General features: G+C 37.3%; 4 protein-coding genes across 4 annotated transcripts in view; 2 read left to right on the forward strand and 2 right to left on the reverse strand.

Annotated features, from left to right (window-relative positions):
* The first annotated feature begins 6342 nt into the window (after nucleotides 1–6342).
* LOC149838809 (homeobox protein HOX1A-like) lies at nucleotides 6343–27557 on the forward strand. The gene is made up of 8 exons (XM_090008323.1): nucleotides 6343–6887; nucleotides 8496–8661; nucleotides 8784–8907; nucleotides 8991–9103; nucleotides 20483–20869; nucleotides 23498–23845; nucleotides 26404–26493; nucleotides 26567–27557. Exons 1-8 carry the CDS (start codon nucleotides 6343–6345, stop codon nucleotides 27020–27022), a joined length of 2229 nt encoding a protein of 742 aa, XP_089864449.1. The 3' UTR covers nucleotides 27023–27557.
* A 2126-nt stretch (nucleotides 27558–29683) lies between these two features.
* LOC149838810 (putative cyclin-A3-1) lies at nucleotides 29684–32253 on the forward strand. Its single transcript, XM_090008325.1, has 8 exons — nucleotides 29684–29983; nucleotides 30572–30798; nucleotides 30883–30958; nucleotides 31080–31156; nucleotides 31598–31631; nucleotides 31728–31877; nucleotides 31966–32100; nucleotides 32185–32253. Exons 1-8 carry the CDS (start codon nucleotides 29684–29686, stop codon nucleotides 32251–32253), a joined length of 1068 nt encoding a protein of 355 aa, XP_089864451.1.
* Nucleotides 32254–47046: 14793 nt separating this feature from the next.
* Nucleotides 47047–47559, reverse strand: LOC149838811 (zinc finger protein 3-like). The gene has a single exon (XM_090008326.1). It carries the CDS (start codon nucleotides 47557–47559, stop codon nucleotides 47047–47049), a length of 513 nt encoding a protein of 170 aa, XP_089864452.1.
* Nucleotides 47560–72053: 24494 nt separating this feature from the next.
* The window catches only part of LOC149838812 (alpha-L-fucosidase 2-like), a 20004-nt gene continuing 19968 nt past the window's right edge, over nucleotides 72054–72089 (reverse strand). The window contains exon 10 of the mRNA XM_090006821.1: nucleotides 72054–72089. This exon is cut by the window's right edge and continues 529 nt beyond it. The gene's annotated coding sequence lies outside the window, so the exon portion shown is untranslated.

Below are 72089 nucleotides of genomic sequence, written 5' to 3' on the forward strand. Positions count from 1 at the left end.
ATCTTCCAAGAAAGAAGAGAGGTCTTCTGGTTTTGTTGATGTTTGAACAATCATTCCTCTTGAAAGGCTTATGTACATCATTTGTTTAGCTATCAATATGGACATCAATAATTTGTTAAGCTATAAATATATGGACCTCAAATTATATTGAATTTTTCTTTAACGTTGTTGTTTGTGTATGTTTGAGCTAGACAATATGATATGTTGGGTTTGTATTTGTTAAAAAAAAAAATTAAAGTCAATGTCGATAATTTAAAATCGATTTTTAAGATTGTTGACAATATTTATCATCAGCTATATGATTGATTTTCAATATGGATATAAGTGAGGATATTTATCGTCAACAATGAACTGTTTTATTGTAGTTCTACAATGATAATTATCGTTGATTTTTTTATATCTAACCAACAATAAATATCATCGACTTTAAACAATATAAGCGATGATATTTAGCATCAATTTTAAGTAGTATAGCCGACGATAATTATCATCGACTTTAAATAATATAGGTGACAATATTTGTCATCGGTTTTAACTAGTATAGCCGATGATAATTAGCGTCGCCTTTAATGATTATTACCAATGATATTTATCATCATTTTTAACTAGTACAACCAACAATAATTATCATTGGCTTTAAATAATATAGGTGATGATATTTATTGTCATTTTAGGTAGTATACCCGATGATAAATATCGTTGCATTGGATTACTATTACCGAGGATATTCTAGAGTCGACCGTTTCATACCAACTATATCAAATCATCAAAATCATTTTTATAAAAATGATGATATATAAATATCATAAAAAATAGTAATATAAATGACCATAAAAAGTTGATGCATGTGGCAACGATATTTATCATCATTTATGTTAATGGCAACCATAAATCATATATTGCCAATGATAAATATCGTTGGCAATGACCTTTTTTCTTGTAGTGAGAGCGCTATAGAACTTATAAACATGGTGAGGAAAACACAGATCTGTAAACCAGGGGGTTGAGATATATAAACTTCTTCAGAAAGGGCACCATGCAAAAAGGCATTACCGACATTTAGTTGGTGAATGGGTCATCCAAAAGACACAAAAATAGTTAACACTACTCGGATAGTAGGTGGTTTAACTACCGAGCTGAAAGTCTCGAAAAAATCTATACCTACTTCCTAGGTAAAAGCCTTGCTTTGTAACATTTCAATGACCCATCAACTCTATGCTTGACTTTGAAGATTCATTTGCACCCGACAATGTTCTGATGCGAGGAAGGAGGGATAAGTGACCAAGTGTTATTTTGAAACAAGGCATTAAACTCATCAACCATAGCTTGACGCCAATGAAAATGCTTATTCTGTTGGGTGAAACTGGTGAGTTAAGTCTCTAGAGACCTTAGTAAGAAGGGCTTTATAAGGGAAGGGATATCAGGTAGAAAGAAAGGTTTTGGGTTTGAAGGATCCAGTTTGAGATGGGGTTACCATGGGATGAGTGCGGGTTGGAGCAAGAGACAGAGCACTAGACGAGTCAATGGGACTCAGAGGGGAATCAAATGTTGAGTCTGATGTAGAACGAGCATGAGAGGAGACACTACCACCAAGGTCAATAAGACCATGGGGTGCAATAGGGTGATCGGGGATGTTGTTGGCCAAAGCAGGTAATAAGACGGGTAATAAGGTAGTAGAACTATGGTTTATAGTCGATTAGGTCCTAGACGAGTGGGATATATTTGGGTTCTTTTTGAATGAAAATGAATATTCATCTAAAACAATATATTGAGAAATAAACATTTTATCATGATGCATAACCAAGCATAGGTACCATTTGTGTTGATGATTGCATCCAAGGAAGACACACTTAGTGCTTCTAAAGTCAAGCTCATGAGCATTGTATGGATGAGTACACATGCACAACCAAACACCTTAAGAAATTTGTAATTCAGGGGCGTTTTCAATAAAATTTCATATGCTGATTTCATATTTGTGGCAGAGGATGGCATTCTGTTGATTAAGTAAACTACCGTTGTAAAAGCATAGTCCCAAAACTTTTTCTAAAGACTTGATTGAGCTAATAACATCAATCTTGTTTCTATAATATGAGGATGCGTACGTTTAGCTAGCCCATTTTGTTCATGAATATGAGGACATGAAACACGATGTTGTATCCCACATGTTGTCAAAAAACTAGAAATCGAGCAGTACTCACAACCCAATCAATTTGCAATAATTTTATGTGACGACCAAATAAATTTTTAACCAACTTTTTGAAGATTTGAAATACTTTTAAAACTTCTGATTTGCGAGTGATAATATAGATCCAAGTAAATGGAGAGTACACATCAAACAAATATAAATAATATTTATGTCCACGAGTATATGGGACCAGGTTTAGTCCCCACACATCAGAAAATATGAAGTCCAAAGGTCCTAAGACACGGTGAGAAGAATGTTCAAATGAGAGAGCACGAAACAAATAATAAATTGCGAGTAATATCAGGTACTTGCAGGATATTTTTCATAGCATACTTGGAACCAGAAAAAGCAAACAGCGAATTACCAATATACTGAATGTACAAACCGATTCCATTACCTACTTTTATAGAATCACCTCCTCGATATTTAGAATTAACAAATAGATTATTGGGATCTAAAGTTATGGGGTCCGAATCAGGGTACCATGATCCATCATTAAATAACGGGTATGGAGATGCATGATATGATTCAGCGGAGCTTTGAGTTTTTCTGAAAAGAATAAGAATAACATTGCAGAGCACTGTGATCCATTTTTCCACATGCTTGACAAATTACAACAACATTGTTACCTTCGTTGATTTCTTGATTTTGATCCCCTTGACGACCAAAATTATTATTGCGTTGTTGTTGATATCGACCACCTCGTCATCCTCGATTTCTGTTTGATGGTCTGTAGGAACTCGATTCCTATTATTTTGGTGTTGATCCTCATTATTATACAGCCATTGAAACATATTTGCAGACTCTTATGACTTCATGAATTATTAACAAACTCAGAGTCTCATCCAGACTGACTTGTTCGAGTCTAGTATTCATAGAAGTTCTAAATGAACCTTACTCATTTCTTGGCAATCTTGATAATATGTATCATCAAATCGTTGTCATGGATGGGTTTGAAGGCTATGGGCAATTGCTGTGCTATGGCCTTAGCCTTTGAAACATAAACTAATATTGAAGCAACTCTTTTCTTGAGAGATATTTGCAGTTGAGATCCTAACTGCTGAACACGTGCCCGAGAGTGGGCAGCACACATTTTTCTTAGCTAATTCCAAGCCTTATATGAGGTCGTCATACCAACTACTTGAATATGCACATCTTCTGTCAAGGATGACAGTATCAAACTGAGGAGCAATTGGTTTTGACGATGCCATTTTTCATATTCTGGGTTAATGGTTGCTTCTTTTCCAGGTTCAACTGGTAAGAATTTGTTTGGACATGTGGTCGACCTATCAACAATCCCCACTAACCCATAACTATTTAAGAGAAGTTTAAATTGTGATTCTCACAATAAAAAATTATTGGATGAAAGCTTGGTAGACCAAATACTGCAGATTTGATGAAGTGGGAAGAGAGGGAACCAAAGAAACATAACCTGGATTCATTTCTATGTTGACCTCTGATGAAGAGCCTGACGTGTTGGAAGTTGGAACTCATGATCGCTAGATGCTAAGCATACCTACATCCACAAATCTCTCTATTTCTCTCACTCTTCTTGAGAGATAGAGGTTCCACTATATGAACAGAATGCATCTCATCCTCCTTGATGTTTCTCCTTGAATCAATGAGTGATCACCATTAGGATTAGGATTGCCTAAGTTATATTTACCAACACCCATACTACTCTTATGGCTGGTCGATCTGCTCTCATTTGGTTTATCATTCGAGTCTTCATTTAGGTCCATCTTTGAATCAACATCATCTGCTCTCATTTGGTCTATCATTTGAGTCCTCATTTGGGTTAATCTTTGGATCAACATCACTTGGATTGGAACTGGTCTTTGGATCAGCATCACTGGGATTGGTGCGCGCTACTGATATCCTTAACACTTAAAAAGTGTAATCACTGATCTAATGGAAGAAAGGCCTACCTCCGGTCTTGTGCTCTTGAGTCCTGGTGCATCTGGTTCAGGTCAGACCAAAATCACAATATGATGCATTGACATCTCTAGTGTACTTGGCTTTGTCCTTGCTTTGGTTTGGGTCCAGATTCGGATCTGATAATCTCCTCGGATCTATTGCTTGAATTTCAATTTCGAATTCGAATCTGACATAATCCGGCTCAAATCCGACCCATTTGCACCCCTAGCAGTGACCGTGAGCGTGTACCGATCGGAGCGGAGGCTGAAAGGGCGGGAAAATCTTCAATCGACCTCAATTTATATTTGGGTTCCGGTCTGAGAAACACGTCACAGAAACCCTATTGAAGCCCCCTCCACTCTCCGCCACTCTTCTCTCTCTCTCTCTCTCTGTTCCTTCGCTGCTCCTTCTTTCGGGCCAAAGGGACGAAGAGTGGGGAAGAGAAACCCTAGGTAAGATTTTGCATTCTCTCTACTTCATCTTCTCTTTCTTGCTTCCTCTTTTTAGGTTCTTGTTGCGTTCAATCATCGTGTATCCGAATCTCGTTGTTAGCCGTAAGAATTCATAGGACCTGTGCGAGATAGTTGAGAAAGCGGAGGTTTAGGGTTTCCTTGTTTTTGGGGTGTCTCTCAGTCGCGTCTTATGCTCGGTTGGATCGTGTCCGGTGAAGTTGGATGGATTTTCTTGCATTTTATTCAGTGTTTGCAGATTTTGATTGGAATATCTTTGTCGGGTTTTTACCTTTTATGTATGCATGTTTTTTTTTTTTTTATGTTTGATTCCCTGTTTCTTTGTTGGGTGCTCTGTTTGCATGCGTTGCGTTTGTTGTTGTAACGGACTAAGTTGATCTGAATATACAGTGCTAGTGGTGTTTATGGATCGCGCTGTTTGTTGGGCTGACAAGAGAGAGACTAGGGATTGGGTGTTTCGAGATGGGAGTAGGAGTAGGAGTAGCATGCGGCAACGCATTTAACGCTATTGCTGTCTTGGGTACTTTGTGAGCATCGAGCTGTGGTTTCGGCCTTAAACTGTTGTGGTGGTGAGTTCGGACATATTTGTGGCTTTAGCCTTTTTAGTTGGTGAGAAGAAAATGAATGGGTTGGTGGTGGCAGTCCAACCCTTTGGATGTCAGTGGGTAGTATAGTATGAGAGAGAGAGAATTTATTTGCAAAGTTTAGAGCCTCATGGTTCTCTCTCAGCGATTATGGGGTGATGCCATCCTGTTTCTCTGTTTGATTCACGAGTTAAAATGACTCAAAATATTCTTGAGTGAAAAGGTTTGAAATGACACATGATTAGAGGTTCCCAATTCATTTTTATCAAGTTGTTTATGGGTGTGGGCCCTCGTCCAGTCTACCTGGTGTTAGCTTTTATAGGCCACGATCATAAAATGATTGTCACTCAATGTGGTGACTTTTGGGAATTTATTGATGGAAAGTGGAAATTTAGTTATCGGGGTTTTCATTGGATTATCTGGGAATTTGGAATTCGTGCATGTTGAAGATTAAGAGCATAAGAAAAAAGGTAATCCGCACTATGAAACGTTCAGAAAAGAATGTTTAGTTGTTAATCTATGTCATTAAAACCGTTCATGAGATTTTAATATATTAGTGAGCCTTTTAGAAATTTAAGAAAGATTTGCTTGTTGCGAATGACACTCTTTTTGCTCTCTAGGTTTTCTGCGTAGGTGAAGCTTGAATTCTTATACAAAATTTCTTTTGTGTGTGCATTTTCTTAGACATGAACTCTTGGTTTGCAAGTCCATTGCATTTGTTTGTTATTTTCTGGATGCTTCATAGTGCTTCACTATACTTGATTAATTAATTTGATGAAATTTACCTTTTTGTTGTTTAAGTTTTCAATAGACATGGGTTAGTTACATGCATTATTAGTGAATTGGGAAATGTGTATTGGTGGATTATCTTTCCTGTGCCCACTTCCTTTTCTCCCTCTTCAAATCTTCTTTTTCTTGTTACTTATTTTTCCAATTTGTGCATTGATGAACACATTTCATCTTCTTCTCTCTTCAGGAATATCTGTATTGTCCTTGTGGCTTAAAATCTGAATGTTGGTGGATCTTTTGCCAATACCTTGTTCAATATCCATACTGCGCACAATTATGCATTGCTTGAGGGCCAAGTTGCTCTTATTTCTATGTCAATTGAATCATACGTACATTTTTTTCTCATGATTCACTGCAAGTACAAGCAGCTTGTGTCAGGTAAATAAAAAATAACGCAATGGAGATTGCTTCTCTGGGGCAGGAACATTGTCTGGCAGGGAACAGTATAATCTCCATGCAGATTTCAGAGGGAAAAGGGCCAAATGCTGAACAATTGGAAGAGATTAGTACAAAATCTAGTGCAGAAGTACAAACACCTGTTGATGCTGAGCAATTGTCCGATGAATTCAAAGATGTGAAGACTACTGAGACCAACCTTAACTGCAATGACTTACATGAGCAAAAGACAAAGAACTCAAGCAAATCAGGGTTCAGGAGGAAGAAGGGTCAACCAAAAGCAGCAAGCGGAAGTTATTTCTTAAGGTCATCAGATGCGAGGTCAAATGAAACTAGTCAAACTACTAAGACTCCTGAATTTGCCGATTTTGTTTCATCACAACCTAGTGTTAGTAGAAGGCGCGGGAGGAGGAGGAAGCAAAAAAGATCAACATCAACTGATGAAATTTCCATAATCAGAAGGCGTGTCAAATATATACTTAGTCGAGTACATTATGAGCAGAGCTTGATTGTCGCTTACTCTGGAGAAGGATGGAATAGGCAAAGGTGTGTGAGTAGTAGTTTTAGTGTAAGAATCTCTTCTCCTCTGAATCTGTTTTAATTCTTTGTTTATTACAAGTTGAGGTGCGCATTGACCTGGTCTGCTTAAGCGCCATGGTCAGTCCACCCTGTCTGGCCTGGGTTTGAGCCATAGATTATTTTTTGACTTGACTAGGATAGGGTTAGGCATAGCCCATTACCTAACCATTCCTGTGGGTTAGGCAGCCTTTGAGCCACTCTCGAGCTGGTGTTTATGCCCTTGGCCCAGTCTGTATGGGGCTTCATCATAGCCCATTGTGTTGCCTATCCATTCAAATGAATCAAGTGGCCTGCAGGTCACACTTGGGCTGTGGTCTATGCCCTTGGCCTAGCCTGGATAGGCTTAAGCGTCAAGCCTTGCCCACCCTCCGGTGGGCTTGGCTTAACCAAGATGCGGCTTGTCCAGAACAGGGGCTGGTCTGGTCTGTTGCTGTCCTTATTTGCAAGGTTGTAGCTGCAATAACTGTCTTGATTTTATACTTCACGATTGTGTTCTGTGGTGCAAGTTTCTGGATGCTCACCAAGCAGGCTTGTTCATCTATAGCAATTTCTCTTTTCTTGGATAGTGGCCATTGGGGGTTCAGAGAGGATTTGACAGGCAGATATAATAAACTTGTGCATGCTTGTGGTGAACCTATCTAAGTGGATCAAATGGTCAGGTTCATACTCATGCAAATCACAAGTGCAAAATAGAAAAGTATACCACATACTAACATGGCAAAATTCACAGATAACTCTTTTAGTCATATGTGAGTTCGTGCATACGTGTGTGCCAATTCACAGAAATATAGAAATTAACGTGACAAACTATGCTGATAATAGTTTATGAATTATTAACCATCATGTAGAATTTTATCCTATAGATTGAGAGCTTCCATCAATCTATTTATGCAAGATAATAAGGGAGAAACATTCCCATTATGCTTCTTAACCCTATTCAAATTTCAAAATGCCCTATTGAGAAGCCATGATTTTCATGGGTTTCACATGGTGGGCTCTCATTGCTGAGTTGATCCTAGACACTTTCTTGGTATTATGCAAGGCCGTTTCAGGCCGGCCTAGGTAAGATGATAGAGTATGGCTTGGGTGGACTGGGCGTTCATGTGAGTATTCAGTCACTATATCACTATTTTTTATAGCCTTTTCTTAAAAGGCATCAGTGACAGCATATTAGATTATGAGATGCTTTCAGTCATGGTGACAAAGCATTTTTTCAATAAATAACGGCAGCCAAATTCTCGTCATAAATGAAAAATTTTATTTTTTATGATTTTTAGCAGAAAAGGAAAAAGTTAAATTTAAAAATAGAAAGCAAACTCTAGTTATTTTTACATGGGAAAAATAAAAAGTAAATGGAAATTTTAAGGAAAATTAATTTCTAGCATTTTACTGGCAAATATCAGCTAGTCAATTTCTCATGTTTTTTTGAAAAAAAAAACACTGATATTTGTTGCTATACTTTCACTTTATGTACTTTCTCATGTACAGTAGTGCAATATCTGATAGCAAGTACCCTGAATTACAAGCCATATTATTTGGACGTTAGTGATCTCATACATTTTTGTTAATTTCCAGTCAAGAAAAGGTCAAGCCCGAGAAGGAGATCCAACGTGCTGCATCAGAAATCTTAAAATGCAAGATGAAAATACGTGATTTATTCAAACATCTGGAGTCCTTATGTGCAGAAGGAAAGCTTCAAGAGTCTTTATTCGACTCTGAAGGACAAATTGACAGTGAAGACGTAAGAAAAGTGTCTTTTTCAGTTGGTTACATTTTGAAAAATTATGGCTTACTGCAGTGGTTCATAAATTAGGATAAGTGATGCATTAGTGAGAACTGAGAGGTTTATCCATTCTGTGTCAGATTTTCTGTGCTAAATGTCAATCAAAGGACTTATCTTCTGATAATGATATCATACTCTGTGATGGTGTTTGTGATCGTGGATTTCATCAGATGTGTTTGGAACCTCCTCTTCTCAAAGAACAAAGTATGGTACTAATATCATGCTAAAACAGCAAATACATTTTCATCCAATGGATCTTTTAAACTTGTTATAGTTTTATTTTGCAGTTCCTCCTGGAGATGAAAATTGGCTGTGCCCTGGCTGTAATTGCAAGCTTGATTTGATCACCTTACTCAATGATTACCAAGGAACTGAGCTTTCCATTGAAGACAGTTGGGAGGTGAACTTGAAAAGTGATTAATTTTATGGTGGTTCAGCTGTTTTATAGGAATTGAAAGCCATGTATATATTATTAATGCATCACTGTGGACTGTGTAGAAGTATCTCCAACAAGATACCAAGAACAATATTATAATATTCTTGGAAACAAAAGCGAGCACACACGCACAACAAGAACACTTGTGCACAAAGAGCACAAAACAAACTCACAAATGCGCAAATGTGAACCCAAAAGTCATAAGTTTCACTAAAAGAGCTTGGGCTATAATCCCACAAGCATACAATTACAAGGGAGGAAGCTCTTATTTATAGGGCAAGAGTGAGCCTTGGGAGGGGTTCCATGTAATGAAATATGCGGAAAAACAAAGAGTGCGTTAAGCACTTGCAACATCCACTAATGAACAAATAAAAGGGCTAACACCCAAACCCACAAGAGACAACACAACATAAAAATATAAATGTCTCTTATTGAAAAGAGAGAGAGCTCTCAAGAGTGAAGAATACAAGAGGGGTTCACCCCTATATATACACAAAAAAAGAGGGGAGGGGTGGCCTTAGGCCTTAAAAGGAGAGCCACCTAGGGGGCTCCCCATGGAGTCGTTGGGAGCCCCCAACGGTCACAAATGTGACCGTTGGGGGCCCCATCGACTCCATGGTGGGGCCCCTTATGTGGCTAAAAATAAAAACAAAAAATATAAAAAATAAAGTGCAAAATAATTACAAAAAGAAAAACAAAATAACAAGTACCCCTATCGGGTACTTGTGAAATGTCTAAAATACCCCTAGTGGGTATACTTAGACAATATATATATATATAGATTACATATGTATTTTAACACTCCACACATAGTCGTTGGAGCCCCTCCAACGGTCACAAATGCGATTGTTGGAGGGGGTCCAACGACTAGTGTGTTGCCCCCCCCAAGGTAAAGTACATGAAAATAAAAAAAAAGATTTAAGAAAAAGAAAAAGGAAATTATAAAAATAAATTACAATCATATTCTAGAAATTGAATATGCGTAAAAAGACTAAACTACCCCTACGACTACTATTAGGATATATATATATTTTATATATATAATAAGTAAATACATATACATCTATGTCACATGGGTGCGGGGATTCGGCACTTCCAAAAAACCCAGGTGCGGGGGTGCGGAAGGGGCAAAAATGTAAAAAAAAATTATATATATATATATATATATGATTTTGAAGTTTTAACAGTTTAAACATTGTCATAAACTCATAATATGATTCATCATGCATGCAATATATCAACCTAAATATCAAATTATCAATCAAATAAGTAAAGCAATTACATAAATCGACCTAAATATCAATCAAATAAGTATTGCATAAAAGAACTAAATTACATACCAAAGTATATCCTGATGAAGTAATGGATGCTAATAATTTTCTTCTTCATCATCAAATGCATCATTAGAAGGAATACTGGGCTCAGATAAATCCATGTTTGTTACGTTGAATTCATGTTCTCCCTCGAAGTCACACTCTTCTGGGTTTACATCCCAAAATTTGGATGTTCCTTGTTTGCATTATAAACCCAATTTGAAAATGATAAATACAATACAAGTATATTTAAATGAAAACTAAGAAATAATCAAATAACTAAGAGAGCAAATTAGTACCTGTATTCATCATTGCTTCGCGAAAGTAATCGAAGATTTGAATGAACATATACTAAATCCTCTGCACGCTTGCTGGTGAGTTTGTTTCTCTTCATGTTGTGGATTTGAGAATATGTGTTCCAATTTCTTTCACAACAAGATGAACTAGCAGGCTGCGATAGCAATCTTAATGCAAGACGTTGCAGAAGAGGTGTTTCTGATCCAAATGTTGACCACCATGTGATAGGATCTATATTATCTTCTTCTCTCGCGAATAATTCTGGTGCATATAATCTCGAAGATGAAAAATTTTCAAACTCTTGTGTGACTTGATGTAGAAGATATGCTTCTGGAAAAAGTCTTGTCATACACATATTTCTATGTCTTGATAGCTCTGGGTCTAAATTTGGAGGGACACGACCAATACCACCAGCCCGCCACTTATTTGCATAATATTTTGGATTAAGAGAATGTGCCATGCAATGCAAAGGAGTGTTGCTCTTATCCCATCTTCTGACTAAAATTGAATGAATATGATTAAAAAAATCTGAATCATCCAATGCAGGATTTTTTTCTTCATGCATGAAAACTATAGCTTGTATTTTTTCAATCATATTATCCCACATTTCATAAACTCTGTGAAGCATGGGCTCATCTTTATCAACTTCTCTTAACATTTCCCAAATAGGTTGCGTAAATTGGAGGAAGTATACCACTCTGTCCCAAAACTCATCATCAAGAATGAATTTCTTAATTTCTTGAGCCTTCATATCATCATCAACACGATAGAATGTCCAATTTTCATCAGTCACCATGTTAATCAAAGCATTCTTCACTCTTTTAATCCTCTTCGTCATCACAATGATGGAAGCAAAACATGTTTCAGCGACCTTCAACAATTTCAAATCAGAATGCCTATTAAATATACCATTAACACGATGGTGGTTAACAATAAAATTTGTAATGCTTTTGACATTTCTTTCTAAATCTTCAATCAATGAACATAAAGCATATGTTTGTGAATTTTCTTCTTCTTTGGGGTTGCATATGCTCTTTAGGGCTAGATTTAAGCTGTGTGCTACACAGGGAGTCCAAAAAATATGAGGGTACTCACTCTTCAAACTCAACGCTGCACTTTTACAAACTGGAGCGTTGTCTGTAATGATTTGTACCACTTTTTGATCACCCACTTCTTTTATCACTTCTATAAACAATCCCTTCAAATACTCTGCATTTTTATATTCCCCAGATGCATCAACTGCTTTCAAGAATATTGGGCCACTAAGCGAACAAGCAATAAAATTGATTAATGGACGCCTTTGAATATCTGTCCATCCATCAGACACAATGAAAACTCCATTTTGCTCCCATGAATATTTTTTAATTTCTAGCAACCTCTCCACATTTGCCCTCTCTTCTGCAAAAAGTGTGGTTCGTATTTTTTCTGAACTTGGAGGCACATAACCACTCAAATTACAATTTGCCAAGGATGTTACTAAATCCTTCTAATAAGGATTTCTAGACCCATTAAATGGGAGTGAACCAGAATAAAAATACCTCCCAACTTTTCTATCCAATTCTTCTCTTCCATATGTATTGAATGCTGCTTGTATCGTTCCTCTACCTCCTACATTGACTTTTTTTTTTTTTTTTCAGCATCTTCTTGGTGGCTTGCAAATGGCACACTGACTGCAGAAGAATCGGCCATTGCCTTTCTCTTCTCATATTCTTCTTGTATTTTCTTGTATTGTCTTCGCATTGCCTCATCAACTTTTCTGCAAGCTGAAATGCCATGTCCTGGTATCTTCAACAAATGAGCCTTCACTCTTGTGTAAGACCCAACAAAATCTCTTTCGCAGAGCTTGCATCGAAATCTCTTGTTTCCACCACCTCCTTCTCCAGTTTTTGCGAGTTTATCTACATGTACCCATAGTGGCCCCACATCATCAATCCCACTGCAACTATCAGCAAAACTAGCAGCAGAACTCGCATGTTGGGATGAGGATGACGCAAGTCCTTTCCCTTTGTCCGTCATTTTTATCCTGAAAAAAAAAATACATTACAATTTTCAAATCAATTCGAAAACACAGGGAGAAGGGGGGGCTCAGCCCCTCCCCTGCCAACCCAACAAGAGAGCGAGGGGGGCTCGGCCCCTCCCCTGCCAACCCAACAAGAGAGCGAGAGCGAGGGGGCTCGACCCCTCTCCTGCTGAAAACAGAGGGAGCAGGGGGGGGGGGGGGCTCAGCCCCTACCCTGCCGACCCAAAAAAAAAAACAGATGGAGGAGGGGCTTGGCCCCTCCCCTGTCGACCCAAAAAAACAACAGATGGGGGAGGGGCTCGGCCCCTCCCCTGTCGACCCAAAAAAAACAACACATGGGGGAGGGGTTGAGCCCCTCCCCTGTCGACCCAAAATAAACAACACATGGGGGAGGGGCTCGGCCCCTCCCCTGTCGACTCAAAAAAAACAACACATGGGGGAGGGGTCGAGCCCCTCCCCTGTCGACCCAAAATAAACAACACATGGGGGAGGGGCTCGACCCCTCCCCTGTCGACCCAAAAAAAACAACACATGGCCCCTCCCCTGTCGACCCAAAATAAACAACACATGGGGGAGGGGCCGAGCCCCTCCCCTGTCGACCCAAAAAAAACAACACATGGGGGAGGGGCTCGGCCCCTCCCCTATCGACCCAACAAAAGACCGAGAGAGGGGGGGGGGGGGCTCAGCCCCTCCCCTATCGACCCAACAAAAGACCGAGAGAGGGGGGGGGGGGCTCAGCCCCTCCCCTGGCGAAAAATGAGGGAGCAGGGGGGGCTCAGCCCCTCCCCTGCCGACCCAACAAAAGACCGAGAGGGGGGGGGGGTGCTCGGCCCCTCCCCTGCCGACCCAAGAAGAGAGTGAGAGAGGGTACCTGCGAAAGGAGAGGATGAGCTGAGACGATGAGCCGAGAGGAGTTGGGGCAGCGGCGGCGGAGCTGGGAGAGAGCTCGAGCTCAGGGGGAGAGAGAGGAGAGATTAGGGCAAAAAATTTTTTTTGCCCTAATCCTCCTTTTCATCAGGGTAATTTTTTTTTACGCCCAAATCGTGGACAAAAATGACCCTGGGTGCGTTGACCGCACCCGCACGTGCACCCGTGTCGCGTCGCGTCGACGTGGGTGCGGCATATGTTTTGCCGAGTCCCTGTGACATAGATATACATATATATTAATATATGTATATATATTACCTTATATATAATATATAAAATAGATTGCATGGTTGAATGCATAATTTAACACCCCTCTCAAACCTAGGGTAGGATGATTGAGAGTTTGCTGAGGAGGAAATTGAAGCGTGGAGCGCACAGAGCTTTATTGAAGAAATTTTTCAACTGATATTCTGACGTGACATATGGAAGGTCAATGATTCCTTTGAGATACGCCTCACGAAAATAGTGGCAGTCCATCTTGATGTGTTTAGTCCGCTCATGAAAAGTGTGATTTTTCGCAATATAAATTGCACTGTTGTTGTCACAACACAACTTGGTGGGCTCTTCTATTGTGATCCCCATGTCTTCTAGCAATTGATGAATCCATACAATTTTCATGGTAGTAGTTGTCATGACACGATATTCAGCTTCTGTTGAAGATAGAGAAACTTTTTGTTGCTTCTTACATCTTCACGAAATCAGTAGTCTCTTAAGAACACACAAAAACCAGTGGTGGAGTGACCGTTATTTGGGTCACCTCCCTAATCAGAGTCAGTATAATCTATTAACTTTAAATCTGAAGAAGAGGAAAGAAAAATGCCCTTATTTAGAGTACCCTTTATATATCTTACGACTTGCAAGATGGCACTCATGTGGACTGAAGTTGGTGTGTGTTGAACCTGGCTTGCAGTATGACTGCATGAGAGATATATGGTCTGGTAATCCTCAAATACATCAATGACCCAACAAGTTGTTTGTAGGGAGTATGATCCGAAAGAGGAACACCATCATCAATCTTCATTTTAACTCCTACTGTAGTAGGAGTTTCACAAACCTTTTCATCTGTAATACCTGACCTGTCAATGATCTCAAAAGCAAACTTAGTTTGAGATAAGAAATACCCTCTATGAGAGTATGTTACTTCAATTCTCAAAAAATAGCTAGAAAACCCAAATCAGACATTTCAAATTTATCTTTTAAAATTGATTTTATACTCTTAACCCCCATTTGAATCACTTCCGGTGATAAGCATATCATCTACATACAATAGCAAAATCACAATCCCTGCATTGGATTTTCTAACAAACAAAGCAGTGTCAGTAAAACATATCATCTACATACAACAGCAAAATCACAATCCCTGCATTGGATTTTCTAACAAACAAAGCAGTGTCAGTAAAACAAGAAGAAAATCCATTTTCCAACATTACTGAGTTAAACTTGTCACACCAAGTCGTAGGGGCTTGCTTTAAGCCATAGAGTGCTTTCCTAAGACAAAACACTTTTCCTTTGGGAGTCTCCATTCCAGGTGGGGCATCCATATACACTTCCTCATTCAAATCACCATTCAGGAAGGCATTCTTAACATCCATTTGATAGATGTTTCAATTGTTAATGGATGCAACAGTGATGCGACAACGAACAGTGACCATACGAGATATTAGAGTAAATGTCTCCTTATAATCAATTCCATATTGTTGACTATACCCCTTTTCAACCGGTCGGACCTTATATCTTTCGAGGGATCCATCACTCTTAGTCTTAACCTTAAATGCCCATCTACATCCTATTATTTTCTTACCTCTAGGAAGGTCTTGAAATTCCCATGTTTTGGCTCTTTTCAGAGCTCCGAGTTCATTATTCATGTCAGCTATCCATTCAGGACATTTTCGTGCTTCCTCGAAGTTTTTAGGTTTTATATATGAATGAATGGCGCTTAGACATGTTCTATGTTTAGGTGAGAATGATTCATATGAGATGAACCTAGAAGGAGTTTTTTTATGTCTTTCGGTCCTACGAAGGTTCTTCTCACCTTGAGGAGCAGTCCTACTATCATCATCATATCTTTCAAAGACACTTCTGAAGGTGTTTCTATCTCTATGGGTATAGGTGATGGGGTCCCTAGGAGGTTCTTCATCAACACGTTGAGGAAATAGGGAAGACACAGGACTGGTTTTCCTGGTTTCATTATCACTGGAGTCATTCTGATTTGTCTCATCATCACTAGTATCATCATATTCAGTTAACAGATCAAATAAAAATGAATACTCTATGTTTTTGTCATTAGATTCAAGGTTTTCAAAACCACTAAGATTTTTCAAAAAGCTTACATTTCTGGAAACATACAGTTTGTCATTTTTAACATCATAACATCGAAAACCTTTTTGGGTTTCAGAATAACCACGAAGGGCGCAAGGAATGGCCTTTGGGGAAAGTTTGTCATTCTTATCAGTAAGAACAAAACATTTACATCCAAAAACCCTCAACCTGCTATAATCAGGTTCTTTCTCATACAATTTTTCAAATAGAAAAATCTTTTTCAAATTTTTTGATGGAAGTCTATTTATGAGATAGACCGATGCAAGAGCTGCCTCATCCCAGAGTTTCTTTGGAATATTTTGCGAAATAAGCAAGGTTCTAGTTGTCTCAATGATATGCCTATGCTTTCGTTCAATTACCCCATTTTGTTGAGGGGTTTTAGGACAAGATTTTTGATGGAGGATACCATAACTTTCAAGGTAACTCTTGAACTCCTTTGAAAGGTATTCTCCACCGGAGTCGGATCTAAGAATTTTTAAAATTTCATTGAATTGATTAAAAACCATTATAAGAAAAGTTTTAAAAATTGAAAATACTTCATGTTTACGTTTAAGAAAATATATCTAACAAAATCTAGTGTAATCGTCCTCAAAATCACATAGTACGAGAATCCTTTTTTAGATATTACAGGAGCCAGATCCTATACATTGGAATGAACAATTTCAAAGGGTTTTGTCGTAAACATGGATCTTTGTGAAAAAGGTATACTTTTCATTTTCCCAAGAATACATTCATTACATACAAAATCCTTTTTACAAAGATGTTTAATAAAAAGCAAATAAGAGATTTTAACAATGTTGGGATGTCTCAGTCTCTTGTGCTATACATGAATATCTTTGTTTTGAGCAACATTACAAAATTGATTCTTGGGAATTTGAAGAAAATCAACATAGTAGAGGTCTCTTCTTCTAGAGCCTTCCCCAATCAATCTCCCCAGACCGACGATCCTGTATCCAACATTTGTTAGAGGAGAATTTTATATCGCAACCATGGTCCGAGAGTTGAGAGACCGAAAGTAAATTTAAACTTAGTTTTGGTGTAAGACGAATTTTTGGAATAAAGAAATCTTGTTTTTCAAAATTACCTATTCCTTTAATTTCAAGAGGTGTTTCATCCGCCGTTGAGACAAAAGATGGAAGAGAATTTTTAGAAAACTTGGAAAGAGAACAAGCATTCTCGGTCATGTGAAAAGATGCACCGGAATCTAGAAGCCAAGATGTCTTACCGGAAGGTGAGGAAGTAGTCATAGCGGTTTCAAAAATCTCTCCCTTGAGAAGAGGTTGTAAGGCTTCTACAATTTGTTGAAGAGAAAGGGACCCATTTGACGATGATGGTCGTTCCTCCGGTTGAGATGTCATAGTCGTTGCAAGCAATCTCTTTCATTTTGGGCAAATAGGTTTAATATGCTTCGGCTCTTTACAAAAATGACATGTAAGCTTGCTATAGTCTCTCTTTCTTCCTTGACCACTTGAGTTTTGATTCTTGAAGTGAGGGGGCTTGTAGGTCTTTAAATTATTCCCCGATTTTGATACGACATTAGCACCTTCATTTTCTTCAATGTGAGGAGTAGCAAGAACACTTTGATGGTTCTTGCTAATTTCCTTGCGAGTCTCTTCCCCACTAAGTTTAGTAATTACATCTTCAAGAGAAGGAGAAGTGAAAACAGATAAAAGAGAAGACCGAATTTGTTTAAATTCGGGCCTAAGCCCATTCAAAAAATTGAAGAACCTATCTTCTTCTAGTTGCTTGTAGCGAAGCTCTATTGTTTCTTCACTCCATTTTGGTTTGAGCATTGCAAGCTCATCCCAAATAGAAGAGAGCTCGGCAAAGTACTCTCTTATAGACATTTCCCCTTGTTGAAGCATTAGCGCCCTCTTTTGAAGATAATATTTATGGGATAGATCTCTAGACGTTTACATCTTCTCAAGATATTCTTAAGCTTGAGAGGCCTTCTTGAACTTGATGATATTTGCATCGATTCTTGTTTCTACGGAGGAAAAAATCCAAGGGAGGATTTTAAAATTCCTCATTTTCCATTCCTCATGCTTTTTTGAGTACTCTTCATGAGCTTTGGTTCTTTCTTATCCATCGAGAATTTTGATTTCACCCCCATTAAGAATGGTAATTTTCGGTTCCGGTTCGGGGATTGTGCCTTGCACATAACCCTATAGACCCTTCCCCTTTATACGAGCCTCCTTGTTTCCGGCCCAAACATGATAGTTTGATCCATTTAGCTTAAAGCCGAGAGCAAAATGAGACTCTTTTTCACCCAATAAGGAGTAAAGAGGGAGGGAGAAATACGCACCAACCAGTGTTGTGAAAAGCGTTGAGGCGTAGGGAGGCGCTTCACCAAAATCTGAGGCGAGGCGTAAAGCGTAAGCCTAAAAAAAAAATTGAAAACTTAAAAAAACTATAAAAAGTATCTAAATTTATAAATAAATAAAAAGTGTTTTATTGATGAAGCAACAACCAACAAGAAATAAAAAATCTCAAATAAATACTGAAAAAATATGAGATTAACATGTAAAACAGTAAATGGACCGTATATTTGGGTAGCAGTGGACCAAATATTAGGTAGGATCCAATTCCATCTAAGGAGAGTGTCTAAATAAATAGTCTTTTTTGTAATGAAAAGCAGGTTGAATGTTAATCAAAGATGCTCTTTAGGGTGTGGAGGCCACCTTCTCCTTGAATTGAGGGAACATATTTTCTATTTCTTTACTTTCATCAATCTTTGAGTATTGTGTTGCATGTGAGAGACACAACATCTAGTATAAGAGCGGTGATCTTGGTGATTTTGAGCATAGCTTGAATAGAAAATGGAGATACATGACCTTAACGAGTTCTTGACTGCATTCCTTGAGATGGACATGCGATTGTGTGAGATGGGGACAATGACGACCCAATCGAATGTGCAGATTGAGGAGGGTGAAGCCATCCTCAAAATGGTTGACCATCTATACAACTTTATGAAGTTAGACACAAAGTTGAGAGTTGTCAAAGGATGCATTGAGAGATCTTGGTGAGGTACTCACTGACATTGATGAGATGGAGCTATCAATGACTGTAGTAGTTGGCATGCACTAGTGTGGAATTGGCAGCGGAGATGGTGGAGGTTTCATCATTTCCTGGCACGGTAGACACTAATTACACGTGGTTTGAGGAATTGCTCAGCAAGGAATTAGATGAAGTCCATAAAAAATGGGATGAATTCCAACATAGATCGGATGATCAGAATGCTTTCTTGGCCAAGGATCAAGTGTGGGTGACTGTTGATCATGTGTCATTCTTTCTAGATCTATGGGAGGCATGTGCAGCCATTAACCTAATACCATCCAACGCAAATCGTTTGATTGCAGTGTTCAACGATTTGAACAATGAATTTGATGTTGCTACTATAGCACCCCACATGCTCGATGAAATGTGACTCCAATTCGTGCAACAGTATTGTTTAGTGCCTGCAACTCTTAGCTTATGATTTATGCGACTCATAAAAGCACCAACACAGTGCTTGCCAAAGCGAGCTCTCAGTGTTGTTGCGTTGTCTTCTAATATGAGAATCTGATACTTTGGTGTGCAAAACAAGGTGAGACGTGTACGCCTCACCTTGAGGCGTGCCTCTCCCTTAGGCGTACGCCTCAAGGCGTATGAGGCGTGCACCTCAGGGCTTTTGCAATTTATGCCTGCGCCTCAAGGCACAAAGCCCCTCGCCTTGAGGTGAGGCGCGCTTTTAATAACACTGGCACCAACACAAGATTTTAAGCTCTTGCACAAGATTCTTCCAAAATATTTGAGAAGCAAGCTCCACCACTTCAATCTTCAAATGTCCGAAGGCATGCTTTTCGAAGCACTCGAAAAACAAATAAATCCACGATCCTTTATCACAAACCTGGCTCTGATACCATGTAGAAGTATCTCCAACAAGATACCAAGAACAATATTATAATATTCTTGGAAACAAAAGTGAGCACACGCACAACAAGAACACTTGTGCACAAAGAGCACAACACAAACTCACAAATGCCCAAATGTGAACACAAAAGTCATAAGTTTCACTAAAAGAGCTTGGGCTATAATCCCACGCATACAAATACAAGGGAGGAAGCCCTTATTTATAGGGAAAGAGAGAGCCTTGGGAGGGGGGTCCAACGACTAGTGTGTTGGCCCCCCCAAGGTAAAGTACATGAAAATAAAAAAAATAAAAAAAAGATTTAAGGAGAAGAAAATTGTAAAAATAAATTACAATCATATTCAAGAAATTGAATATGCGTAAAAAGACTAAACTACCCCTACGATTACTATTAGGAAATATATATATTTTATATATATAATAAGTAGATACATATACATATATATTAATATATGTATATGTATTACCTTATATATATAAAATATATTACATGGTTGAATACATAATTTAACAGACTGCTTCATGATTAAACCCCGTAGTCTACTCTCTGATTGCAGAAAGTATTTCCTGAGGCAGCAGTTAATGCAGATGGGACTCAGCAATCTGATTACTTAGGACTTCCTTCGGATGACTCGGAGGATACAGATTATGACCCAGATAATCCAGATCTTGAAGTGGTTGAGAAGGCAGGCTCAAGTTCTGATGAATCTAACTCCACATCTGATTCTTCTGACTTCACATCTGATTCAAGTGGTTCAAGCCTTCATAGGGGGTCTTTTGGCAAGGATCGGGGTTCCATGTCCTCTGATTCTTCTGAGGTCGATATTCCATCTTCTGCAGATTCAAAAAGGTCAACGAAGCCTGTGGCTAACGACACCAAGATTTCTACTTCTGTTTCAAGGAAAAGGCATTTTGAGCGCTTGGATTACAAGAAGCTGTATGATGTAAGTTTTTTATTTACAGTAATCGTCTGACAAAAATAAGCTTGTACTATTGGTTTGCATTTTCATCATGTCAGTATGAATTGCCTTATTTCTGACCTTGGTTCCCAAGTTGATGCTGACATGGCAGTTTGGACATTTTCTGTCCGGTGGCAGTTACTCCATTCTATGCATAGCCTAAAGAATGGTCCTTTGACATAATGAATGAAATTCTTTTCTTGTTTCCTCACTCCGTTTTCCCCCTTTCCCCTAAGGTGGCAGTGAGGGATAGCGTGGAATTCAGCTACAACCCTCTAGTGCTTAGAATAATGGCTCATTCTAGCTTTATTCTGCCGTCTCCTCTACCATGTTGTTCTTTTGAGGTGTTAGAAGATTATACATGGGAACATTGGGAAGAGTCTGCAGTACTTTAATATTTATTTTCTTGATTCAGGTGTTGGACTTTAAGGTCATGTTTGCTTTAGTCACAAGTGGGATGAAAAATCACATCTGAGAAAATTCAGACTGTGACTGTTGGACACAAGGTCAATCATGTGACCAACTTTCGCAGGTTCAAAGCAGGAGCAATCACAGCTGTCAATCACAATCACGACTTGTGTTTTCTCATGTTTCACTAACTTTGATAAAGCGTTGTGCTTCTGATTTACGGTCACAGGATCTTGAGAAAATAAAAAAATCACAGGGCATTGCAAACATGCCCTAGGTTACAATTCTATTAAGTTAGCTCCAACTAAAGTTGTTGAGGCCCTGAGGCCTATAAGATAAAGAAATCGGTCTCTACTTTGAAAAACATTTGTACCTTGTTGGTAAGGGGAACCCCAGTCTAAGGTGCTTTATTTCAGTAGAGTTAACCTCAGTAGCCATTCGAAGTGGACTCAACTTATTCACTATTAATTTCCATGCAACAGACCAAGAATTCCTGGAGAGCAGTTGTTTTAGTTTGTTGAACATATCTTTCATATGTTATTGTCTTTTCTGTATCATACTTGGTTGTGTATGAAAGGTGTTACCTGCATCTCACTGCACATTCTGTGTATGTTGAGGTAAACTCAAGATGCAAATGTGATGACCACTTACTAAGTTCTCTGCTTGAACACCCCCTTATGATTGACATAAATATCTATATGTTGCTCTAGTTTTTTCTTTTTTCATTTCATTATTTTTGCTGCATGGCGGTGACCTTGGCTAGTAGGCTTCTGTGGATTCTATTTTTCTCATGCAGAAAAATGAAAGTTCTGCCAGAAGTTATCTTTCAAGTAATATCTATATGTTTCTCTAGTTTTTTCTTTTTTCTTTTTTGATGATTAGGCTAACATCTGATTCTTAATTTCACAATGATGCTCTCTCTCTATATATATAATGATCTTTTGTTGTGTTGGCTCTGACACTGTTCTGCAGAATAGTTAATTATCCATAGTGATTATAGCATTACTTTTCCCTGTTAAGACTTATTCTTTTAATGTTGTCAGTCTTATTGATGTGTTCAGTTTCCATTTCTTATTTAATCAAATATCTTCAATGGAGATGTCTCTAGAAATGTCTAGTATGAGTAACTTGTTGTGTAAGTTAATTGAATTGCTTATGTTAAGCTGATGACCACAGTAATCAGCAATTAAGCAGCAAAAATGTTAATGGAGAATGAAATAGGTCATGGCATCAATTTTGTATGGTGGAATAGTGAAGAAAATTTTGCAGATTGTCATGTTCCAGCTATGTCACATAGGTGCGGGTGCAAAGTGTGCGATACAGCAATTTCAAAAAACTTGGGTGCAAGTTTGCAAAAAAAAAAAAATTTATATATATATATATATATATATATATATATATATATATATATATAAGTTAACTGAATCTGGTTTCAGACAGAGATGTAGCCCGGGTGCGGCTGACCACATCTGTCACTGTGGAAGCCATGTCCAAGTGTTGCAACCGCACCAATGCGGGTGTGTTTTCTTTTTATAAGTGTCCATGTTGCTTAACTTTCCTGGAACAAAATATTGACTTTGTGGTTTTAAAGTTACAAAAGCTAGTAAGGTCCTGGAAGGGAAGTTTGAATTAAGGGATTGAACTTGTGGGGAAGCTGAATAAGAATTGATTTCTCATTTATGGTACAATTAGATTTAGAATAAATTAGAAATTTTGTCAAAAAAAGAAAGAAATTAATCAGTTTACCTGGAAATTATCGGTGTGGTGGATTGGTCTACCATGGTTTCTTAACAACAGTTTAACTAATTTTAAATGTTAAAAACGCTTGACAATGATATTGCATCTGATAACATGCTGGACTACTTCTGGGCTCATTAGAGAATAATAATGTGAAGTCTAAAATTGGACATGTGATATTCAGGATCAATTTCAGACGCATAAGAAAGTAGATATTGCAACAAACAAAAGTGGCGATCAGTATGCTGAATATAAGTAGTGATTATGGGTGGATTTGATGACATTGGGGATTCTAAATATCCCTCGGATAGATCATTGTTTCTCCTGAACGATGTACTGCCTAGTTTTGGAAACATTTGGTCCCTTGATGTTTTGTTTTTTCGTGCTGTAATTTCCTTGTTGCATTAAATGCCTGTCTTTGGTCAGTTTTGCTTTAATCCCATTCTATTTCCATGCTTATCTTCTCAGGAGGCATATGGAGGTCTCCCATCTGATTTGAGTGATGATGATGATGATTGGGTTGACTCGGGAACCCCTGAAAATGTGGAGGTTGGTACTTCGAAAAAAAACACCAGTTGTTTTTACAGTGAGAACATTGAAGACATTGACAATGCAAAGCAGACCAAGATGTCTGGAAAAAAACCACGGAAAAAGTGTATGTTGCCTTATGATTATTCCCTCACTGGGATGTCTGCCCCAGTAACTGCAAATGGCCAAAAGAAGATGACTCGTCAACAAATAGAACTTAAAGATCATAAAGTCCAAGATGTTCTTTGGACACCTCAACCCCAAAAGTTCACGCAAGAATCATCTATGGTAATTTAAGTTGCATTTCTGTAGCTCACCATTTGGATGAATTAACTTATTTCATGATCATTGTGTCACATTTGTTCTTCTGTCATATGGGAAATCCTTGGGTGATTTACCATCATATTAGAGGAAATAGTTAGCTGCTTAAGTATAAGATGTATAATGGCCACTCCTCATTTTTATGATTCTCAATTTGTTATGCCAGGAGATTCTTGGTCCTCAATTGAGCTTTTTGCCTTAGTTTTAGTGTATCTATGGCATGAAATCACTTGAGGATTCGGTGAATGGTAATAAAATTCAGCTGCTACGATTTGAAAGCTAATAAAGAAATTCATTTCAGGGTGTCATCATGTGACTGCAAATGAAACTGCAGTCAGGAGTGTCTTGGGAATTAATAAGATGATGTTGTGTGAAGATGACTTTTGTCTTCACATGTGGTCTCATACCATTCTGAGGGCCTTTTTCTTAGAACATAGAGGTGTGCTTGTGCAATGCTTTTTATCTTTCAAATTACCTGCAGCACCTTGATAACGAATGAACAGCTGTTTTTGTCATCAAGATAGTCATTTTTAGTTATCTTCTTTTCTGATTGATGATCCATTACTTGTTTGAGAAATGTTTATGCAAGATAGTATTTTCTAGGGTGAATTTATGATGCTTACCACTCTCTTTTTTTGAATGGAGATATCCACAGCTATTTCTAATTGTTTTGATTTGCCTATTCCATGTAGCCTAGGCAAGTCTTGCATGTATGTGCTTGTTTGGGTGCCATCTTCCTTATCTAAAGTTTCGTTATTGTTCGTAGTAACGGCTTTGGTGGAAAGCACATTTATGATGTATAACTTGTGAATATTACAGCTTCCTGATTCTGCATTAATTTAAAGTATCTTTCTATTTAAACCTGATTCTGTTACTTTTCTCTGCTTGGTTTTGGTTTCAATAGTTCTCTTGGTTGCTTTTGTGCCCACTATCCTAATAAAAATACTCTGCAGAGCGACTTGGAGAATGACTGACTGTGTTGTTGAAATAACATAGAAACAAAATAACACATTTTTTCTGTGGCATCCCATACATTGTATGTTTCTTTTGGTTTATTGAATTAAATATGTATGCCTGGGTAAGTGTTCTCTGAAAATTGGAGACTTATCTCTTATATAATCCATATTGGATGTTTCTGATTACGAGTACAAAGTGCTTCTTTTTGACAACTCATCTCAATAACCCAATGACACTGGATTTTGTCCATGGTCATTCACTATAGTCATGAGCCAGCTGGTATTTTGCAACAATGCTGAGACACAGTTGAGGCTAGACTGAGCCAAATAAGACTGATTAGTTACTACCTGTCGGTGGATTCTTTTTAATAGCTCATTACAGTTGCTTTACATTGAAGGACAAAGATGCAATACTTTTTTATTGTTTAAGATCTTCTCTTCTAGCAGGCTTTGAACTTAAAGCAATTTCTGTTCTTTGCCACTGTTATCTCTATGATTTTGTATATTTTTGCATTTCTTTGGGTATTTGTTGAAGGAGATAAACAAATCCATTCCAGATATGTCATTTTCAACTTCCAGCTGCAGTGTTTTTCAAGGTATGGTCACTACCAAAAATTTCAAACCCTCTGGGGACTTTAGAATTTAGTCCCCTCTGATTTCAAATATTCAACATGAGGAAATATGTCAATTGTTATTAAATGTGTAGATTGCCCATTTATGTAAGTACTTTTGAGGTAGTGTAAGTAAAATAAGGTAAATATTTTAATCTTGGGTAAATTGTTGGTACTAATGAAGATATGGAACTATTGAGTAGAAATCACCCTTTTTTTATATTATTTCAATTTTTTGGTAGATCGGATCCTATAGGTGTGATCTGCATCACTTGTTTAATAGGAAATTAGTTTTAAATTGTGTGATTGTGACATGCAAGCATCTTTTTCAAGAGCATAAAAAATCAACAAACCACAATGTGCCAAGACTTTACAACTCAAAATCAGGTTACATCAAAAAATATGATACAAGGTCCAATTATTAGCAAAGAAAATATGTTGAACACGTCTATGTGGTTAGAGTGAGTGGATGTGTCTTGTATCAATGATTTCTGCCCACCAATATTTCCATACCTTCATTTGTACCAAATATTTTCCCTTTCATTTGATGAATGATTTTACTGAATCACCTAGACAATTCTATATTTTCTTGATGCAGGCTGATTTTTACAAATGCTGTGGAATGGGTTTGCTGCTTTCTACATTGAGGGCATAAAATATTTATGCCCTGTGAAGGGTTCTCAGCTTTTTTTTTTGTTCCTTTGTGTGTGTGCGGCAATGGTGGCTCACGTAATGGTTTCTGTATGTAGATGAACTTTATAGTCGTTTGACTTCTATAGCTTCTGTGGGTTTTTATGTTGTTTTTTCTTTCTAATCTGCCTATTTATAAGAGCTGCTCGTGCATGGCGGTTGCACATTTTGCCAATGTCCTTTTTGTCTGGATTCACCAAATGCCTTCCCTTTTTTATCCAACAAATTTTATACTTTAAAGTTCTGATCCAAGTTGTATGGTGTCCAGAGGCTTTATGAATCCTTGAGAGAAAGCCAGTATCCCACCAGGCAAACAAAAGAGAAATTGGCAAGTGAGCTTGGGGTTGAAGTCAAGCAGGTGTGCCCTTATTTGCATTAATTAAAATTTTGTTGGGAATAGTCACATCTGTATGCTTGCTGATTATTTTCAGGTTAGCAAGTGGTTTGAGCATGCTCGAAGGTGTATACGAGGAGCAATTAGCAGCAGATCAAATGATAAAGCTGCTCACACTCTTGGCCATGCCGATAATACTGAAGGACAAGCCCTGTCAGTTGAAGTTGGCGGCCAAGAGGTGAAAACAGGCAACAAAGATTTGACGGAAGGTATAACAAACGATCGCTGCTGCAATGACCAGATGGATGTGGTAAAGGGGAGTGAGCAGTTGAGCAGTCATCAAGATGTGACGAGGAATGAGAGAAGCATTGGCGGAAATAAGGGTATGGTTTCTGCTGAAAGTACAAGAAAATTGAATACACCAAGCAATGGTGGCGTAAGGCGTTCATTGACAAATGAGGTAGCTTGTTTTACTCCTGAAAGTGGTAAGAACGAAAAAATGGTGCAGAAGACCCCTGAACTCCAAACCAGAAGCAGAAAAGCCAATCCTTGAGTGCTGATAGCTGCCCAGTGCTCAAAATCTGAATTGCGTTGATTTACCATTTTATCCATTCGTTCAAATTGTCTGAGACTCGTGCAATTTGCCCCAAGATAGACGATAAACTGGAACTGCTGCAAGTTGAACCTGGCAGGCTGAATATGAGGGAATGGAACGAGGATTACTACTGTTACCCCAAGTGGAAGGGACCTTGGTTGATGCAGAAGTTCTGAGTGATGCAAACCTTCAGTTTGTTGTATATCACCTGCTCTATGATTGAGAGCGAAGGGTGGTCAAAGGAAATGCAAACCCTAAAGGGAAGTGGGAAATAAGACAATTCACTGATTTCGCAGGTGTGTTTATGGGCGGGTCTGACTTGAACTACCAACAATTCTTTGTCCAATTTTCACTTCTGTTGGGCTTGTAACCCAACAATGGGCGATAAAATGGAAATGTTGGGTGGGCTTCAATCCTTGAGGGATGCTGAAAATCTTGCGGGAAAAAACCTTTTTTGGCCACCCTTTTTCTTTTGTGGATTAAAATATTTGAATCACCTGGGGCCTGTTTGGTTGCAAATACAAAATTTTTGGGTTTGTAGAACTTCACTTTTTCTAAATTTGAAAACACTATGCTCCTGGAAATCTAGAGAAAAATAAAACAGATTTGATTTTTTTTCTTGTTTAGTTTATTTGGATCTCTGTCTCCAATCTGATGATTCAGGCTGTTTATTTGCGAAATTAATGTTTAAAGTTTGCTTTCACAAGGTAATCGCTCTGACGTGGTCAATCTAATTTTATAGTTTCATGGCTTTAAAATGCCAGAGGAATGAAAAAACACCAATGACTGAATAAAATGCTTCACATTTGTTTATTTACATTGTACATTGGTAGAAAAAAATTACTTACAAGCTCTTTTCAAAGGACTTGAACAAACTTTGAATTTTAATTGCGACAGGAAACAGGTTTCATGTTAGAAAATCAATGAAACAAACAGTTGAAACTCAATAATCGCAAATAGTAAAAAAAAAAAAAATTCAGTCACAACTCTTAAAGTGAACTGCAATCTTAGTTGAAGAGGAAAACATATAGGGAGCGTCCCAATTTTACCCAATTGTAGTCCTGGTTGTACGGAACCCTAGAAAGTGAAAAAAAAATAATGGAGAAGAAATTCCCAAAATTCAAGCTCTAGCTCTCTAAAACCTTGGACTTTTCAAAAGTTATTGGCCTGTCTCCATGATTCTGAAAAAAATTGGAACCCATGATTGGGCCTGAAAAGAAGCAAGTTCAAGAGATGAAATACGATAAGATTTTTTTATGGCATTTTATGTTTTATATAGCCTGATTTTTTTCCGAAATTTTCTTTAGAAAAGCTTGTTCTTCTAAGATGTCGAGACTTTTCCTTGCCGATATTTTTCTTTAGAACGAGATTTAGACTATGTTTAGTAGCAGAGGACCATTTGTGACTATTCCTGGCGGTGAGTTTTGAAGGAATCTTCTTGTTGAGATCATAGGGATTGATTTTTCACCTTAAGCCCTTTAATAAGCAATAATAAAGGAACATTTTCTTGTTGATATTATGGGATTCAAGATATCAATAATATTTATCAAGGTAAGACCAGGATCCACTACAATGCCTTCAGCCCCAAACTCGCACTTGGTCCAGCATATTAACACTTCAATACTTCATGGGATCCACCAGGGTAGGGCTGTTAACGACACTGATCTTGGCCCGACCATATAACTAATAAGCAGGTCAGGTTTTGTTGGGTCACAAAAATAGTTATTTTTATTAAAAATATATATAACTGACAAAAAGGCTGGGTCAGGTCATGTGCCTTGCAAAAATCATGACCCCAACCTGGCTCACATATTGCTAGCCACTTTCCATGCCACTCATTGACAGCCCTACAAGGGTCATCTCACACTCTTCATCCACTGGTTCAAAACTAAGGTGGGACCCACCAACAACAGCAGTCAAGTTCTTTGGGACACTAACAATACTAGTAGGGGTGTACAAACTCATCTCGGCTCGAGCTAAGTTGGTTCATTTAAGTGCAAGCATAGATGATGGTATTTGAATAGCAAACGTCACACAAACGACCAACACCCTACCCACTTGACCAAAGTCTATTTTGCATTCATTATTCAACAAAATATGTATCTTAAATTTAGCAGCTATATGACTTTGCTAGCCAAGTTTAATCAGGCTAATCGAGCTTAATCAAACTCGTATGCCTGATCAAAACGAGTTGAGCACTAACCAATATCGAGCTAGCTCTGCTTTTTGTGCAGCCCTAGGCAATGAATGCCATATATATATATATATATATCAAGAGAAAGAAAGAAACAAAAGAAAAGAAGAGGGGCGTTTGAGAGCAACTTTCTTAGTCCAAAAAATTGAAGGCCCGGGAAAACAAATTGGTACCAAGTTCCAACATGAAATCCCAAAGTTTCAAATTTCCAAAACCGACAAAAACCCAAACCAGCAAGAGGGTGGGAACCAAAATTTTGAAAACAGCAAACACAATGGCGGAAAAAAGGGCGCCATCTTTCATACCAGTTTTGCAGAAGTAGCCAGCCATTCAAAAGGGTGTCTGCGGAATCTCTTCACAGAGATTGGGAGCTCCCCTCCTCCTCCTTTTTCTTGGTTGCTCGCTAGGCTCCCGCCACCATCGTCATGTCTGCCGATCAAGAGAACCGAGTTCAAGTCACGCGAGCGAGAGCCAAGAGGGCCGCCGACGCTGCTGCTACTGCAGCAGCCACCGCCCCTCCCCAGAAGAAGCGCGTTGTCTTGGGCGAGCTCACCAACCTCGCCGGTACCTCCTCCGGTGCCGCCGGGCGGAGCGCCCCCGGCCGATCCATGAAGAAGGCGGTGAAGAAGCGCACTGGGGTCGATAATGTCGATCCTTTGGGCGATGACCCACAAATGTGCGGGCCGTATGCGTCCGAGATCTACCAGTATCTTCGGTCTTCAGAGGTACCCAATACGATTTTCGAGCGTTTCTCTTACTTCTTCTTTGCTGGTCTTCACCTTTTTGTGAATTGGTTGGTATGAGGCGTTGTTTTCTGATCGATTCTGGAATTGGGTTGTTCTTGGTCGTCGTTTTTTATGCGAATTGTGTGTAGCTTGATGTTCCAATCGGTCTTTGGATGGTGTTTTCCTCTCTCTCTCTCTCTCTCTCACACACACACACACACACACACACACACACACACACACACACTTTCGATTTTGTTGAGACATTGAGCTTGTCCCAACATGATAGTTTGATTTCTCTTCATTGCTTTTCTTTCGTCGGTTTTTGTTTTTTGCGGCTACTGAGACGTGGTTTTTGTTTCTTCATCGAATTGTAGAAGCGGGTTTTTCCTTATTTTGATGCAAATTTGATGTTAGTCTTGTCAATATTTTAAGAGGATTTATCGTTGTACAATTAGAGTCTTGAACCACTGGTTATTGATCTCTGGTTCGATTTATATTGCTCTAAGGTTTTTTTTTTCTGTAGGGGGGTTTCATGAGATTTTGCTGTTCAATTGATATGGGAATGTCCTGTTTTGGGATATGCAGGTGAAGAGGAGGCCAAACCCAAACTACATGGAGTCCCTTCAGAACGATATTACTGCAAACATGAGATCTATATTAATGGATTGGTTAGTCGAAGTTGCAGAAGAATACAAGCTTATTCCCGATACTCTTTACCTCACCGTCTCCTACGTCGATCGGTTTCTCTCTGCCAATGCGCTTCACAGGCAAAAACTTCAATTATTGGGAGTTTCTTGCATGCTTATTGCCTCGTACGTCTTCATCCTTTGTGCCATTTCTTTTCCTTATTTGTTAGCCTATTGGATTATTGAGACATATGGTTTTGTCGATTGCAGTAAGTATGAAGAGATTAGTCCTCCTCACGTTGAAGATTTCTGCTATATTACTGACAATACCTACACCAAAGAAGAGGTATTCTTGGGCGTCCTTTTGTTCTTCCTTTTCTAAGGTCAATTCTGTGGGTGATCTATCGGATCTAATGTAATTCTCTAGGCATCTTTTGAGTTATTGATGGTGTGTTTTATATGTGAAGATGGTGCAGATGGAGAGGAAAATTCTCATGTTTTTGAATTTTGAGATTAGCAATCCCACAATCAAGACCTTCTTAAGGCAAGAAAACTGCCTCTAACATCCTCAATATGCTTCTGTTTATTGTGTGTGTGTGTGTGTGTGTGTGTGTGTGTGTGTGTGTGTGTGTGTGTGTGTGTGTGTGTGTGTGTGTGTGTGTGTGAAAGAGAGAGAATCTCAATTGCTACCTAAAAGATTTTCATGGTATCTGGTGAAACAGGTTGGCTACCATGGTTTTTCATTTTTTCTTGTTATTGTTGTGGATGGTGAAGAATATGTTGATTCCAAATGGTGCTTTGAGCTGTCCATTTTATTGGTCCTTAATCTGTAATTTGCTGTTGTCTGATTGATTAGCAGATTACACTTCTATGTTCAGCCTAGGCATAAGCGTTATTTGGTTAACTGTGGCTGGTTTATTGTTCTCTTGCGATTCATGTCAAACGGTTTAATTGATGTTGCCTTTTTATCCTTGTCTTTCTTCAGAAGATTCACAATGGCTGCTCAAGGAAGAAACAAGGTATGTGGATTTTCAGGCTAATGCTTGCTCGAATAAAGCCTCTTGTATGTTCATCCTTTTTTTTCCGGGTTTGTGATTATTAAATCACTTTTGCAGTCACCCAGCTTGCTATTGGAACTTTTGTGCAATTACCTAGCTGAGCTGAGCTTATTAGAGTATAGTTGTCTTCAGTTCTTGCCTTCACAAATAGCTGCATCTATTTTATTTGTTGCAAGATTCACCATCCATCCAAAGGCTCATCCTTGGGTAAATCTGTATACTTTATGTGTTTCTTTCCACCCCGTACTAGCATAATGTATCCATGGAGGGAATCTAAACATATAATTTGTAACAGACCTTGGCTTTGCAAAATCACACGGGCTATAAACCATCTGACCTTAAGGATTGCATCAAGACTATACATGACTTGCAATTGAACAAAGGACAGTGCACATTAATAGCAGTGAGGGAGAAATATAACCAGCACAGGGTAGGCCCTTTTTTTCTTAACTGTATTGAAACTGTGACTTTGTTCCTTATTTCATTAACTGACTTCACTTGCATGTTATAACAGTTCAAGTGTGTGTCAACCTTGACTTCTTCTGAAGAGATTCCGTCTCGTTTCTTTGAAGACCTCAAGTGATGGATGGTCCTGTAGTTTCTGTGGCATTGAGGTTCAAGAGTTGAGGGGGTAAAGAGTTCTTATGTTGAACTGTTGTTGGTGGATGCTTATATGGGTAGAGTTTATTGAAGGCAAGGCTTCTCATTGAGAATTTGTGAAGCATTTGGTAACTTGGGGTAAAGTTTCATGGCCAGGATCCCATCTCTTTTAACGGTGACCTTTGTAATTATGCTAAAGCTCTAATTCCTAGTCAAGGGGCATGCTTATCACTAAAGACATTGCATACCAACTTCAGAATTCCTGCAAGATGGGATGGAACATCTTGCAATTGTATGAAAAAATTATTGTGCATGTGTTAGCTGGTGTAGGCTGTTACAGAAGAGGTAACCACAAATGTTTTTTTTTCTTGAATTTTACAAGAATGAATACTTGGGCACTCTCGCTTGCATTTACTGTGAATATTGTGATGTAGCAGGTGTCCCATGCTTCATATTTTTCAATCAATTGCATTCATATATTTGATGGTTGATGACTAGCCGATCTGTTTTCACCCATCTTAAATCTGAATGTTAAATTTAAGCAGTAAGAATTAGATTGTGAAACTGTTGTAGATATTGTAACATAAACTGTACAAGAGTAATTTGGAACTAATACTTAGTCAGGTTCTATTTCATTACAGTATACTCAATTTGCCGGGAATTATTCACCTTGATGGAACATGAAAATACTTTCAGAATCCACTACACTTGCAGTCGCTGAGGCATCAATCACCTTGATGAAAGACACATACTTGCACATCTGAACAAAGACAGTCAGGTCAGGTATTGGGTTGCTGATGCAGCCCCAAGCCCCAAAAGACCCGTGCCTAAACTGGTCCAATAAGTAAACAGGCCGGTTGTAGGTACAAGCAAGAAACTATATCAATGAAGCCCGGCCGGCCTGGCCATTATGGACTGGGTTTAAAGGGGCCCACCCTTGCTCGACCTGGCCTGAGCCTCACAAGGCTCGAGCCAAACCCAAACCCCGATAAGAGTCAAGTTGTCAACAGGCCAGAGTTTGTGTTGGGGCTTAACAAATGTTGTATCGGGTCGGGTCCTATCTGGCAGGCTCGATGTCTTCCCCTACTTTGGCTGGCGGTATTTGGGAGAAATCATAGAAATGACTTAAAAGGAAACCCAAGATAAATGAATATGGAAGGGATTGAGAGGAACCCCTCTGTTGTATAATCACTTGCCGTGCAGGACCTGCGTTGGGCTTAGATCTGGCTTTGAGGTGCCGGTACTGGGCCTGGACCCAAATTCGATCAGATCCACCATGAGAAAAATCATGCTCCGGTCCTATAAGGATTATGTGAACCGGACCTGGTCCATACCCGGTAAAGTAATATGTTTTATGTCTTTTGCATTAAAATTTACGGATCTTAGTTGGAACTCTGGTGGGACCCGCCCGGTAGATCATACGTGGCTCCGTATGCTAATCGGGTCCAATCTGAATTCTAACCAAGCCTTCTTCTTCATCACCAAACTCGACTGATTGGGTTTGTTATGGGCTGGTTCCCCTTTTTATTTTCATGATTCCATCAACTCTTTTGTCCTAAGAACCCATTTGTTTCAATCCATCTCTTGAAAAATTAGGTAATTTTCAACAAATGCCTCCCCAATGTTGTCACTCAAGTGAATCGTTCTGAATCAGCCAAAAAATAATTAAAAAATATTATGTGTCAATCAAAACGTGACATGTGTTAAAAAATATTAAAAATAATTTTAAGTATTTTTTACATTATTAAAATTAGCCGATTCTGGGTTGAAATGTATCAATTTTCTGCCGACACGGTACGTATCGGCCGATGGGCACTGATACTGACAACATTGTGCCTCCCCGTAGGGGCCCGTTTTGGTACGAAAACATGGTTTTCCTGGGAAATCCTTTAATAGGAGCCCTCCTTGGGAAACACTTTCCCGCAGGACCATGTTTATTTTTCGAAGGACATACTTTTCATATGAAAAACAGTTTCCTTCCCACCCGTAGAAACAATTGGGAATTTTGATTCCTGGTACCCGTTCTAATTCCCTCCGTTCTTCTCCGACTACTACTTCCCAAACGGGGAGAATAATCAAGACTGAAATTGTCAAAGCGTCCAGATGAGTCGAAGACAGGAGAAATCGATTCCTGGCCCTTGTTGAAGTTAGTTTTCTGCTGTCTAACTTCGTTTTGTATCTCATCGTTTGAGGGTCGTGTCTTAGTTGGAATCGATCCAGTCCGGATACCACAACGTTTTTTTGAAGGAAATATTGAGTTTGACGGCAAAAAAAAAATGGGTCATTTGAAATTTTGAGGTTGGTGTCTTCAATTTTGGGTTGATGAATGCTGAACAGTAAGGCATTTGAATCTTATTAAGGAAATCATCTGAAATGCGTAATGCCTTATTGGCATTTGACATTTCAGAAAAAGAAGCATGTCCTAAATGAAATTGTCTTTTTCAGCATATGGGGAACTACTTCCCGGCCTATAACCTCTCTGTTTTGAATTTAACCTCCTCTTTTTGTTAAGAGCCTTCTTATTCTTCCTTTTCTTTTTTGGTGTTTTTTTTTAGAAGCCGTTTGCACAATTGCTGAATTTCTTAGTATTTGGTTTTTCACAACTGCTTACTGTTTAGCTTTGTATCGCCTAATATTTCTAAGTTGGGCGTTTATTTTATTTACAAGGCATATGAATGATGCCATATGATACAATTTTTGCAGCCATGCATGTTTTATCTTCTGAACACATGTTCGACGCATCCATAACTTACCTCAATCATAACATGGTTTCGTGTTCATGGGACTGGCACCTTTCAGCTTGGATGGCTTCAACTCTCTTACTTGCAACCTCTAGCATCAAAAAGAGCTGCTGGTCATCTTCATTCTGACCTAACCATGCATTTTTTATCTGCTTGGTGCAAAGTTTATCTTTATAGGTTTTGGACTAGGCAAACATGTAAACAGCCAGTACTGATTTTTCTCTCCATAACTCGGGTCATCATAGGTTTTGCCTCATCCGACCCTGATCTAAATCTGTTTACAGATTATTTATAGTTCAATGTTTCAGTTTTTATATATAATCCATGATTAACAATGTTTGCTTAATCCAAACAGGTGGTGCTCCTGATTTGGTTACTTCCATGTCAAGGTTAACTACTTAGATATTTGCATTAATAAGGAAAGCCAGCAATTATATAGTTTTAATTGATTTCAATATGCATATTACATACCACCAAATTGAGGTCTCTATTCTAACATTTCATATGATGGCCCACATTCTGCAAATTGAAAAACCCATCAACAAAATATGAACCATCAAACAAAAGACAACTCAAAACACTACAATATTCTTTGTAATATCAATTAAAAATCATTCAACATATATTTGGATTTTGGATTCTGATCCAAATTCAAAATCCAAGTCCAACAAATTTAAAGTTTTAAATTTAATATAAATGTTTAATTGAATGAATTTCTAAGTTAAAAAGACTCTTAAAGGGTCGAGATAGTCTCTGAAACTTTTTGAAAAATTATTATTTAATAAATAATAATTAATTAATTGATAAAAAACAATTAATTCTAAAAATTTATTTTTGTTATGGCTTGTAGAACTCTACCTATTATTTAGGGATCTTAGAAGAGTCCAAATGGGATTAAAGTAAAATAGTAAAACAAAATAAAATACCAAATAGATAAAAATAAAAATGTAGTTAAAGTGGAAAAGGGGTTAGAGATAGACTTCCACTAGTAGAACTCTATCTCCAAGCTAAATGGGTGAGAAACTTGAGAAGAAACGTCACTCTCTTTCTAGAAGACAAAAAAAAATTATAAAAGGGTCTAACTCGCCCCTCTCTCTAGATTTCATTTTTTATAGAGAGAGAAAGAAGAAAGGAAGGAAAAGAAAGAAGAAAAAAGAGAAGAGAGAAAAAGAAAAGGAAAGAAGAAGAAGAAGGAGAGAATCTCCTTCCGTTTAGATCATCCGACGTATACTTTCGATTTTTTTTTTGTTTCTCAACCAAGGTATGGGTTTTTCTATCGATTCGAACGAAAAAAATAGCCTAAGTTAAGTTTATGTGATGTTTTTGGTAGAAAAAAAAAGAGAAACCTAATTTTTTTATGAGTACATATATATATATATATATATATATATATATATATATATATATGTGTGTGTGTGTGTTTGTGTGTGTGTGTGCAGATTTGTTTTTAAGGACAATTTTCTCTTTATATACCTATTGATTTTTCTGTATATGCATAGTAAAAGTACAAAAGGATGTAATGTAAATGTTCTTAAGTTTGGATCTGGCACATGTACAAGTGGACAGATCTGTCTGACAGTACAAATGGACCGATCTAGATAGATCTGTTTGACTGTACAAGTAGACAGATCTGGCCGACTATACATATGGATAGATCTATCAATTTTTACAGATACATAGATCTACTGATGTTAAACTGTTATCAGACTGTGCTTAAAAATGCCATATATACGTGCACTAAACAAAAAAAAATCTGATCTATGTATTTAGTTCTCCCTGCATCTAAAATTTATACTTTTCTGTTCAAACCTGCCTATTGTGCATACATCTAAATGAATTTGAAATTAGTTTTATTGTGTAGCATACTTATGTATCAGAAAAGATATGTATACCATACTCTATAAGCATATAGTTGTATACATGCATACAGTCATAGATTGATAAATATTTTTTGTTATGCTATTCTTTTTTTTTTTTGAAACATTGCACAGGTAAATCTGGACAGACTTACCAGTTGTTACCCATGGACAGATCTGGATCAGATCTGCTGTGTTACGCAGCCATATCTGAACAAATCTATCACTTTTTTTTTCGATCGGACCGATTTGCAACTGTGGTACATATATAGTATCGATTTAGACCTGTTGTGTGCACATGCATATCTGAACCGATCTGTTGAGTCGCACTTTATGGACAGATCTAGTTTAGATCTGTTCAGGGTACGTGTGCATGCTATTGTCAGGTTGGTTGTAGATTCACACCCATGGCCGACCTGTGTGAAGGCCGCCTAAAAAATTTGTGTATAAAGAAAAATCAGTTTGCTGGTACGAAGCCAAAGAATGAGATTGGTTATACTCGGTTGTGTTGATTTTCTTTCAAACCTATTGTTTTATTGCATGAGCTCATAGCTGACCTCTGTGAGGGTCATAAGCAAGCTGCTCATGCTGAGTTTTGTCTATGATATGATTGTCATGAAGTTGTTTAATGCTGCCATATGGGTTGACATCGAAACAACCTTGAAATTTTCATTTTTTGTCTATATTAGCATTATGTCAAAAAAAAATCATATGATATCATGATTAGGTTGAATATTAATTTATTTTTGTTGCTTCCATATGAGCTGTTACAATGTTGTTAAATACGTTATGTTTATGATTGTTGGTGGATAGTTAATGGAAGAACAATGCTGCACATTTTTGTGCAAGACTGCCTGTTTTCCACTACCATTGGCTACATGTTTATGCATGAAAAATATGTTTCCAATAGCATGATAGTGTTATCTTGTGCATGGGGGCAGAATAGCTTTGACTCGGTAGTTATGTTATGTATCCCGAGCATACTCGAATTGACAACGGTGTTTAATGGTTATGTATGCTCATGAAATTGAATATTATGTTAGCATAAATGTGCATATCATGAATACGCAATTTTTTAAGTTATTTTAATGTTACAATAACATGATTATATGCATGTTTGAATGTTATGCATGAAATGAATCACGAAAGCATAATGCATATTGCAAGCAAGTGTTCATATGCATATGCAAATTATTTTATATGTATATTCTAGTTGTGTATAAATGAATGTGCATTGTGAACATGTTTGAATAATTGTGTGATTACATGTTCGCTGAGGATTTTTGCATAAGATGCATCAGTGGTTAGATGTGGACCATTGTAGGCTATGTGGGTCACAAGCATGTGTTGCTCTAAGATTTGTGTGTATGCATTACAAAAAACTATTTTAAAATTATTGGCTTTTTAAATTAATTGCAATATTAAATTTTATAACAGATCAAGGCCCCTTGTTATGTTTTGCATGTTAATTTATAAAATAATTATTTTGTAAAGAATTTGATTCTTGTTAAAAAGATAAAAGAGATAAACAGTGTAATTAATTATTATTCTTTTTAGATATTTTTTTCACAGTGTGGGAATCTTGGATGGTGGTTTTGGGAAAACCATGAAAATACTAAAACTCTGTGTGCGATTGTGTCCCTTAACTCGATATTGAACTCGATATGGTAATTAACCTTCCGACCACGGTAGTTTTCAGCTATTTTTCCTGGGGTGGTGTTGTAGAGACAATTATTATTATTGATATACCAAGAAAATAACATTAGTGAATATTGATTTTCTTAGTGTCCCGACATTAGATGTTGATTTCTAATGTTCTAATGTTCTAATGAATGGTGTTGATTCTTGATATCGATCGAAGAACAAGTGTGAAACTAAATAGTAAAATACAAATTGTGTGTTAAGCTACAACTGAGAACCTATCTTGGACTTCAAGAATTGTTGTGCCCGTTTTGAATATCTACGAGTTTTAATAAAAAGTTGAACTAAACTTGTGTACATTTAATAGGGACATGCATGTAAAAGAGAACTCTGATAATAACTTAATAAATTGTCTATGCATGTGTATTGAAATCATGAATATTTACTGTTTTTCATTAGTTCATTCATTTTTATTTGAATTGTTTCATGTGAGGCATTATTATTGCATGATAGTTGCTTTTAAATACTTGAATGGTAATTGAATTATGAGATTATTGTTATTATATTTTCTCTGAATACTTGCATGAATTTGATTGATCTCTTTTCTTGCCTATTTGAATTTTTAGAGGAATTCATATAAAGAATCTTTGATTCTTATACAGTACTTTCTATGTTTTTCATAAGATCTGAAGCTTAGTGAGAGAACGACTGCCACAAAGAGCCTACAAGACTGCGTGACTACTTCTGATATTCTTGGACAGTGTGGCTCTATGATTTTAAACTTTAATTTACTTATGTTCTCATATTTGATTTTTTATTAATAAAGTTAGTTATTTAATTTGTTTTGATGGTTCAATGTAGAAATCCCTTGTGGTTTGAAAGTTGTTAAGTTTGTGAAACTCGAATCCTTAGGTTTTGGTTTCCACAATTGTTTAAAAAAAAACATTCATTTTCAATGAATTTTCAATGATTTTTCAATGAAGATGAGTTGAGGTCGTTAGACATGAATAAAGAAATCACACATACCTTATGGTTATGCCGAGACCTTGATGTGGTTCAATTATATAAGGGTATCAATCATATTTTCTATGTTTTTCACAGGATCTGTGAGAGGACGACTGCCACAAAGAGCTTACAAGATTGCGTGACTACTGATATTTTTGGACAATGTGGCTCTATGATTTTAAACCTTAATTTACTTATGTTCTCATATTTGATTTTTTATTAATAAAGTTAGTTATTTTGTTTGGATGGTTCAATGTAGAAATCCCTTGTGGTTTGGAAGTTGTTAAGTTTGTGAGGCTCGAATCCTTAGGTTTTAGTTTCTAGAATTGTTTAAAAAAATGAGTTGAGGTCGTTAGACATGAATAAAGAAATCACACATACCTTGCAGTTATGCAGAGCCCTTGATGTGGTTCAATTATACAAGGGTATCAATCATACACCCATTGTTCTCAAACTAAAAGAAAATGAGAAAAATAGAAACCATGCATTCCCACTGATAGATAGATGTCCTGATACAAAAAAAAATGTTAATACAATATCAATTGAGAAGCATCCAAGAGAAAAAAACAGAAACAAATGAGGAGCATACAAACCTTCTGCTTCGTCCAGGATGTCCACAAAATTAACATGCTGAATCATCATGGATCTAAAGACATCCAGACCAGACATACTTTTCATCAGCCATTCATTTTCCCCAAAAGAACTGAACCAACTAATCACCTACAAAAATCATGAAGGATAAAAAAATGTAAAAATACAAGTTAGTTTCAAATATGAAGTTAGTCTTAAGAAAACTTAATTTACAGCCCAACTATCACATTGTCACCGTAGCAGCCAAAAGCATGTAAGCGACGATAGATACCATTTTGATCAATGTGAGAGGTTGCCAAAATATCGATGTTAGGAGTCAATGAACGGTTCATCCATACAAATCCTGAATCTGCTCATCCATACATATATTTATTCAAAAATGACAATGCAGTAATAGGCACAAAAATAGTAGCGATCAGTGTTGTTAAAAGCTAAAATGCGAGCGAAGTGTTGGGCCTCCTTGGAGCGAGGCTTACCCTTCAAAGCGTAAAAAGGTATACTTCAATAGAATTTTTCAAAATACAAAAATTTCTTATAAAAAGTGAAATTATGACACTAGAACACAATAACATGAACATTTGCATCAAAATTGTGCAGAAAATGAAATACATTGTAAACTTTTGATATTACAGAAAGCAGAGAATATAAAAGCCCAACACAATCCCCATTTACAGCATAGGTGGGTGAATTGAAAAACCATTTGGAAACATGAAAAATTGGAGAGAGAGAGAGAGAGAGAGATTGATTTGGTTGAGTGCTGATTTCTCAAACCGAACCAAATAAAAAGATTAAAATAACTAATAAAAATGTGGAAAATGAAAAAAGTTATGCTGCCTGGTTCGTGCAGTCACCCTTCATACGACCTTGAACTAGCAAAAACAACAACAAAAGAAGTTATGCTGCCTCCGTTTTGCATCTTACTGATTTTTGTTTGAGTACCAACAACCCGACCAAAAAAAACCCTAAAACCCAACAAAAATGAGGAAGGAAAAAGCCCTTTGCCTGTAGCTTGTGAAATCAGCATTCATGGCATCGATAACCCACAGAAATGGCTGGAAAATGACGCAATAGTGTTCCCTTATGCTGTTTGAGATTGTGGTCTCTTAATCCCTTTTGGGTGTAGAGAGACATATTGCTTGATGTTAGAGATTAAACATAGGGTATTCTTTTGCTTTTTGTTTTGGATGAAAAATGCAAACGACAGACGATCAAAGCATTTGACCTTTATAAACTAAAGCGTACTCTTAGTCTTCAAAGTGCAAGGCGCAATGAAGTGTATGCTTTTGTATAAAAAGCACACACTTCATTTGCATGCGCTTTTCTATTGTGCTTTGAAGCGATTTTGGTTAGTTTTTGAAGCCAAGTGTAAAAAGCGCGCTTCAAATCACGCTTTTAACAATACTGGTAGCGATCGATTGAGAGATCTAGAGAGGGGGGGATCGATTGAGAGAGAGAGGGGCTCAGGCGAGGACAACCTCTCCTGAATGGAGAGATCGCTTGAGAGAGGGGAAAGGGCACACTGATCGAACACCGCTAGCTCCGGCGATGGGTGAGTCCGACGACAGTTGCAGGGAGCAAGATCTGGTCCAACGATGGAGACCGGTCGGCGATGACAGGCCTCCGACAAAGCTGGGAGCCGACAAAGATGGGCGAGGGTTAAAGGCAGAGAGAGGGTGAGAGAGCTCCGGCGACACTCCGGTCCGACGATTACAAGGAGGGAGAGAGGAGCAAGAGCGGGACGTCGTGAAAAAACCGGAAAAATTGGCTGGCAGTGTGAAAAAAAAGGGTATTAAATACCCTTTTTTTCAGTCGTTGGATATAGATCAACGGTTGAAATAGGAAGGTCGCGTCAAGCACGAAATTGGTCAGGCAGGGACCACGAAATTGGGTAGGTGTTAAATGAAATATGTTGAAATGATAAGTGCTAAATAGGTTTTTCAGGTTTTTTTGTCATTTTAGTTTTAAATTCTGACCGTACAAATGATCAGCTCTTTAAGTGTAAGGTTTGAAAAATAAACTGTCCAAATTTTCAAGGCTCTAATATCATTTTTTTCATCCAAAACACATGATCCAAGGCTCTAATATCATGTTTTTCATCCAAAACACATGATCCAGTGTAGATTCCTTGTAAATCGACATGCCCAACACGTTTATGGGGTCAAAACTTCAACTGAAGAGTAGAAAAAACCATTTAGCATGTATCATTTAGCGCCTTGCTATATATATATATATATATATATATATATATATATATATATATATATATATATGGGTCTGTGCTAAATGAGTTTTTCTCCTCATTTGATATTTTTTTTTGTAGTCCTGACCATGTAAATGTGTTTGGCATAGTTGATTTACGAGGAATCCACAGGATTATGTGTTTTTGATGAAAAAAAAATGACATTTGGAGCTTCAAAAATTTTACAAAGATTTTGGACCATTGATTTTTTAAACTTTATAAAAACTCAACCATGTGTCTTAATCCAACACTGATTCCTATAAAACCAAGTACGCAGATCACATCTGGATAGTTAGAATTTAAAAATAAAATGAAAAACCTGAAAAACTCATTTTGCACGTTTCATTTAACATATTTAACATTTCTCTCTCTCTCTCTTTATAAAAACTCAACCATGTGTCTTAATCCAACACTGATTCCTATAAAACCAAGTACGCAGATCACATCTGGATAGTTAGAATTTAAAAATAAAATGAAAAACCTGAAAAACTCATTTTGCACGTTTCATTTAACATATTTCATTTAGCACTAACATTTCTCTCTCTCTTTATATATATATATATATATATAGATATAGATATAGATAGATAAATAGGTATCACTTGAGGGTACCGTGTCGTGCCAATTGGTTATGACGCTTTGACAATACATGTATAAACCAAATTTATCTAGATATCCTAAATATTTAAAATATTAAAAAAGTACGTAGAAGTAATGACAATAGGTGTCAAAAATTAGATCCTTCATTACTTTTCTAAATTGACATCATTGCCATGTTTTCTAACAATGTTATTAAAATTTGTTTGCCCTTCTATAATAGTTTTCCAAAGAAAGTCTTTTCCAAAGAAAGTCTTCAATTTTTTAAGTACTCTCGAATTGCCATATATGACTCTCTCTCTCAAATATCTTCATAAATCATTCGTCTATTCTTTTACTCATTGGCCATTTAAAAAAAAACTTATCCATGGAAACATTTTCAACAAAATGTGTAGCATTTTCAACAAAATGTGTTTGAAATGCGAACATTTTTATGTATTGATTCATCTTATTAATCATAAAAATGAAACAAAATCTAGGCCCATCCATGCTGATGGCCATTATGTTTTAATTTGAATATATGTTAACCAATATAAACGGGTATTTATTTTCTTTAGTTATTTGGTTATATATTTTAAAAATAAGTTATAATATATTTTAAACATATTCCCCAACGAGGTTTGGCTTAGCGGAATGGGACCTAGGCTGCTAGGCAGGTGGTCTATGTTCAAATCTCATGGTCATCACACCTTGCTCAAGCCGAAGCATGACAACTCCCTGGGGGCAAGGGGGTAAGCACACCAAGTTTTACGTTGCCAGGACCGTGACCATAAGTACGGTAGGCAAAGCTAGCGTGGTTAGGTCTCTGAACGTGGAGGTAGTTTCTCCATGTAAATATGTTTTCTAAACATATACATAACACAATTTATTTAGGCCCAGCCATATGAACGGCCATTAAATATCTACTAGAGTATATATATATATATATATATATATATATATATATATATAGGAAAACTTCTATCTTTGGATGTGTTTTTCTTCAAACTAGTTAGGTGTTCTTTTTTTTCAAAAAAAAATAAAAAATTAGCTGCTGTTTTTGAACCACGCTAAATCTCTGTTTTTCTACCCAGAGATTTAGAAGGGGTTCCGTCGCTAAAAGTAATGAGCACAAAAAAATGATGCGACGGTGACACTACCTTCAAACACTTTAAATATTTGAAGATACATGTTTCTCTCTCTCTCTCTCTCTCTCTCTATATATATATATATATATATATATATATATATATATATATATATAGGGTTAAGATTTACTGCATTCAATTATAGGTGCAAACCTCAAAGCAATTGGGGTAGAACCTCCTTGTTTGGGGTTTTTCTCACATCGAACTATAGGTATTTTTTAGTGAAAATCGGCTTTTGGGTCGCTGAGATCTGACATGTATATTGTTTTTTCGATGATTCAAAAAATCAATGGCTATGAAGGTATGAATTTTTTTTTACTCATAAAAACAAGTTTTTTCATTGAAGAATATAATCCGAGAGTCAATTCCTACTAAACTGAGCATGATGAACATCGATGAGGTTAGATTGTGCCAAAGCAAATCACATCTTAAGATTCAAACTAGATTTTAGGTACCAAATGTAACCCTCTCAAAGGACTGACAACCTTGCAAAAGAGTGTAATTATTGAATTATTGGTGATCATGGAAGATGCCAATGGGGGCAGCTGGGATAGCGTATCCTTTGTTTCAGATTTGCTTGCCGGCATGGATGGCACTCCCACCTTGAATTCTGGCATTGGAACAAATGATGTTGGCCCAGGCATTGGATCCCTAAGTATAGTGCTTGGATACCTAAAACTGACCCAGTCTTTGTTGTCATCCTGGCCCTGCCAAGCCCGGAAACCAACAAGAATACACCACATGACGGGCTGATCCAGGGGGCTCGAGGCCCTCTTAAAGTTTTGAAAATAAAAAAAAATAAAAAGAAAAGGTTTTAAAATTTGTTTGCCTCCTTTTGCCCCTTTAAGCAAAATCCTAGATCTGCCACTGCCACATGACATGGATGACTAAGCCCCAAGACCAGAATGGGCCAGGACATCATTCTTTAAATTACCATTTTTGGTGAATTTTATTAATAATTCATGGACAGAATCCTCCATATACATACAGTAGGATGTGATAACATATCTGACCAATGACATCTTGAAGAGTTTTATTGCAGTATATTGTGGAGCATATGTGCCTGACATTCAATGGATTGGGCAGAAATAATTGATATCTTATCTGGAAAGGAGATGCACCTATTATTGGACTTGGTCGGAGTTTGATATGAGTTCTCTTGGGATGGGCCCAACGTATGGATCCCAATGTCTAGGAAGATGATGGATTCAATCCTATCTGGAAAGGAGATGCACCTATTATTGGACTTGGTCTGAGTTTGATATGAGTTCTCTTGGGATTGGGCCCAACGTATGGATCCCAATGTCTAGGCCTGGAAGATAATGGATTCCATGTGCAAATTACAATTAAAATCTCTCTCTCTCTCTCGTTGGTAGCAAGTCATCATTGAGCTAAATAGAGCCAAACAACTCAAAACTGTGTGTCCTCAGGATTTTCAGTGACATTGCTTATGTTCTGAACTCTATAATGATCAAGTTTCTCACTATAGTGAAACTTTTGACATTATTTTAGAGATAAATGTCTATGCCACTGTCTTGGGCATACTTTAGGGAGCGTTTGAATCGCAGTCTGCGGGATGCACCAAGCAGGGGCCCCATGTGCGTCTGCATGCCCACGCAAACACGGGATGCGCAGACATAAATATTGGTGTGCTCAGAATATGGTTATTTGACGTTCGTCGTTCCGTGCAAACCCCCCTCTCAAGGGAAAAGCAGAGAATGGACACTCTCAGACAAAAAAATTAAATTTTTTTTTTTTTGGGGGGGGGGGGCAGGTGGACAGTGCATCCTGCAGTCCCGTTCGAAAACTTGTGTGTACGCATGTCCGCAATTCAAATACACCCTTAGTTTCAGGCTTTATAAGTATTGTTGGCTCACAGAGAGTGTGATAAAGAGCGGGGAAAAGACAGGAGAAAGAGATCATTTTTAACGTGGTTCGGCCATGATGGCCTACGTCCACGGTCAGGCACAACAGGAAAGATATTCACTATTGGTAAAAAAGATTACAGCATACTCAAGAGAGAACAACATGTATAGACGAGTGAGACTATCAGTGCAAAAAGAAAACACGGTCACAGAGGACCGTTTTCCCATAGATATCACCTTCCATGAGATCTGCTTTCCTTAGGTGTTACACAGTCATCTTTCCTTAGATATCACCTTCTATGTGCAGATATGCTGACACACGGAGGTAAGGTGGCCAATAAGGCAATAACTACAACACTCCCCCTCAAGTTGGAGAGAAAATAAAAACTAAACCCAACTTGGTTAGAATGGCATGAACCTAAGCTTTGATGATGACCTTTGTAAATATGTTGGCAAACTGTTCCGAGCTTTTAGTGTAGGCTGTAGCCCAGTCCTGCCTCCCGAAACAGTTAATTTTTTTTTTTTTTAAAAGCCCAGTCCTAGCCCAGCCCTGATTCCATATGAAATAGATTTTTATCCATTTTTTAGCCCAGCCCTGACTGCAGCAAATAGTTTGATTTGTCCATATGAAATAGATTTTTATTAATAATTGTAGCCATTTTTTTTATCTCAAAAAAAAAATTTTCGGGGGCGCTGCCCCCGAACCCCCAACTATCGCACAAATTTTTTTTTCTACACCCCTATTTGCCCCCCCCTCGCATGAATCCTAGCTACGCCCCTGGTCATACCCAAACAACTTTAGAGAGAAACTGCCAAAACAGAGGCATCACAGGAACATGTATGTCATACCCAAACAAATGAAATTGCTTATTATTCCTATTGCTTAGTAGACTTGGTGAGAAGAAAACATGATGATGGATAACAGTAACAAAAAGGGCTGTATATCAAGTTGTACAGATCAAGTTTTGTGTGGCTTTAAAAGCTTATAGGTTTTCATGGAATACCAACCAATAGTACTATACCTACCAAATTCTTTTATGAGCTATCTTGTTTCCTATATCGGCAACGAATAAAAAATGAAAAACAGCAAAGCAAAGAAATGTGGTTGGATTATTCAAAGACCAAGGGACAAGTTCAGGTTGACTAACTCTGGTTCCATGGGCATGTTAGTAACCACATTGCCACTAGCAGGGTCCATGTGAAAGCTTCTAGGCCATATGAATTCCATGGCTTCTTCCAACATAAGGGGTGACCAGGCTGAACCCTGAATCTCTTCAAACCTCCCCGAGCTGGTGCCTTCTCTGTGCACAGGCTTGTGAACTAATGCATGAGGGTGAGCACCCAATGAGCGAACATGAGGAGCATGAAAAGCCATGTGCATGCTCATGCCTGCCCCAGCTCCAGACCGTCTAGTTTTCCTGGCCACACCCCTTTCTCTCTTGTGAGCATTCTGATGGCCACCTAAAGCCTGGGAACTATAGAACTTCTTCATGCAAAAGTTGCAAGAGAATGTCTTTGATGATGCATCCACACCACCATCTGTCTCACTGCTTCCCAAGCTCAAGTTCAACCATGATGATGATGAACTGTCATCCTCCTGTGAAGTTGGTTTACTTGTTGATGACATCTCTCTCTCTCTCTCTCTCTCTCTCTGGTAGAAGATGGATTTGTAAGGCTTTGCAGTGTGCTATAAAGCTGCCTTATATAAAAGGGGGTGGAGGAATATGTGGAAAGGAATGGAGAACAAGCATCAGATGAATAGAAGTGTAGTTTTTTTCCTTTTCTTTATTTTGGGGGGGTGCTTTGTTTTTTTACCTCATGGGGTCCCATTGGGTGATGCCTGGTATGGTAAAAGCAAAAACAATGGCAAGCCATTGTTGCACATGTAGATAGCGCTTTACGAGTTTCTCTCAGTTTACTATAAATAACAGAAGTATTACATGAGTTTTAATTCTGTAATCCAAAATTGTTCCATCAGGCTTTTCTCTCATTACAGGTCAGCCTGTTGATTTTGTCAACTGTCAGATAAAGTGAAGAACTAGATAAAAGCTATCAGATATAGTAGCTAATGTTCATCATTTTGACTGTTTTGGTAGTAAAAACTAAAAAAGTTGGGGCCTTCTCTGAGATAAGGGGGAGCAAGTGGGCTCCTCCATGAAAGGGGAACTCTGCATGTCTTGTTGGTTTTTTTATTGGTACATAGATGCCAAATATTATCATTGATAATATTTTAATAACTTGGACCCACAAGGTTACCAATAATGGTGATAAAATGTAGGTGGCTGTGCTTTATTATTGTTGTCATTATTGAAAGGAATATGTATGTGGTGTCATGATATGAGTTTTGGACTTCTTCCCTAGAAGTGAAAAGTATATGCACAGTAGGGTGATGGAGAAGTGCATTCAGAACCACTTGTACTTATTCTCGGGATCTTTTTGTTGGAAACTGCAGAAGTTGAGATAGTCGTAGTCCACCCTCCAAAGCACCTGCTGCTGCTCATTGCTGAGTTATGTTAATAGTGCCATTACTGTTGCCCCCCCTCTCTCTCTCTCTCTCTCTCTCTCTCTCTCTCTCTCTCTCTCTCTCTCTCTCTCTCTCTCTCTCTCTCTGGTTCCATTGATCAGTCAAAGCTTACGTAGTACACTTGTCTCAGCCATAAACTCCCACTTACATATGGTGCCATGGATATGCACTAGATATGCTTGCCAACAATAGTCCAGCAGCCAATTGGCTTAAAGGGTTGGGTTTATACCATACCCGAATCTTTCTCTAGTAGGTTCCCGAGGGAAGTGGCAAGAGTTAAAGAATATCTTAGTGAAAACCCCACCATGGTTTAAACCATGCAAGAGAAAACGCATGATCTCACTTCCAAAGTTGGTATATCAATAATTGGCATTCTTTTGAACTATGGTTTGATATCTACCCAACTATCATTTCACGCCATGAGAGTGGGGTTTTAACTCCAAAAGCAAGGGTGGGAGCACACACACACACACACGGAGTCTACCACGCTGCTGGGATTGTCAACAATGTTCACATAATATTTTAGCTGTTTTTTTTGTTTAAATGATGTCAGGCGTAAAGAACAGGAGTTTTTCTTTTTTTTCTTTATGTAGTGTACTCTCTTATACCGGCAAGAGATGGTTTTTTATTGGCTTCAACCTTGCAGCATGACACACAAGGATGCCTTCTTTGATAAGCAACAGTGGCTGGACCACACCACATTAAGAAACCTTGTTCATCATGTTCATAATTGAACAGTTGTAGGGAAAACAACGTGATGGATATGAATATTTTTGTTGCTGGCGAGTCAACTTGCAAATTACACTTCAGAGCTATGTGACACAATGGCCACCAGACATGCCCACTTCTCAATTCACATTCAAACCGTTTTTAATTAGTGATAGATCATAAGTCAACCCCATATCCATCGCCAACAATGTGTCCTTGTATGTGCATGTGTGTGCGTGACCATGCACACGCATATACGTGCATACATATGTCTGTGCATGTGCACATGAGAAGGGGCTGGCCGATGATCTGGGGCAGGAAATGCTGAATGCCTTTGCCAGTGGAAAGCATAACAAAGAACATAGCTCTCTAGCTCAGATGCCAAGACACACACCACAAGAAAGGCCCAAAATAGCAGTAGATATGTTATCAAGCATCTCATCGAATACATAACAAGTTCACAAGATTAACAAAAATTATCCACTGCATTTGAAAATAAATTATAAAGATAATCCTGAAATTCATAAAAGTGATTGTGTCTTTATTCAAGGAGTTTAGTGCCCTTCACTACTAAACACTTACATTCTTGTACCACTGTTGCTAAGAATATGATGTCCACGAGGGATTTCATTATTGAACTCGTTCAGCCGTTAAATGATACACTTTGAAGTGACAGCTGACTGGTATGATGTTTATCATAAAAGATGCTACCTAGTTACATCCTTGCATCCTGCCATATAAAATGGACCTACCTTCCTGGCCAAATCCCCAACAACCAAACACCTTGGAACACCCAACACTATTCTTGACAAAAGATGCCCTGGAGCCAAGACAAAATTGCCAAAAAACGTAGATCCACCTTTGAGACATTAATTTTCAAGTTTGTATGTATGAATAACCATAGGCAAGTCAGGTGTAAACAGCCAAAAAAAGAGTGGATCTGCATTCCAATAGTTTCTTAAATAATAACAGTTGACATAGCAGCAAGATTAAAATGGTCCAAACAAAACAGATTTTGATGCTCAAAGTCACAATTCGCTCAATCCAAAAGCAAAAATGGCAACATAATATCTTGTTCAGGTTTCTCCTATTCTTTGTAGCTACAAAATGAGCAGGGAAGCATGGCTGGCTGAAACTAAATAACCATTTGTGACGATTCAGATTATATTTCCGGTCACAGACATATCAAGTACCTGCCATGATCATTGAGAACCAGGGTTAGCTGCACGTGAAATAACAATAATGACCACGGTAATTATAAATGTACAAGTATTTAAAGTTTGCAGTAATTTCATTAAAGAAAAATTTTAGGTTAATAACACCACAAACAAAATAAACAAAATTAGTCTTATGGTGCTACCTCCTAGAAGAAACAAAGAAGGAAATGGCTTTTCAACATTGTTAAAAAAAAAAAACTGCAAGTGAATGGATAATCATAAACTCAAAATGGTTGAAGCTGACTCAGAGTGGGCCACACAAAAAACACTCGTACAGACAGTAATAAAGAGAAAAGATACAAAGGTGAATTGAGGAATCTAAGGATCTGATGTAAAACGGGCTTCTAAACAGTTTTCCTACATTATTATGCAGGCACTATTCAAACTTCAAAACATGAACCTAACCAAAGTTTCACAAATGACAACGTGCCAATCCATCTCATTTGAAGATACTGATTTTGTGGTTAAACAGTTTTTGGCATTTACAATATTCTTAAGTTGAACCTGATATTCTAGATGACCAAAATTAGGTGTCTCAGAGAAACATGTTTGCAGTTTACAAGTCACCTTAACATTTTGAAGCAGTCCTTAGTTTAGCTAAATACAAAATTAAAATGCTCTTTGAGAAGTGGTGGTTGAATGTCAAAACCGAATTATCAAGTCATGGCCTCTTTGCCTTAGAAAACTTGGACAATGAACCCATCCTTGCTCCAAACAAACCAAAAAAAACTACTAAAAGAATTTCTGTGGTAGTACCAATTTCATCAAATAAAACAACTGATTAAGTGAATAGGGCATTTCGATTGATCTATCCCATTGCATGTGCAACAGAATGGATCCACAAGTAATTTTTATTTTTGAAAGTAACTTTATGTTATGTTGCTCATTTCTTTACGGGAGATATCTACATTATCCTCCAAATTTAGGCAGCATATGTTCATGGTTCGGCTCGATTCCGCTTGCCATGAACTCATTCGTGTTCAGTTTAGGGGTGTCAATGGGTCAGGTTTACACGAACTCAACCCGTACCAAACCCTATAGGGTCCAGGTATGATGACAAATAAGATCTGATTAAGACCCGGGTCCAGACCTGAAGGTCCAATTAATACATGGATTCTGGGTATAGTTTGTGAAATGTTAAACCATACCTGGGCCCGACCAGAGTTTCGATTAAGACCCACAAATTTTCAATGTAAAAATGATAAAAATAGTATTTTACCGGGTATCGCCTGGGTCTGGTTCATATAGTTCTTATCGGGTCCGGGTATGGTTTCTCTTATGGTGATTCTGATTACCCAAAAATTGGGGCCAAGTCTGGTTCCACCTGGGTCCGAACCAAACCCAACCCATTGACACCGCTAGTTCGGTTCATGTAACTGGCAAGCAGAGCCATGAGCAGCTCGCTAACCAAAAATGAGTTGAGCATGAACAAAGGGTGCTCAGCTTGGTTCAACTCGTGTAAGCTCATAAGATTATAATATGTAGAACTTTAGTGCAATATCTGTCATAAAAAATAGTTTTGTATTGTTGGCAAAGGCTTATGACATGTAAAAGAGAGGTCTACAGTTCAAATCCCATTCTTATCATTGTTAAAATACATGTTTTTTAACGAGCCAGATTGTGACTCGGCTCGGCTGACTCGAGCTCGGCTCATCTAGTTACAAACATGACCCAAGCTTGAGCTGAGTTAAATGCAAACAAGCCGAGCCTGAACAAGATGGGTGCAACTCATTCGTTTACCAGCCCTACTTGAAACATGACGTACAAAAATCACTGCAAGTGAATATGGGAAATGATGCTCCAGTGTTCCAATGTGTTGGTGATAGGCTTAGTGAATACACCCCCCCCCAGCATTATCATGTACACACATACATGCCCGGGCACACATGCACACAAACAGACACAAAAGAGGATGGGTTTGCATGTTGTGTTTGTACTCTCCCAGACCTAACACTTTAAGCCTTTGATATCCATGGCATAGAGCAATCTATGGGCATCAATATCATATTCAACGGGTAATACATTGATGTCACATCTTATGGCTAATCCTTCATTTTCTGTGTTCCTCTAGAATATGATGGATGGAGCATTTGGGATCAATAGAATTCACAAGCTACCAAAAACTGATATCACATGGCTGTTCTTTTTGTAGAATTTCTTTTCCATCACTTGTGTGTGTGTGTGTGTGTGTGTGTGTGTGTGAGAGAGAGAGAGAGAGAGAGCTGCCACAGATGCTACAAAACAAGTACAGACAGATGTTACAAAACAAGTACAGCCACGTGACATCAGTTTTCATTGGCTTGAGAGTTCTCTTGATCCAAAAAATCCATCGCTTCGTGGCATATGAGAAGCGGGAACAAAGACATGGCATATGAGAACCAGGAACACTGACGGTGAAGGATTAACTGTAAGATGTGATTCATGAACCCAGTTGAATATGATGTTCATGACCATAGATTGTTCTGCCCCATGGATATTGAACAAAGGTCTGAAGTTTACAACATCAACAATGCAAACTCATATTGATGGGGATCTTATCAGATTGACCTAAAAGGACCTAGACTCAGGTTCATAATCTCAATTGAGATGAACTTTGGCCAGGAGCTGAGTTCAATGCCTATTCAGTGTGATGCTTGCATTGTAAACACTGGCAAATGCATACAAACCAACAGTTTGTGTTGTTTTTTCCTCCGTTTGGAAAATTCGTCCGTGCCTTATCAGCTATATTGAAAAATAGCCCATACCTTGTGTGTTTTTACAAAACTATCCTTTTCTGCCATCCGTGCAGACTGGTCCTTCTATCAGAAGGATGCTAGACTAACCATGGTCAATGACCATGGTTAGATGACAGCATAAAAAGACTAGTATACCCCCATCCAAGTTCCTAATTCGTGACCCAAATCCAAGCCTTTTTACAACCTAATTCAAATAAAACTAATCCAAATTCATCTGAGCATTAAACCGGTCCAAATAGGTCAACCGATTTGTAACTGATCCAAATAAACTGTCCCAAAACCAACCGATGTACAACCATTTTTAGCAAAATTAACCCTCATTGATTTTTTCCAAAAAAAAAGTCACTCAATTACTAATTTACTATCTCCCAAACTGAGCCTTAGGGTATAAAGACAATGATGCTTTGCTTCCACCACTGAAGAACTTTTCTACTGTGATGCTCGAACCATAAGTGCAATGCTGATCACCAGCTTTGTTCTCAAAGGGGGCGCCTAGGCACAGCCCCACCACCTGGGAGATTGGGTTTGGGTGGTGGGGCCCTATTTTACTGACTAGGCGGTGGAACCGATATTTTTTTTTGTTGACTGCTGGGTATAAATGCAGCATGAAAAAGAACAATGCCTCTCTCTCTCTCTCTGTTTTTTGCAGCAAAAAGAACACCACTCTCTCTGACTATCTCCCTCTCTATCACCCTCGCTCTCTACCTCTCTCTCTCTCAGTCACTCTCGCTCTCTCACTCTCTACCTCTCTCTCTCACTCTAGATTTTCTTCTTCTCTTCCCCACTTTTTTTTGCTGCTTCTCTTTTCTTTTTCCTTTTATTATAATATATAGTCTGTGTGATATATATATATATAATGTAATTTATATATAATCTGTTTGACTGTTTCTAAGTTATATTTCTGGTTGATTGTCTCTGAGTTAAGTTTTGTGAGTCATATTTCTGGTTGACTGTTTTTGAGTTATGTTTTGTGAGTTATATTTCTGAGTAATATATCTGCATGTGTAATTCATGTATAATCTGTTTGACTGTTCTTTTTCATAGTTCACACTTCACATGCACCCACACATGGAGCTGCTGATGCACACATATATGTCTGTTTTCTGTGTAAATATATATAATTATATATATTAACATATCATAAGCATATATTATAATATTTTGTATTTCAGTTATATATTATATATTCTGTGTTTCAGTAAATTTAATATGCATATAGTATATATATACATTTCTGTGTATGTAATTCATATATAATCTGTTTTGACTGTTTCTAGGTTATGTTAATCATATTTTGGTTGACTGTTTATGAGTTATGTGTGTGTAATTTATATATAATCTGTTTTCTTATCCTTTTAACAGTTCACACTTCACATACACACACTCACACACAGTTGCTGATGCATATATATATATATATATATAGTAATGATAAGGTGCTCCTGGAGATATGTTTCGGACTTTCAAATTTCTTGAACTTTTTTTGTTGATCAGACCCTATAGATATGATCTATAAGCATTAGTAGAAAACAAGTTTTAGATCAAGCGATTATAGAATACATGTAGGTTTTTTAAGACCTTTAAAAAACAATGGCTCACAATGTATCAAAATTTCATGACTTAAAAAATTCTATTTTTATGTCAAAAAAAACATGATCCAAAGCATGATTCCTATCAAATAAACTATGTTGAGTACATCTATAAGGTCTGATTGAAAAGATACAACCTACAACTATGATTTCTAGTATGTGGGAGTAGGTGCTCAAGGAGCACAGTAGCATTACTTATATATATATATATATATATATATATATATATATATATATATATATATATATATATATATATATATATATATATATATATATATATATATATATAAGCATATGTAATTATATATATGCATATATTGTATAGTTTATGTATTCATTTTTCACATACATATTATCTTATGTTTTTGTTTCTTACTCCTTTTAATTTAGCAAATTTTCATTTTTTTTGTTTAGAACAACAATGAAAGGGGCTTCTTCTGCACGCTATGTCACAAGGATTCGGCCAACCAGGTGCGGCACCGGGTGCGGTCAACCCAACCCTGGGTGTGGTCAACGCACCGAGGGTTATTTTGGTCCAGTTTTTAATTTTTTTTTTAAAAATCTGCCTGATGAAATGGGCTGCAGAGGGGAGGATTAGGAAAAAAAATTGCCCTAATCCCCGCTTCGTCTCCTCTCCGACTCCCTCTGCTCTCCGCCGACCCCGACGTCGATCCCGACGCCGCCGCCGACAGCTCCGCTGGACCTCTTCAGGTATGCCCCCGACTCCCTCTGCTCCCCTCCTCTCCTCTCTGACTCCCTCTGCTCGCCTCCTCTCCTCTTCGTCTTCCCTCTCTCCCTCTTAGAATGTCGGGGAGGGGCCCAACGTCGTCGTGGCTGCAGCGTTCTGTCGTTGTTGGTTCCCTTGCTGCTATGTGGGCTTTCATATGTTCGGTATGTATTGGCTCAGGTGGGGGGGGAGTCAAAACAACTCTCCTTCCTACACTGATATTTTCAATGTCGAAATCGACGGATGACGCTTCACAATTGCGCAGCCTTCGGGCCATTGCTGCGACGTTTACGAAGGATGCTACCTTGTTGATCCTGCCATTAGTCATATGCTTGTCTCAAAGATTAAGCCATGCATGTGTAAGTATGAACTAATTCAGACTCTGAAACTGCGAATGGCTCAGTTAAATCAGATATTGTGATAATTGTTTTTTATTTCATTAGTGTTAATGTTGTTAACTGATAAAACTTAAAAATTATATTATATTATATTATATATATATATATATATATTTTGCCACACCCCCGCACCCAAGGTTTTTGAAAGTACCACACCCCCGCACCCATGTGACATAGTCTGCAAGCTATGTCACATAGGTGCGGGTGCGGCGATGCGGCACTTTAAAAAAAAACTTGGGTGTGGGAGGGTATATATATATTTTTTAATATTTTAATATATATATATATGTTAAAATATTAAAAATTTATATATATATATATGTTAAAATATTAAAAAATTATATATATATATATATATAAACTTGGGTGCGGGGGGCTCGAGGTACCCCCTTGTTTTTTTAATGGGGAGGGGGGCTCGAGGTAACCCTACCCATTATCGAGCCCCTCCCTTTTCTAATAGGCCAAAATGGACTTGATCAAAGTTGATTGAGTCTATTTTGGACAAAAATAACTATGGGTGTGGGTTGACCGCACCTAGGGTCACATTGACTGCACTAGGTGCCGCTCTCGCATCGCATCGACGTAGGTGTGGTGGCCTCTATGTCGAGTCCCTGTTAGTTGTATAGTTTGTTTGTTCAATTGTTCATTTATTTTTAATTATTTTGAGCATGTTATTTAATATAATTGCTTTATAGTGTTCGACGACATGTGTTTTGTCTATTGCTTATTGTTGATTGATTTTGTGTTGCATATATGTTTGTTATTAATTTTAGCCGTTTGTTTACATATTTTGTGTATTTTTTAATTTTTTTAATTGGGGTACCGACTAATCCGCCTAGTCCCGCCTAGTCTTTTTAGGGGCTCAACGCCACAAATCAAAGGAGGGGATGAGAAGCAAAGAGAAGGCAGAAGACAGTCTTGACATCTTTCAGCCCGAAGAGTTTTTCCTCTAAGTGGATCAACATGGTCTTAAACCATAGAACATAAAACTCAACATGTAGACTCCGCCTAGCGCCTTTGACAACTAAGATCACCAGCCCTCAGAGTGACTCTCTCTCTCTCTCTCTCTCTCTCTCTCTCTCTCTCTCTCTCTCACACACACACACACACACACACACACACACACATGTGCCCAAAACCATGCCTGCACTAACCTAGAACCTAAAATGTCCATAACCATATACCCAAATCAACCTGACATTCTCAGTCAAATACATAGCTAGTTCATGTTAACACTCGTTAACAAGTTGCTCAAGAAGAAGCAACAAGTGTGGATTCTGTTGGTCTGAGTGTGATCACAGTCACAAACCTCATTCTTGGGAAAATCTCAGCAAGAAAAAATCTCCTGAAATTCTAAAATGTTTGGCTTTCCGGAAAAATATTAGTATATAAAAATATAAAACATATATTCTTATACATGAACAAAAGTATAAAAACATCAGAAAAAAGGGATTTATCGCACTAATTATTTTGAAAATGTCACAGTTTTTATAATACATCAACCATGGAAAATATCATAATAAAATGCAATATTTTCAAAATATTAGATGCCATGGATAACCTTGATTTAGTAATTGTTATTGTCTTAGGTTATAATAACAGTAGCAAGCATTAGATCTTAGTCCAACTTGGTCCATATACCAATTTGATCCTTATCCTAGCATTTTCATACACAAGATATTCTTGTTAATAAATGAATGTGTCAAGTGTCAACATATTCTAATCTAAAACCCTCCAACAAACTGACAAAAAATAGCATAAAAAAGAAATTTCATAAAAGAACAGTTAACATGTATAAGAAATATTCTGAAATATTGAGATATTATTGTATGATACTATGTCACATAGAGACAGATGAGGGAACAGCCGAACAGGACACAATGCTGATACTTTGGCACAAGGCGGTCCTGAAAAATAGGATATGGGGATATGGTACTAATGAAGCTACAGAGCTATTGAGTAGAAACCACATACATACACTTACCATTGTTCAACGTGATGTAAAGCAACATATTACAAGTAAAAAACATTCATGTTCTGCCACATATAAACTCCTATTGATGTAAGTCTATCATTCTCATTCTTGATAAACATTGTATTCGCTTTGTCTACCATTATCGATGCTATAAAAATCTTTTGATGCTATGTTTCTTGTCATGGTTAGCAAGTGGCTTCTAGTTTTCTAACTTGATTTGTTTCCCTCCTTTTCTTCCTACTATCAGCACCCAATGATTAGTGGTCTAAAACTTTAATAGGGAGATCCCCTCCTAGACATTTAAACATGTTCATATCAATCACCATTTTAATTTCATACTATATTGCCTTTGAGCCTCAATACATCAAAGTTTCTAGTCTACTAAAAAAGCATAACTTTCGTAAACAGTAGCTCAAATTATTAAGAACATGCTTTTGAAGTCAAATCAAGAAACGTTGGCCAAAGCAGCAGTCAAGAACAAGGACATTTTCTGATGTTTAGATCCATGTGAAGCAATAAAAGAGAACCAGGATGTAAAATATGGCCATAATGAGAAGCACGGTAGAATGTTTTTATTTCTGAGAAGGAAAAAGACTAAAAAATACCAATTATAATTACCAACATTAAATAATAAATTTTTTATTTACTAAAAGCACAATTCAACACCAATAGTATACCCATACAACCTACAAAACTTCTTATCTATTTTGCTACTATACACTTATAGAGTATTACGTGCATAACATACAAATATAGAGAACAATATGCACACACTAAACTAACCTAGAACTGATTTACATTATTAATAATAACTTTCAATAGAAACTAATCAAGGCTAGCCCCCACAGATCTCCAACGAAATCTTCACAGGAGATAGGAATTAAATCATTTTTGAAGTATTCATTTCAACATCAACATAGAATCCCCCATAATCAAAATAAACACTGAAAACCTACTGACCATAACAATGAACCGTGAGAATGTATTCCTGACATTGCTAATTGAAGAGATGAGCACTCATGCACATAGAACTCTAAAAAAACACCAGGAAAAACACAAAACCTTAATTGTCAATAACCCATGATACTCAATTAAGAGGTCATGACTCATCACGACTATAAATCAACAAATTGGTAAACCATATGCATGCTTATTACAAAATTCAGTAAAAAAAAAACTCATAAAGCTCAAAACAATGTAACCAGGTGACAAAAATAGGAAAAACTCATGCCATCTAAGATAAACTTACAAATGCAATGCATAACATGGTTGATAAGAAATGATAACTGTCAGAAAACCAAGAAAAAAAGGAAGAGACAAATCAAAAGCTGACCAAAAAGATGCGGAATGGAAACTACAAATATATGCCCAAAAACCAAAATATAATAAAACCGATCACAGAATTGACACATCTAAACAAACAATTGGAAACAAGATCATAGAAGACAAACTAAGAAGTAATCCATATTCCAAAGACACGGAAAAGGTAAAACCAACACCCAAAGAGAGACGAAAGTGGGAGTATGAAAGATAAAATTTTCAGGGCTAGCGTCATTCTAGGCCACGTTAATTTTATTGAACCTATCCGAACAGTTCAATCAAAACTTGGAACCCTGACAAGGTCCCACAATTATTCAAGAATGTGCCATCATCACTCCGTCCATGGAAGTCAAAAAGACCCCAAAGGGAAAAAAAATCATATTTTTCTCCTATTGAAATCCAGTTTGCCACAAAAACATACTACCTTTTCTTTTCAATGTACAATTAATTAAGGTAAGGCTAAATCTGAGGCAGCGGCCATAGTGACAAATATCGTGATATTTACGAAAAATTTGAGAAAAAAATGCAAGAATTACTCTGAACATTTTAAACGGCTTAATCTTGCGAGATTTTTTTTGTGACATTTTCTCGCGATAATATCGCGAGAATTACTAAATCTCATGATATTATCGGGATATGTTTGTCATCCTTTTTTTTACATGGTTCTTTCAAAACTGTTAAAACCCTAAGTTTGCAAAAAACACAAAAAAGCACTCTATTCTGCAGCAAGGGGCTTCAATTGGCGACTGCAACCGGTTCATCTCTCCTTCTCTCTCTCATTGTTTGAGTTTTTTATGATCTGAGTGTTCCTTGTTTAGCCTCGTTTGCGCTTCGAAGTGATGATCTCAATTTAGGCATTTCTTGTTGTTGTTAATTGGGGTTTCAATTTTTTTTTTCCTTCTGTTTCTCATGCATATTTTCTAGATGGGTTTGCATTTGTGAATTGGTTAGTATTGTAATATAAGACAAGCACATCCGGCTCTTGTGAGGTCAACTTATTTTGCGAGCGAGGTACAATTCTGCATCATCACTGCATTTCCAGTAAATGTGTATCGCATTGTCAAAAACATTTAGTTCAATTGTGTAGTGGGCTGGCGAACCTCGAAACAACGACCTTCCAGTTTCTAGCCTCTTCATTCACGTGAAACTGTTAGTCAGTAATAATTAACAAACATTCAACTGACAAGTGAAAAGTTAATTGCGAAATACTTCTATTTGTGGTTTCCATAAAGAGTTTCATATTAGTACTTTGTATTGGTATTGCTTGGTATATGATACACTAATGTTGTATCGAGTATGAATGCAACTATGACGTAAGAAAAGAAAGGTTTCAGCGACCTAACTGTTAAAAATAAAATTGTATTCAAATACCCGATAAGGGTATTTCTGTCTTTTATCATATAGTACAGTCCACTAGGGACTGAAATATAATTTAGCATTGTAATAAATAACCTGCCCAACAGCCATATTATGACTATTAGGCACAACAGTCAAAATATGATTGTTGGGCACAACAGTCAAAATACGACTGTTGGGAGGCTGAGTGAGGCTCTATAAATAGAGCCTCACTCTCTTGTTATTCTTTAATGCTCTTAGAAGCATTTGAGGGTTTTCTCTGGAGCTTTTTCCCATCTTATAGGCTTGTATGCCTCTTGTGTTTAATATTTTTATCTTTTTTGAGATTGTATTTGGTTCATTAGTGACCAACCTTAAGTGAGTTTATTAAAGCCCTTTGTTGGCATTGTATTTGTTTCACTATTGTTTCATTGTACCTTGTTTCATTACATGGTATCAGAGCTAGGTTCTTGAAAGAAGGAGAATCTCGTGAAGGAAGTGTTCTTCGATCATTGATCATTCCCTATCTCCTCTATTCTAAACTCAAGTATTCATTATGGGAGAAAGAGAGTCTGTCACCGTCATCACCTACAAACTCAATTAAAAATTCAAATGATACCTTTTGGGTCTAGAACCTCTCTGACACATAAAAATTTTGAATTAGTGCATTCGGATGTGTGGGGTACCGCTCCTGTTATGTCAAAAGGTGGTTATTCGTATTATGTTACATTTATAGATGATTTTAGTAGACGTACTTGGATTTACTTTCTAAAACTCAAATCCGAAGTTTTTTCATGTTTTAAAAACTTTCATAATCTAGTTAAAAATCAATTTAAAACAAACATTAAAGTCTTCCGCTCTGACTCTGGGAGAGAGTTTCTTTCAAATGAATTTCAATTATATCTAAAAAATCATAGAATTGTGCATCAAAAATCATGCCCTAGGACACCTCAACAAAATGGGATTTCTGAAAGAAAACATCGTCACATCATTGAAACTACTGGAACTCTACTTATTTCAAAAGAATTTCCAAAGCAATTTTGGGCTGAAGTTGCCCTAACCGCAGTCTATCTAATAAATAGAATGCCTTCTCAAAATTTAGAAGACAAGTCTCCTATTGGAAATTCTCTTGATTTAAAAAGGCTAAGGGTATTTGGTTGTAAATGCTTCGTGCTTCTTGAAAAATATAGCAAACTCTCTCCTAAAGCCATAAAATGTGTCTTTCTTGGTTATACTGATAATAAAAAAGGATATCAATGTTATGATAAAACAAATGATAAACTCTATGTTTCTAGAAATGTTACCTTTCTAGAAAATGACAATGAATTTGATTTTGAAGTTCCTAAGGAAGATTCCGAGTATGCTTTCTTATTTGATTTGTTACCCAATAAAGGTATTAGTAATGATATTGAAACCTTCGAGTCTATTAATGACTCAAGTAGCGAACCATCTCAAGATCTTATTCAATACTCTAGACGAAATATTGGGGAGCATCCATGTGCCCTTGACAGATATAATCAACTAACAAATACTGAAGAAACTAGTGTTAGAAGGTCAGAACGAACACATAGGCCTCCAAGTAGGTTTGTCTCATACGAATCCTTCTTACCAAACTACAGGGCATGTCTTCTAGCCATTCATTCCTATCATGAACCATCCAACTATAACGAGACCAAAAATATAAATGAATGGGTTGAAGCCATGAAAATTGAATTAGATGCATTATACAAGGCTCACACTTGGGCAATTCAACATCTTCCTATCAAAAAGAAGACAATAGGGTGTAGATGGGTGTTTAAAATTAATTAAAAAAGTGACGGATCTCTTGAGAGATATAAAGCAAGACTTGTTGCAACAGGATATTCTCAAGAATATGATATAGATTATGAAGAGATATTTGCCCCAGTAGCTCGCATGACTACAGTTATAACTCTAGCTGCTATAGTATCCATTCGAAAATGGCCGATATATCAGTTAGATATTAAAAATGCATTCTTGAATAAAAACTTAAATGAAGAAGTATACACGGATCCTCCCCCTGGTCTGTCTATTGAAGAAGGCATGGTCCTTCGCCTTCAAAAAGCCTTATACAGGCTTAAACAAGCCCCTAAAGCATGGTATGATTGGTTCAGTGGTACGATATTAAAACTTGGATTTAAATTTTGTTACACTGACACTGCTCTTTTTGTGAGATCTACAGATACTTCATTGATCATTCTTCTTTTGTATGTTGATGATATGATCATCACAGGGAATGATCAAAAGGAAATTGAAGATATTAAAATTTTGCTTAAAAAATCCTTTGATATGACTGATCTTGATTTTTTGAGATACTTTTTAGGAATTAAAGTAGCCTAATCACCAAGAGGATACATTTTATCTCAAATCAAGTTTGCAACTGATATTGTTGAGCATTCAGGAATCACTGACACAAAATATGTTGATACTCCTGAAATAATAAATGTGAAGATGCAAGCTGAAGATAGAGTATTATTAGATAATCAAACCCCTTATCGACAACTTATTGGATCATTGATGTACTTGTCCATTACAAGGCCAGATATTGCGCATGTCGTACATTCTGCTAGTCAATTTCAACATGTGCCCCAAACCATCCACATGAGTGCAATATTAAGCATGGTTGCCAGTTGAGGAAGCGGGAGCGGGAGCGGGAAGCGATACGGGAAGCGGGAGCGGGAAGCGAGGCACTTTCAAAATTTTAGGAAGCGGGGAAGCGTGGGACTACTTAGGACCGATTCGGGAAGCGTCTCGGAAGCGACCTAGGAAGCGTCTCGGAAGCGACCTAGGAAGCGTCTCAGAAGCGAGGGGGAAGCGAAAAAAATAAAAATAAAAAATAAAAAATATAAAAAATTGAAAAAACAGGGGAAGCGTGGGGGAAGCGTGGGGGAAGCGAGGGGGAAGCGTGATGGGAAGCGCGCTTCCCATTAAAGGGAAGCGCGTCCCCCATTAAAGGGAAGCACGCTTCCCAAAAAAGGGGGACGCTTCCCCCCACGCTTCGGAAGCGCGACGTTTCGCGCTTCCGAAGCGCGCTTCGGGGAAGCGCGCTTCGGGGAAGCGCGCTTCGGGGAAGCGCGCTTCCCCTTTTAGCTAGGCGCTTCCGGTAACTCTGGTATTAAGAATAGTTTGATACATCAAGAAAACTATATCTAAAGGACTATTTTTATCCTCTTCCTCATCCTTAAGTCTTATTTCTTACATTGATTCTGACTGGAGAGGAGAACCCAATAATCGTCACTCAACTACTGGCTTTTGTGTGTTTTTAGGTGATTCTCTCATTTCTTGGCGATGCAAAAAACAATAGAAAGTGTCTTTATCCTCTACGAAAGTTGAGAACAGGGCACCCATTGAAAATACAATAAAAGATAAGATTCGGAACGAGGAGATACGTAAGAAGGTAGGTGTTGCACCCATTGAAAATAAGATGAGAGAGAATCATTTACAGTGGTTTGGACATATTCGGCGAAGGCCTAATGATGCTCCAGTTAGAATGATGAAGAAATGGGAAAATATATTAATTAAAAGAGGTCGGGGTAGGCCTAGGAAGACATGAATGGAGATGATAAGAAAGGATATGAATGCTTTGAACCTCACCGAGGACATGACATTGGATAGAAATGATTGGAGGAGAAGGATTCATGTGGAAGACCCAGAATGATTTTCTTTTTTGGTTCATATCGCCGACCCCAATTGTTTTGGGATGAAGGCGTAGTTGTTGTTGTTGTTGTTGTTGTTGTTGTTGTTGTTGTTGTATATTAAAAAAATTTATATATATATAGTCGAGTCCCTGTGTCTAAAATTTTTTAAATTGCAACGCACCCGTGTCACACCCGCACCCATGTGACATAAGTGACCAACCTTAAGTGAGTTTATTAAAGCCCTTTGTGGGCATTGTGTTTGTTTCACTATTGTTTCATTGTACCTTGTTTCATTACACCAACATCAACCACTAGTGTTCAAGGAGTTTGAATTTGGTTTTGTTTGAGATAATCAGGGATTGTCCCTAAAACTGTAGTTTTTATAGTTGAAATCTACTCATGGGGTATGATGATTGTGCCATTTTCAATATCTTATGCTTCTATTTTATTGACAACACTAATCTTCCTTATCAGTTTGCATCATCTAGGGTTGTATCATTGGGTCCATTAAATTGATCGAAAGAATTTTGGATCAAGGAAATGTCCTTTTTACATGAATTGTTAGAGGTTATGATACTCCATAAGATCCATATGCTATCTGACTTCATTTGGTCAATCTACAAGACGTGATACTAGTCGCTATGCTTGAGTCTGACTCTTACCTCACAATGAAGTGACGTATGGGGTTATGGGTTACTGACTTGGTTTATGGTTGTCTCAATGGTTAGAGGTTAGCATTTTGTGTCTTTTTATTTTCTTTTTTGGCCAAAATGCTTCGTCAATTCCTTTTTTGATAAAGTTTTGTTAATTATTTCACGGCTCTTTGTAATTAATTCATTAATTTGTTTTTTTTTCAATAATTATGCCCGACTATGTTGAGGCACCGAAAATAACAAGATAACAAATAGTATTCCTCGTCATTACAATAATAATGCTTATGATAATTGGATATTGTTGCCATCCTGGTTTTAAGTTATCATGTTTCTTGTTTTTGTGTATTCATGATTTTTTCTTATTCTATTGATTAAAATATACAAAATGTTCTGTTTTGATACATTCTACTAAATATTTGATCTGTTTTGACGAGTTTTGATGTGTTCTATGTAGGAAAAATATGGGGAGACCTAAAGATGCATTATGGAACCATGTTACACTACAATCAGATAGTTGATTACTTTGCAACTATTGTAAGGTACACTTTAATGGGGGAATAACAAGATTTAAGTATCATCTAGAAGGCATACCAAATAAGAATGTTGTTGCATGTGAGTGTGTAACATCTGGCTTCAATTCATGAATTAGAGTCTAAGATATCAGGAAAAAAATCAAAACTCACAAGTTATTTGTCTTCTACAGGAAGCGGCTCGGATTCTACTTCTATAGGAATTTCTTCTAGTTCTCCAAGTATAGGTATGGATCAACGAAAAATTGTAAGTACTTTCATAAAGAAGAAAGAGAAAGAACGTGCAGATATGTGTATAGCAAAATGTATTGTCATGAACAATTTACCTTTTAAATTAGTTAGAGATGATGCATTTAAGGAGATGGTTAATACCATTGCAAATTGTGGACTTAGTTATACCTCTTCAAGTAGTAAAAGAATTAGAACAAAATTGCTTCAAAACCTAAAAGGACAAGTTGTAACATTTATTGATGAGGTCAAAAAGTCATGGTCGATATCAGGATGCACTTTAATGTCTGATATATGGACAGATAAGAAAAATCGTTTACACGTAATTATTTTGGCTTCATGCCCTAAAGGCAAAATATTGTTAAAATCTAAATGTGCTAAAGGGCAAAAAACTGGTGAATATATTGAGTATATATCAACTACTATTGAAGAAATTGGATCAGATAAAGTAGTTCAATTTGTGACAGATAATGGCTCAAATTACTTGAAAGCAAGAGCTGCAGAGGTAAGATACCCTTATATTTTTACATCATCTTGTGTTGCACACTGTATTGATTTAATGCTTGAAGATTGTGATAGATTGCCTAATTTCTCTCATACATAATTAGATGCAAAAAGGATTACAAGCTTCATGTATAAATCACAATCAATTTTGCAACTTATGAGAAATTATACAAATGATAGAGATATACAAAGGCCTGAGGTTACTCATTTTGCTACTATTTTTTTATGTTTGCAATCTATATTGAAAATGGAAGATAAGTTGAGTTTTTTGGTTGCTTCTTCTGAATTGAGAAATTTAGAAAAGGTTAAGAAAGAAGGAGAAGACAAAGATGTGACTGATATTATACAAGGAAAGGAGTTTTGGGAAAATGAAAGAGAAATAATTGCAACAACAGAACCACTTACAAAACTTTTGAAGATGGTAGATGGGAATGGTTCTACCATAGGTCACATGTATGAAGGTATAAATCGTGTTAAAGAAGAAATAAAAAGTTTTTATAAATGTCGAGTAGATAAGTATCTACGAATATGGGACATCATTGATAGTAGATGGGAGGTAAGTGACTTATATGTTGATGCTGAGTATTTAAATCCACAACTTTTCTATAATGGTCTTGTGAAGATGAACTGCGAAATCATGGAAGGATTGAAGAAAATGATGAAAAGGATGGTGGATAAGGAAGATAAAAAAGATGAGCTTGCTTTAGAATTGACTTATTATCATTCAAAAGATCCAAAGATCTTTAATGACATTACAATATCTCTTCTTCGTACTGCACATCCACGTAAGTTTCAATTTTTCTTTTTATTTTGTAATTTTTTTATTTTAAATTATATTATCAAATTTTCATTACTTGCTTTTGTTTTCATCAGGGATATGGTGGAAAATGAGTGGAGCAAATGTTCCTATTTTGCAGAATATAGCAATTAAAATACTTAGTCAACTATGCAGTGCATCTGCATGTGAAAGAAATTGGAGTGCATTTGAAGCGGCGCATACCAAAAAGAGAAATCGTCTTGAGCCAACAACTCTTAGTGATTTAGTTTATGTGCACATGCACATGCACATGCACATGCACATGCACAAGACTTCAACTGAAAAAAAAAAAAGCAAAAGATTCTCGGCTCATTGTATATGACGACATCGATGCATTTGCATATGGCTCAATTGAAGAAAAGAATGAAGAAGAGGAAATAGAAGATGAGGAAGAGGAGGATGAAAGCATTGACGACCAAGGAATTGATGAAGACACTTTGGATTCCACTTTTGATTTCTTAGTTAGTAGTAAGTGAATTTTTTTTTTTGTATAAACTTGAATCATTATGATGTTTGTTTTTTCATGAACTTATGATCATTTTGTTTTTGTTTTTGATACTTGACTATTGATACTTAATGTATGATGATCTAGTTGATGCTTGATACTTATTTGAATGGAAGTACATTTGATGTACATGCTTGATACTTATTTGATGCTTGATAGTTTTTAGATATGGTTATTGAGATTGAAAATAGATTTTGTATTTTTTTCATGTAAAATTTAGTTAGCTTATTTTATTTGTTTTTTTTGTTTTTTTTTTAATAATTTATTTGATTTTTTAAATTTGTTCCCGAGATTTTGCCTAAAAAAACTCAAGAAATATGCAAAAAGTTGAAAATCTCGCGAGAAATTCACTGCCGAGAAATTGCCCCTTTTAAATCCCTATCTCACCTGTCTATGCCTCAAGCTGATGGAAAGGTAGCCGTAGCTTCCATCAAAGAGGAAGTGGATGACGATTGAAAGGCTTCCGCTGTAGCAGCCAAATACCATTTTTAGCCTCTTTTTTAGTGAATTAGCCATTCATTCATTTTGAGGATATACAGAAGGTATATTAGCAGGCATTATTTCCGACTTCAGCAATTACAAAAATAAAGATTTTCCCATGTTACAAGATCCAATCGATAACCATCGAAACCAAATGCATTACGCTCATCAATCACACCATACAAAAGCCATCCCATTCATCAGAAAAAAGACAAACAACCAACGAGATAATTATCTAAAATGTGCAAGGATGAAGGAAGCAAAATGAAGACCTTGGAATTGTCGTAATTTCGGCAAGGCCATCGCGGTTTCGAAAACACCCTTATCCAGGTTCTGATCGGGAGAAAACAGACAGGAACGCGTAACAGGCGAACACGAGCAGAGTTGAAACAAAGAATCAAAGACAAAATACAAAGAAACAAGAAGAAGCGGAAGAAGAACAGCAAAAACTCACAAAGCTAAAAAAAAGAAGAATTAGGGGGGTAGCGATCTGGGCAAGAACGACAGAGGGGGGGTACCCTGTGACAGCTCGCAGCAGGCTCGGACGCTGACGGAGACGTGCGAGGTGAGCGGTCTCGAAGCGACAGCGTTGTGCAGAGGGAAAAGCGACGGGACGCAGCCCAACTCCACCGGCGATCTGAATTGGGCATTAACGACCGGAGTTAGGATTTCTCCGCGACGGCGGAAAAAACGAAAGTGAAAACGAAAATTTGGGGATTCTTCTTCTGGATCGGATTGGGAATCGTACCTGATGGTGGAGGAGGAGAAGCGGCGGGATTGGGTGGTGAAGGAGGAAGGGAGGCGGGGGCGAGGGACGGTGGCGGCCCGGCGGAAGGAAGAAGAGCGAGCGGCCGCCATTAGCGAGCGAGACACCGAGCTGTAGCGAGAAGCCATCGTCTTAACCACAAAGGAGAGAGAGAGAGAGAGAGAGAGAGAGAGAGAGAGAGAGAGAGAGTATTCAACTTTCTTTCTGGGGTTCGAGTTCGACTGCATGGAAGGGTTTAAGAGAGCTTTTAGGGGTATTGTAGCTTTTCTGTGCAGCCCTGCTGTAAACATGAGGCTGCAGCTTTGTGGTTCCGAGCTTTGGCACAAAGATACGCGGGTACGATGAGACGTTCGATTATCAAAACCAGGACACGAGGGCACAGAAAATTTAATATTTGGGTTATTTACAAAAATATATCCAGTTTCTTTTTATAATTCAAATTCATACCCAAAAAAAATCAATCCTTCACTTACATAGTCTTCACTTATTTTGTGGTTAAAAATTTTTACACTCATTATTCTTTAAAAAGTCATTTTTTACCCTTAACTGTTTCTCTATTTTCTCACCTCTCTTCTCCAGCTTGTAAAATCCCACGTAACATCTTCTCCATTGACCTGCATGAGCCTCCAGGCTCCAGGTTTAGAATTCACTACCCCTTTTCGCCCTTTCTCATTGGTATGCTTTTCTCTTTCTCTCTCCAACTTAGTTTTGTTTCTAAATGGATCTACTCTTAAGCTCACCTGATCCAATTCGTATGCACTGAAATGGGTTTTATTTGAAGAGAGAGAGAGAGAGAGAGAGAGAGAGAGTATAATAAATGAAGAAGATGAGAGAAAAGGTGGGCACTGTAAATAAAGAAAGGTGATTTAAATTACTGAGGGTTAAATAGGTAAAAAAAGATTATTAACCATATTTAGGTTGAGGATATTCAGCACAGGTATACAATTGACTAAAAGGGGATAAAATAAAGTATGTATTTGAAATATCATTTTTTTTTGTTATGAATATAAATTATACTAAAAAACTAGTTATGTTTTTGTAGATAGCTCTTAATATTTTTAATTAATAAAATAGAATTTTTAAGTATTTTAATTTTAAAAGCTTTTTTTTTAAATAATGTCGAGGGCCTCAAATGAAAAAAAATATATAACGCTTATATTTTACACGCTGAGCACCTCCAATGTTTCCCCATGCTGAGGGCTTCCAATGAAAAAAAAAATATCGAGAAATATGAGCTTTCAATGAAATATGCTTAGCGTCTCAACTTCTCTCGAGGGAAGCAGGTCATGCTGAAAATGAACGTTTTTGCTCATGCGGACATCGTGGCCGTCTGTTTGCATTTTGGATGAATGCCACGTGGTTTTGTTGACTTTTGAACTTTTTAAAATGCAAATCGGATGGCCACGATGTCAGCATGAGCAAAAACGCTCATTTTGAGCATGACCTGATCTGCTTCCTCTCTCGAGCTGCTGTATATATGAGTAGTTCCGGATTATGTCCATGCTGCAGATTGCTAATCACACAGCGATTTGACAAGATCCGCTCTAGTGGGCTCGGCTCATTTACCAATTGATCGAGCTTTTGAGTACTTCAAAGAGAAACAAAAAAATGAGCTTGCTTGTGTAAAATAATGTATGCTAATTATTATTATTATTATTATATAGGATTCGTGCTAAATATGGTGCGGTGCTAAATAAAATATTTTATCAGATTTTTTATTTTTTTTAAATATGACCGTACAGGTGTGTAAATCACGATTGATTTACTAGAAATATACACTTGGATCGTGCATTTTGAATGGAACAAATAGCATTTGAAAATTTGAAAGTGTATGAAAATTGTAGGCCTGTTAATTTTTGAAACCTTATAAAAACCTATCTATGCATAAAATCAAATCCTTCAAGAACTGATTCCTATAAAAACAAACATATATCACATCTGTATGGTTAGAATTTTGAAAAAATACAAAAAATCTGATAAAATGTTTCATTTAGCAATGTGCCAATTTAATAGGTTTTTGTTATATATATATATATATATATATATATATATATATGTGTGTGTGTGTGTGAGTAACAGTGGACTGTTTTCTGCTCAGGCTATCAGCGGTGCTCCTTTTTTGCACAAAATAGGTATTTAGAGGCAGTCAGGAATTACCTACTTTGCATGATTTTTCACAATTTTGTGCAAAATCAGACACTTTTGGACTGTCCAAGCGTCCCACCATTGGGTGTCCACTATTATGCCCAATAATATATATATATATAGAGAGAGAGAGAGAGTAATGGGTATATGCTAAATAGATTTTCAACTCTTCGTGTTTTTTTCGCAATTCTAACCCCATAAATGTGTTGGGCATGGTCAATTTACAAGGAATCCACACCTAGATCATGTGTTTTGGATGAAAAAAATGATATTTGGAACCTCAAATTTACAAAGATTTTGGACCGTTGATTTTTTGAATGTTATAAAAACCCACCCATGCTAACACTTTAAGAGCTGATACCTATAAAATCAAGTAAATATATACAGTCAGAATTTAAAAATAAAATAACCTGAAAGACTCATTTAACACGTTTCATTTAGCCTGTACTCATTACTCTCTCTCTCTCTCTTTATATATAGATATAGATATATATTGTATTCTTTTATTTATATATTACAAATAAAATATATACATATTTTATCTATGCAAGCTCACCTAAGCCTCGTCTAGCCGAACACCCTATGTTTGGGCTGGACTCACGAGTTGCTCATGACTCAGCTCGCCAGTTATGCGAACAGATCATGAATGAGCTGAACCGAGCCGATTCATGCACTGCTCAGTTCGCTTACCAGCCCTAGCACGGACATGTATATGTTTAATAAATAGTTTATACGAAATTGTATTTAATATTTGCATAAAATTCTGCTTTTAAGGACATATTTATGAAAACTGGAGGTTAATTCTTTTATTAATAAGAACAGCGTCCTACGGTGTTCCACCCCTTCGCATGTAGTGGTGTCCGAAATACTTGGGACAAAAACTAAAAAAAATAAAGAACACCTAAAACAAAAGCTCTGACTTGTCCAAGACACCTCTGATCCCAACCAGTACTGTCCAGACAGAACTGTTCTAAACAGCCCTGTGGACGAAATCAAACAGGAAGTGCTCAGGAATCCATTTAGGCTGAAACTGTCTGTGGGAGAGATAAAACAGAACATTATTGATGCCATTAAGGTCAGGGTAGCACTCTGCTTTTGTCTCGTCACCCATTTGTCTAATTCAGTTGATATTTTGCCAAGAACAAATCTAAATCTTGTCATGTTCCAGCTGCAAACAGGAAAAAAGAATACACAGCAGAAACTTTCCCTCGTCTTTTACAACTGTACTTTGCATATACTAAAAACATGTACATTTAACTGCAGCCAAAATACATCATTTAACGGATGGACTGAAAAGTAAAAGGAATTTAATGAAAAAAAACTCAATTATCAAAAACCAGTT

The sequence above is a fragment of the Nuphar pumila genome, chromosome 5 (assembly GCF_984573655.1).
Source record: "Nuphar pumila chromosome 5, dmNupPumi1.hap1.1, whole genome shotgun sequence".
In the NCBI taxonomy this organism is placed as follows: domain Eukaryota; kingdom Viridiplantae; phylum Streptophyta; class Magnoliopsida; order Nymphaeales; family Nymphaeaceae; genus Nuphar; species Nuphar pumila.

Bases quoted from the DNA above. Each gene is read 5' to 3' on its own strand.
- LOC149838809 (XM_090008323.1), top strand. From the start codon at position 6,343: ATGGAGATTGCTTCTCTGGGGCAGGAACATTGTCTGGCAGGGAACAGT. The intron at 8,908-8,990 runs GTATGGTACTAA...TTTATTTTGCAG, and splicing joins TCCTCTTCTCAAAGAACAAA to TTCCTCCTGGAGATGAAAAT. The intron at 20,870-23,497 runs GTAAGTTTTTTA...TTATCTTCTCAG, and splicing joins ATTACAAGAAGCTGTATGAT to GAGGCATATGGAGGTCTCCC.
- LOC149838810 (XM_090008325.1), top strand. From the start codon at position 29,684: ATGTCTGCCGATCAAGAGAACCGAGTTCAAGTCACGCGAGCGAGAGCC. The intron at 30,799-30,882 runs GTACGTCTTCAT...TGTCGATTGCAG, and splicing joins TCTTGCATGCTTATTGCCTC to TAAGTATGAAGAGATTAGTC. The intron at 31,632-31,727 runs GTATGTGGATTT...TCACTTTTGCAG, and splicing joins CTGCTCAAGGAAGAAACAAG to TCACCCAGCTTGCTATTGGA.
- LOC149838811 (XM_090008326.1), bottom strand. From the start codon at position 47,559: ATGTCATCAACAAGTAAACCAACTTCACAGGAGGATGACAGTTCATCA.